Here is a 69,563-nt window from a genome sequence, read left to right as displayed (position 1 = left end):
TGATACACATTTAGGCTTGTTTTCAGATTTAAATTTTTTTTTTTTAAAACAGGGTCTCACTATGTAGTTGAGACTGGCCTTGTAGCCCAAAGTGGCCTTGAATTCATGGTGATCCTCTAGCCTCAGCGTTCCAGGTGCTGGGTTTACAGGCATGTGCCACTACACCCAGCTCAGATTTGAAATTTTAAAAGTTTTTCTGGCATAAAATAACTACATCACTGGACGAAGGCACATGCTTGTAATCCCAGCACTCAGGAGGCTGAGGCAGGAGGATCCTCAGGAGTTCAAGGCCAGCTTGGGCTCCATAGTGAGTTTAAGGCCAGCCTGAACTACAAAGCGAGACCCTGTCTCAAAAAAAGAAAAGAAAAGAAAAAAAAAACTATAGTTTGAAAGTCCAAACTTTAAAAATTATATTAAAAATATCTGCCACAACTTCTCCCTTCTTTTATGCAACCATTGTTACTTCTACTTCATCCTGCAAAAATAAGTGCACACACTGCCCCACCTTCCCTGTCTTCCATGGAGGAAAGTGACGCTGTGGACTCCGTGTGTCTGTGAGTGTTGCCCACTGTTGTCACACTGGTGCCTCACTGGGTGACCACCTACTGCAGTGGGAAAACTCAGCTCCTGTGCGAGTGCCTGCTGATCTAGTCCCTGCCAATCTTATTGCCCACTGACCTCAGTGCCCACCACCAGCCTTAGTGCCCACTTACCTTAGTGCCCTCTGACCTCATTGCCTACTAATCTAGTGCTCATTGACCTCAGCTGATTTAGTGCCCACTGACCTCAGTGCTCATCAGTCAGTCTTGGTACCCACCAGTGCGGTGCCTGCCGATCCCAGTTCCCACTGATCTCAGTGCTCACTGACTTCGGTGCCTGCTGATCCAGTGCCCGCCTATTTCAATGCCTGCCGGCATTAGTGCCTGCTGACTGTGCACCACAGGAGTGTGGAAGGTGGCTTCTTTAAATCTTTAAAGAATAACAATCTCCCACTTTTTGAAAGATGAAGTCAGAACTCATGTCTAAAACTGAAAAATTTCCACACATTTTACTTCTTTTAATATATGGAAAGGATTCTTTCATTTGCAACCTTTAGTTTATCCTTGAAGGTGAAAATAACTTAACTGAATAATAGAAAATTTGTCTGAACACCTCTTTCCCACCTTGCCCTCCTTTTGCTCAGTCTGTCACACAGTGCCCAGTGGCCTTGGAGTGCTGTGCTTAAGTCCATCAGGGGAGTTAGGCCTGGCCAAGGGCAACACTCTAGCTATGGAAACAGGCAGTGGGTCAGTCCAAAGGGACTGGATCTTTTCTGGAAGGATCTGTGTTTCCCTGTCATTGGTTTTCATATTATGTACGTGCTGATTGGTTTCTTTTTAGAGTAATTTGTGTTTACTGGAAAACAGAATCAGTACTGTGGATAAATGCTGGCTCTGTTACAGTCCTGAAGCACTGTAACTAGGCATCTGCGTCTTTTCTGTTTTAGCAATACGGGGGTTGAACTCAGGGCCCTATGCTTGCTAGGAAAGTTTTCCATTACTGAGCTACATCCTCAGCCCTTTTTATTTTGAGACATGGTTTTGTTAAGTTCTCCAAGCTGGCCTTGAACTCACGATCTTCTCACCAGGTCCAGAGCTGGAAAATCACCTCTGTGCTGCTGCCCTCCCTCCCCTCCCTCTCCTGTGACTTGTACCGCTGTTGTATGTGGAAGTAGAGCCACACAGTTTATGTTCCTTCATGTCTAGCTTTTTTTGCTCAGCATCACATTTGTTGACTATTATGGTGTTTCTTCATTTTCATTTGTGTGTAATATTCCATTGCATGAGTCTGTCCCAAAATGTATGTAAGCATAGCCATTTGGGGCCGCTGTCAGTACGGCTGTTTGTCTTTGCTGCATGTTTGAGGGCATTTCTCTTGGGCATACACCTGCAGGCTGAATGTTGATTCCTCCACATTCACGTGTTGAGATTGAACCCCCAGGATAGTAATATTAGGAAGCAATTAGGCCATGGTGGCAGAGCCCTCCCCACTGGGCCTTGTGCCCTTTAAAAGGGGCACCGGAGAGCTGCTGTCCCTCCCACCACATGAGGGCATAGTGACCAGGAAGGAAGTACACCCTCCCCAGATGCAAAGGGGGGCTGGCAGCCCCGTGATGCTGAGTCTCCTTTCTCCAAACCAGGAGGCCACTCAGTACTGCCTCGTCTTGAAGCTCCCAGAGCAGGCTCACTGAAGTGTCGTGTGCCATGTGCTGCCAGGTGATAATGGTACTCTTGGCAGCCTGGCCATGCACCAGGTGAGTGGCCGCTTAGTGAGAGGGTCTTGGGGTTTGGTGTGTCTAAGAGCAATGCTGTGGTAGCTTCAGTCTTTAGCCCCTTGACTTCATGTGCCTTTTCCTTTTGATCCCATGCTGGCGATTAAAGCCAGGGCCTTGTGTGTGCTGGGCAAGAACCCTGACTCTGTGGTCCCGCTCTGGCTCTGTGTCTTCCCTGGTCTGTAGGAAGATGCAGGCCCTGTCCTTAGCTTTTCTTGTTTTTTGTTTGTTTGTTTGTTTGTTTGTTTTTTTGAAACAGGATCTCACTGTGTAGTTCAGGCTATGTATTTCAAGTTAACGGTGATTCTCCTGCCTCAGCTTCCTGAGTGCTGGGATTACAGGCATGTACCACCATGCCTGGCTTCCTTAGCTTTATTGCTTCTGGATCACATCTTGGGACATGCCCTTCAACTCTTCCCCTTTTTCCTAAATCTTTGCTTACTCTTAGATTTTGTACTTTATTCTTTTAATTTTTGTTTTGTTTTGTGTTTTGAGACAGGGTCTCACTAATGTAGGTGAGACTGACCTGGAACTCAATATGTAGCTCAGGCTGGTCTCAAATTTACAGTGATCCTCCTGCCTCAGCCCTCCGAGTGCCAGGATTATAGGCATGCCCACCACGCCCAGCTAATGTTTTCTTGAAGAAAATAATTTCTTTTAATTTTAATGTGGCATTATTACGTGTTTTCCTACAGTGGTTAAGGCTACTTTTTCCTAAATCAAGTTTATAAGTTTTTCCCTCCTATATTACATCCTTTACCATTTTTGGTTTAGCTCAACTACCTACCTGGATGTTGATTTTGGGATGGTGTGAGCTACAGGGTGAAGGATGGTGTTTTCCGAGAGCTCTGATGGTCTTAGTCTGTTCCCTCAAGTTCTAAGACGGTCTGCTGTGGGGCCCAAGCTGGCTCCAGACCCTTGGACTCATGTGGTCCTCCGTAAACCCCCAAGTGCCCAGAGCCACAGATGCTCCGTACTGTGGGGACAACAGCTGCCAGGGGCTGCATCTGGGAACGGCTTTCTTGCTGGCAGGGTCCCTAAGCAATGCAAGCATCATGTGGTGAGAGAGTAGAAGCGCCCAGCCACACTGGCTTTACAGCTGACTCACTGGAGATGACCTATTAATGCCTTAATAGTAGGAGTGGATTAACCACTCATGAGGGCGGAGGCGGAGCCCTAACACCTGTCCCACCTCTTGGTATCTCACTGTGGGGGTAAAACTTCAGCCAGACTGTCAACCAGGATGACACCATTCGAGCCATGGCACTGCCTTAAAACTGTTGTTTAGGAGGTCTCTGCGGCACCACTGCTATAAAAATGCGGGGTGCAGGGCTGGAGATGTAGCTCAATGGCACCGTGCCTGCCCTGCAAGTGTGAAGTCCTGAGTTTGATCCCTAGTACCGGAAAAACAAATGTAGGGTGGCCAGGCACAGGGACACATGCCCCTGACTCATTCACTCCTCAGGAGGCTGAGGCTGGAGATCGCAAGTTCAAGGTCAGCCTGGGAGGCTTAGTGAGAACCTGTCTCAAACTAAAAAGGGCTGGGATAGAGCTGAGTGTGAGGCTCCAGGTTCAACCCCCAGTACTGAAAAAAAGAAAGCAGCAGATGAGCCAAGTGGGGTGTGTGGGCATCATGCTGGGATCTGGCCCTGGACCCCCAGTCTGCTCTGTCTGCTGGCCCTGCACCAGTCCCACAGTGCCCTGTTATTGCAGCTTAATATGTGTGTTTTTAATGCTTTAAGGTATAACACAGATGCTGGCACTGAGTAAAATGAATTTGTAGCTCATGAATTGCTATAAAGTGGACATATTTACAACCAGTACTGAGGTCAAGAAGTATAATCCCACCTCCTCCTCCCCAGCCTGCCGGTTCTCAGGCTCATTGCCTGCCCAGGATGAAGAACCTGCCACCTGCCAGCTTGACCTGGCGTTTATGGTACTTACTTCTGGCTTTCTTTATAGTTTTTGAACTGAGTTCCTCTGCATCATAAACAATTTGCTTTTTTTTTTAGAACGACCTTTCAGTCTGCTGCCCTGCAGGCACTCAGGGCAGCCCATCTGCCTATCCGCCTCCCGTGGAAGCTGCTGTGGGCAGTCCAGGGTTGCACTGTGCTTCTCACGATGGAGATCCTGCTGCTGCCCTGGGGAGGGGTGTGTGTCCTGTGGCTCAGCAGTTGGATTGAAGGCTGATGAGAGGCAGGTTTGGCCTCCAGCGAGGTTTCTCTTCAAGATGCTGTGTGGCTCGGTTGGAAGCACCTCATGCCAGGCGTCTCTCTCCTGATTCTCATTGAGTTACCTAGTGATGCACTTCTCCTAAGAAACTGAAGATAATGCTTGCTTTTTCTTTTTATTTATCAGTTTTCAAAATAATCATTTTTCCATAAGCTTCCGAGGGTGATTGAATCAGCCTTGTGTTACTAGACACAATACCTGAGGTCTTGGGGGTTCAAGTCCAAGGTCAGAGGACTCCACTGGGTTGACCTCTGGCAAGGGTGTCTGCCATATCAAAGTGGTAAATGTTGGAACAAGTTGTCCAGCACAGCTGGGAAGCACAGAGCACCTGATGGGCACCCTGACCGCCCTGTGGAGTCTCTAGATCTCCCTTACAGTCCACAGCACCTCCCAATACTGCAGTCTGGTACCATGTTTTTGCGTGGGGGCTCCTATCTCACCCACACTATAACAGTGACCAAATAAGGACTTTATTTTGCTATTATGAACTCGTATCTTAATGACTGGCTCTGGTGATCCTTATTTATGTTCAGATTGTCTCGTTTGGACATTGGAAACACTCACAAATCTACTCCTAGATCCTTTTACCATAGTCCTGGTGCTCTCGCACGGGATGGTTGCTGTCTGGCGTATCAGAACATTCTGGGCTCATCTTGTATCTTCCGAGCCACTTCTACACTCGGGCTGCTGTTCATGGCTTGGAAGAGTGGTTTCAGCACCATAGCCCAGGCAGTGGAGACATTGTTGCTGTGGGGTGGTTATTGTTCACTGGCCTTTGCAATAAGCAGAGCCAGTGCATGTAATCTGGAGCTCTCTCGACCTTGTGTCCATCTCCTGGACCTCAGGGACACAGGAGATGAGAGAATTAGACTGTCACATGTGCTTTATCTCTGGCTGAACACATCATGATCTCATAACAATGGCTGTACCACTGCCTGCCATGTCACTGCTGGAAGCTGTTAAATGTTGTCTTTGAAAACCTCCTAGCCACAATAGTGTCTATCCTGTGCAGCCAGCACACAGCCGTTGCCTATTATGTTCTCTCCCATAAGCCCTCATTCTGCCCAAGTTTTGCAAGTAACTGTATAGGTTGCTCCAGTTCAGTCCTGATGTCATTTCTCTTGTCTCTGTAGCTGAAATTCTTCTCCAGTGTTTTATAGCAAGGATTCAGAACAGTAGCTTGTATCCTCTATCTTGAAAGTTAGTTTGGCTAGGTCCCTATTTTCTTTCGTAAATATCTTTTTTCCCCCCTGTACCGAGGATCAACTCGGGTCCTTGCACTTGCGAGGCTGGTGGAGGAACCACTGCACTAAATCCCCAGCCCTTTCTTGAATATCTTAAATATGCCTTTCAGTTGCCTACTCAAATAAAGCACTGCTGTCAAAACATGATGCTTTTCTTTCTCTTATAAGTAACTTTGTTTTTTGCCTGAGACCCAAAGGATTTATTTTTCTTTAGGTCTAGCAGTTTTGCTAAACTACACATCAGTGGTATTTGTTCAGAATGGATGTCCACATGCCTTTTTTTTGAGGGTGGTGGTTTGAGACAGGGTCTCACTATGTAGTTCAGACTGCCCTGGAACTCACTGTGTAGCCCAGGTTGGTCTCGAACTCATAGCGATCCTCCTGCCTCAGCCTCCCGTGTATTGGGATTACAGGCGTGCACCACCATGCCCGGCTCACATGCCCTTTCACTATGCAGTTTTACAGCGTTCGTTTCAGGAAAGGTTTGGCATTTGCCCCAACCCCTTTGTCTTCTCCCTCTCCTGAGGGATGGCTACTCTGATTGTCTGTAATTTGGATCTTCTTTACTTGTCTTAAATTCATCGGTTTCTCTTGAGTCATTTTTATTCATTAAAAAGTTTTGTGGGTGAAGAGATCTTAAGTCATCATCAGTGGAGTTTCTTTGCTTTTTTCTAATTTCTAGTCTTTGTTCTTGAAATCATATTTTACTTTTATTTCTAATATTTTCCTGGGATTATAACCTCATTTCATATTTTTTTCTCTAGATTTTTTGTTTTTTTATTTTTTGCTGTCCATTAAAACATTTATTTCTCAGAGAGAAAATAAGTTTCCAACAGTAATATTATAGTAGGTAAAATTAACTTCTGTATTCTTTTGTTTGTATGTTGTTCTTTATATCTCTTTCTTTCTTTTAGATTTTTTTTGGGGGGGTATCAGGGATCAAACTCGGGACCTTGCACTTGTGAGGCAGGTGGTAGAACCACTGAGCTAAACCCCGACCCTCTTTTAGATTTTTTGAGACTAAGTCTTACTCTAATTTAGGCTAGCCTTGAACTCCCAGTGATCCTCTTGCCTAAGCCTCCCCAGTGCTGGGATTGTAGGTGTGTGCCACCATGCCTGGCCTATATCATTTTCTTAATGTCTTTTCTTTCATTTTGTTTTTCTGCTGTGCTTATTTCGTTATCTGTAAAAATGGTTTTCTGTTCCTTATTTTTGCCTCTTAACCTCTTACAGCATTTGATTTACTGCTTTTGTCTTGCATTGTATTAATTTTCTTTTCTGCTTTAACAGACCACCACAAGCTTAGCAGCTTATAACGTCATTAATTAGGGGGTCAGAAATCTGGTCTGTTGGGGTAAAATCGAGGTTTGGGCAAGCTGCCTTTCCTTCCGGGCTTGAGGGCTACGAGCTGTGCTCCCACACTTCTGCAGCCAGGGTCACAGCGTCTCGGACTGTTCTTCTAAAGTCCCACTTCATTCTTTCTGTCTCTCTCCCACTCACTATTCTGCCCTGCCCTCCTTCCCTCTGTTCCTTCCTTCTTGCCTTCCTCCTTCCTTTCTCTTTCTCTCTCCCTCTTCCTTTCCTGTCTTCTCTTTCCTTCTTCCCTTTCTTTGCCCGCCTCTTTTTTTTTCTAGAGCTGGGTAATGGAACCCAGGATCTCAGTATGTTAGGCAAGCACCCTGCCATTGAGCTACACTACCCTCCAGCCCTGTTGTTTTACAGTTTAATCCCTCAGTTGGAAGACAAGTTTAGTTTCAGCCCTTTGAAGGTTATTGAAGCTGTGTCAAGGCTTGGTACATGGCTTGTTTTGCTTCAGTCTCTAGACTTACCTTGGGTCCAGATTTGCTTTATTCTGTGCATAAAACTCCCAGTTCCAGCAGCTCAGACTTCGAGTTGCCCAGGGTGTCCTTTCCAGGGTGGCTTCTTTCTTTTCCACCTTGTGGAGCTGGGATCTCCCAGTGCTGGGGTATGGACATGGTGTGGCCCCTCCACTTATATTGAAGTTAACCAAGATGTGTTATCAGTCTTTCGTTGTTGGTATCATCCATGAGTAATGGCTTTGCTGTTTCTAATTCTGTCCTTATTAAAAGATTTGAGGAAATTAAAGTCTAGGCTGTATTACAAAGAAATAAACAAAAATTTTCAAATGTATAAAATAGCTACACCAAGGGCTGGAGATTTAGCTCAGTGGTTCCGCCGCCTGCCTTGCAAGCTCAAGGACCTGAGTTCGATCCCTGGTACCAAAAAAAAAAAAAAAAAGCTACACTTAAGGGAGAAAACTTACCCAAGAAATTCCCAGATATACTGCTACACTGTGCACCCTTGGGTCTGATGACAGAAATGTACAAACAGTATTAATCTCTAGAGAGGAATGTGGTTTTTCCTTGGTGGGAGTTAGCAATTCTAAAACTGCTTCCAGCGAGTTCCAGGGCTGAGTAAATGAGCACCCTATCCAGGGTACTGGGGTCTGGGCTCTCACATGGAGAGAACACGTAAATTCCAGGAGAAGAAGCCAGATCCTGTTCCGTGGAGTGGATATGGGCTGTCAGTGCGCACTTGTGGTTTCCATTGGTACACATATGCCTGAAGACATGCGTGTTTGCCCTGTTGGTTTTTAGTTCATCCCACGGAAGGACCTGGGAGCAAGGCACTGAGGTAGCACTGTGAGCACCAGAGGCTGAGCTGTTGCTGCATGGCCATGTGCTTGTCTGTGCTGCATATGGAAATGTGTCACCTCTGCCTGGAGCATGCTCTCCCCCGCCTTTGTCCAGGCCCCCTGCTGACACCTGTGTTTGATTTATGTGACCTCATTTTATTTTATAACCTGGTGGGAATATTTTTGTTGGTTATTGAATTCTAGTTTGGCATTTTAGGACTTTGGAGATCTTGTACCTGTGTCTCCTGGTTTATGTTGTTTCTCTTGGCAAGTCAGCAGTGGGCACATACCCATCCCCAGTCCCACAGCTCCAGTCCCCTATGGCCAGCCACGGTGCAGACATGAACGTTTGTCTTGACTGTCTGGAAAAAGACGACATTCACATAACTGTTGTCACTCCAGGCTACTCTGATTGTCCCATTTTACTGTACCTAACTTTTAAATCAGACCTCGTCGTGGGCATGGATGTATGGGAAAACAATGTGCATAAGGTTTGTTATTCTGTGGTTTTAGGCATACGCTGGGTGTCAGTCTCAAAGTAAAATTAAAAGGGCTGAGGGTGGAGCTCAATGTGAAGGCCCTGGATTAATACCCAGGACCAAAAGACAAATAAATACAAGCCTGTTTTAATGTCATCATCTCCTTTAAGTTTCTCATCTGAGTCCTATCTGGGACTGTTCACAGAATCTGTTTTAAACCTGGTTACAAGTCTTCTATGTACATTCTCCGCATGTCTGGTAATTCTTGTTTGATGGCAGCCTTTAGGATTGTACTTACTGTGTGTGGGGTTGTTTATGCCATCGTAAGTGCTGTTAGACTAGTTTTAGGGGGTGGGTGAGTAGAAGTCACCTTACCCCACATGAGGCTGGGGCTCATCTTGTGTGGGAGGCTCCAGAGCAGCTGTAAGCCCCACAGCTGGGTCCTCACCCTCCAGGCCTGGTGCTATGTTCCGGGTGGGCATGCCACATCATGGCTCCGGGAGCCCTGGTGATAACTCGCCCATGGGTTCTTCTAGGCAAGTTCTCGAATTTATACACAGGTCAGTGTGCGGCCAGATCACAAGTCAGCCCCCTTGACAGGGCACAGCCTGAGAGTGACAAGACAGACTTCCTGATCTCCAGGAGGACTCAGGCCTTGTCATTAGGCAGGAAACGTGTCTGTGCTGCCTGTGTGTGCCCTTTAGCAAAATTATGAGAGTTTCTTCTGTTGTTCATTTGCTGAGGGCTTTTATCACAAAAGATGTGGAATTAATCAGATGCTTTTCTGCCGCTTTGAAGTGATCTTGGGCTTCTGTTCATCCTTCTCCTAAGGGGGTGAATTGTGTTGATTAATGTAGGGATGACCACCATGATCACCTGAGTAACCCGTCCCCTGGCACCTCATAAACAAGCAAAACCACTGCAGTGAAAGGAGGAGCCCAGGTAGGTACAGTTGTGCCTGGCTGCTGTGCAGGGAATTCCCCCTTGGATGAAGCAGCTTCTGTCTAACGCCTCCTTTGCCCTCCCCCTGCCCCACACTGTGGTTTCTTTCTGTGCACTCAGTCTCAGGTACTGACTTAACTCTGGGCTTCCCAGGCTGTCTGCCTCTCCCTCTGGGCTCATGTACTTTGCACTCAGTTCTTTTACACCAGATTTCCCCAGGACAAACTTATTTATTTTAAAATTAATTTTATTAGTACATTTAAGGTATACAATAAAATGAGGTTCATCATTGGAAATTTGCACCTTTACATAATCCATCTTGGTTCTTATTTAGGACATTTATTTTTGAAAGTTACATGAACTTTGCAATCTTGGTCATGGTATATTGCATTTTTTAATTTATTGATGGATCTGTTGACGTTTAAAAAGGAATTTTGCATTTATTTGTATTATATTGATCTGCAGTTTAAAAATGGTTTTTGGCCAGGCATTGTAACATACACCTATAATCCCAGCACTCAGGGGGCTGAGGCAGGAGGATCATTGAGAGTTCATGGTCAGCCTGAACTACATAGAGAAACCCTATCTCAAAAAGATTTTTTTAAAAAGTTAAATAAATAAAAACTGGTTTTGGCCAGGCATGGTGACACACACCTTTAATCCCAGCATTTGGGAGGCAGAGGCAGGAAGATTGCCATGAGTTCAAAGCCAGCCCAGGATACATAGTGAGTTTAAGGCCAGCCTGAACTATATATATAGCAAGACTCTGTCTTCAAAAAAAAAAAAAAACTGTTTTCATTATAGGCAGAGCTATAAATTCCATACAAGGAACTCCCCACTGGCCAATGCTATGTTTTAGCCATTGGCAACACAGGGATGATCTTGTTTCATGGGTAGCTGATCCCATCCCCTACCTGCAACCGGATCATTTTGGAGCAAAACCAAATATATCATCTATAGATCATTCACTATTTGGTTCTTTTTTCCTTTTCTTAGTTTTTCTTTTTTTAGCTGTACTGAGGATTGGACCAAGTAAACCACACACACACACACGCCAGCCCTTTTTTAAATTTTTCTCTTTTGAGACAGGGTCTCAGTAAATGGGCTAGGCTGAGCTAGAACTTGTGATCACCCTGCCTCAGCCTTCTGGGGTGCTGGGATTACAGGTGTGCACCATCACACCCTGCTCATTGTCTCTTAAATAGTCGTCCACATCTGTCTCAGTGGGTTTGGACGTTTCACATAGACTCTGTCACACAGTGTCTGATCTTTGGGTGTGGTGTTTTCAGAGTTCTTCAGCATCCATCCATGGAGCAGATTTTATTCCTTTCTGTGACTGCATTGCATTTTTAATTTATCATTTGATGGACATTTGGATTGTTTCTGCTTTTTGCCTGATGTAGCACAGCTGAGAACATCTGTGTTCAAGTTTCATGTGGATGCATGTTCTGAACTCTCCTGGATGTATATCTAGCTGTACAATTGCCATGTGGAGCCACAATTCTAGACTTCAGGTAGTTGTGATATTTTGCATTTGTACCAGCAGTGAGTTCCCAATTTCTCCACATCCTCATTACCCACTTTTTTATTCTGGCCACCCTAGTGGATGTGTATCGGAAATGCACTGAAGGCCAAGGATTTAGCTCTGGTTCTGCTGCCTGCCTTGCAAGCGCAAGGACTGGAGTTCAATTCCCAGGACCAAAAAAAAAAAAGGAAATGCACTGTGGTTTAGATTTATCTACAGTAACCTAATTATGTGATTCTTTTCCAAATCTGGCCTTTCACTCTTTACGGTCTTAAGAGTTTTCCTTGTTTATTGTGTGTGTGCATGCATGTGTCTGTGTTATACTGGGGATTGAATCCAGGGGCACTGTACCACTGAGCTATGTCCCCAGCCCTTTTTATTTTGGGGGACAGGGTCTCACTAAATTGCCCAGGTTGGCCTTGAACTTGTGGTCCTCCTGCTCAGGATTACAGTGGGATTACAGACATGTACCTCCATGCCTGGTTTCCATATATTATTTTTAAAATATTTTACATATGAGCCACGTGTGGTGGCACATGTCTGTGATCCTAGCACTCTGAGGCTGAGGCAGGAAGATCCCAAGTTCAAGCCCAGGTTGGGCAATTTAATTTAGCAAGACCCTGTCTCAAAGTGTTAAAAATGGGATGGGGATAAAACTCAGTATAAATGCCCTGGGTTCAATCCCCACTATTCCCCTTACAAAAAAAGTGTGTGTGTGTGTGTGTGTGTGTGTGTGTGTGTGTGTGTGTGTACCTGTATCTGTGTGATCATTTAACACTGAATATGTGATGACTCCAGCAAACAAATCTTTGGTATTGTAGAAGTGCTGCTTATTGCTTTTGCCATCTGTCCCTTGGGGTGGATTATTTCCATGTGTGTTTAGTGATATTTAAGTTTTCAACTAATTGTGGTGCTAGGATTTCAGCCCAGAGCCCTGTGCATGCTAAGCATGCACTTTTGGGGGGCGGGTACTGGACGTTGAATTTGGGACCTTACACTCGTGAGGCAGGAGGCACCACTGAGCTAACCCCAACCATTATTTGGAGCTGTATTTGGCTGCAGCCTCTCCTCCTGGGAAGTACCCTGCCATACCCTGTCCTGTCAGGGGAACTGGTAGGTTTTTGAGTCTGAGACCCTTCCTGGGGTGACTAGGACCTTTCCTCAGGCTCCCTAAGGATATCACCTCTGCTCTGCCCACGCGGCTGTGGCTGAAGCCTGTTTTCCGGTGGGAGAGTCATGACACAGCTCCCAGACTGCCTGAATGACCTTGCATTCCAGCAACACAGGCTCAACCCCGCCACCCAGCACCCACAGGTGAGACCCAGCCCGACCACGCTCCCAGCAGCCCAGGTTGTGTATGAAGCTCATTTGCCACAGTGAGCACTCCTGGGGTTGGTACCTGAACTGCCAGTGTTTTTAAACTCTTTTATTAAACTGATTCACTCGTAGGGCTGGGGATTTAGCTCAGTGGTTCCACTGCCTGCCTTGTAAGCGCAGGGATCTGAGTTCGATCCCCAGTACCAAAAAAGAAAAAACTGCTTCACTCCTTCCCTGTACACTTTCATTAGCCTTGGTATTTCTGTCCAGATTACTCTGAATTGATCATTTTACTTATAGAGCAAGATGGAATGAACTGATTTCAAATCAGTTTGATAAACTTCAGCTTTCAAGTACCTCTGGCAGACTGAAGAGTAACAGTGCAAATTCCAGATGAAAATAACGTTAATACCATGGTACCTCTTTCTCTATATTCCTTTGATCCTCTGCCAGAAGGCGGTTTGAATTTGAATACATATCTAGTCTTGGCTTACTCTGCAGCCATAGGGTATTTTTATTATGTGCATGGGCTATGTACTGCCAGAGAATTGGTTGTTTTGTTTCCATTTTCCATCATGCCGTCTTTTCCATCTGTTTGTATTCAGGCTGACATGTCCATGACACCGTAGACCTAAAATGCATGAGTCGGCTCTGTGCTTACTTTGCTGTCGTCTTTTACAGGAAATGCAGAAGGACTGAGTGTGTGCTGACAAGGTGGGGAGGGTCCTTTCCTTAGGACCAGAGGCAAGTCTGGCTGCGAGTCCTCCTGCCTATACCTCGAGGGACGCATCTAACTCAGCGCTCCCAAGACGCAGTGCTTTGGGCCCTGTGACAACTTGGGCTGGCTCTGCGCACTGTCAGTGATGTTTGCGATTGGCCATGTCCACAGAGACGTCCCAGAAGATGGAGCGGATGTGAAACATGAAGGTGATCTGCACTTGGGCCACGAATGAGCATTTGGACCAATTTCTCACTCATCTGAAATGTTAACATGACAAAGCAGGCAGGATAGTTATGGTTGGTCATGGAAAATAACCAGGAAACTTGTCCCAAAGGGGACGAGGATTTTGTTTCTGATAAGATAAATTTCAAAATAGAGGAGGAGGACGATGATCAAATCCCTAGCCACAGTCTGGAAAGAATGGATTTCCAAAGTGAGCAAGAGGACATGAGGCCAACGGACAGTGGGGATGAGCAGGCAGATGTCGGAGACGCAGGCTGCGCCTGTCGGCCCCCCGAGAAGTACCTGCCCACAGAGAGAGAGGACGAGTATGGGGCCCTGTTCTCCCAGTACAGCAGCACCCTGTACAATGTGGCCATGGAGGCTGTGACTCAGAGCCTCCTCTCCAGCCGCCACCCGAGCCAGGATACAATGTGGCCATGGAGGCTGTGACTCAGAGCCTCCTCTCCAGCCGCCACCTGAGCTCCAGGAAGAAGTCTCCAGCCTGGAAGCATTTCTTCATCTCCCCCCGAGACAGCACTAAAGCCATCTGCAGGTACTGCGTCAAGGAGTTCAGCAGGGGCAAGAATGAAAAGGACCTGAGCACCAGCTGTCTGATGAGGCACGTGAGGCGTGCACACCCCACCAAGCTGGCGCCCGAGAACGGGAGCCTGGCGGGGGGAACCTTCCCCACCCCCTCACTGCTGCTCCCACCACAGCCCGAGGACACAGGTGACCTAGGTGCCTCACTGTCCCCTGTCAGTCTTGTCCCAGATATGGCGCCTAAGATCCCGTCCCCTGACCAGATAAAGGAAGAGTGTGTGTCTGCAGTGCCCTCGGAAGGAGTCACAGACAAGCTTGGCAGAGAAGAGGCCCTAGCCGGGTCCTCCCCACACCTGCCTTCGCTGCACTATGACGAGGCCACTGCAGACAGCATGGCCGAGAGGAGCCTCCCGCTTCCCAGGAGCACGGCTGGCTCTAGGAGGAGATCAGCCGTGTGGAAGCACTTCTACCTGTCGCCCCTCGACAGCTCCAAGGCTGTGTGTGTGCACTGCATGAACGAGTTCAGCAGGGGCAAGAATGGCAAGGACCTGGGCACCAGCTGCCTCATCAGGCACATGTGGCGGGCGCACCGTGCCGTCGTGCTGCAGGAGAACGGGGGTAACCCAGGCATCCCGCCCCTGTACCCCACCCCACCCACACTGCTGCCTGCCCTGCTGCCCCCTGAGGGCGACCCCAGCTCTGTGGCATCCTCTCCAGGAAAGCCCGTGGGTGAGTGCCCGTCCACTGCCTCATCCCCGGACCAGCTGGCCGAGGACCTGCCGCTGCATGCCCATCCTGAGGACGTGCTCCAGGAAGACGCATCCGTGCTGTCGTCCTCTGATGACATCACTGAGGCCTCAGCTGTGTCCTCCCCCAAAAAGCCACGCACTGGCGGGCTGAGTCCCAGGAGGCTTGAATCAGGGGCCATCTTTCAGCAGAATAAAAAGGTAATGAGGAGACTGAAGTCAGAAGTCTGGCACCACTTCTCTCTGGCCCCCACAGATAGCCTCAAGGCCGTGTGCCGCTATTGCAGCTGTGCCATCAGCCGGGGCAGGAAGGGGGACGTGGGCACCAGCTGTCTGATGCGGCACCTGTACCGGCGCCACCCCGAAGTGGTTGGCGTGCAAAAGGATCTCCTGGGTGCCAGTCTGGCCAACTCTCCGTATGCCACACTGGCTTCTGCTGAGACCTCCTCCTCCACGCTAAGTGTCTTGCCAGCCACGGTCAGGAAAAACCACCAGGTCCTGTTTCCTGTCCACAGCAAGAAGACCTCAAAGCTGTGGAACCACTTTTCCATCTGCTCCGCAGACTCCACCAAAGTGGTGTGCCTGCACTGTGGTCGCACCATCAGCCGAGGCAAGAAGCCCACCAACCTGGGCACCAGCTGTCTCCTGAGACACCTGCAGCGGTTTCATTGCCACGTTCTCAAGACTGATACCCCGGAGCCTGTGCTGCCCTGCTCCACGGCTGGGCGCAGGCCGCTGAGCTCTGAGCTGTCAGGAGCTTCCTCCTTCGATGACCCTAGTGAGAAGCTTTATGACTCTCATCCAGTTGCCAAAAAAATCACAAGTCTCATAGCTGAAATGATTGCACTTGACCTCCAGCCATACTCTTTCGTAGACAATGTTGGCTTCAACAGGCTGCTCGAATACTTGAAACCTCAGTACTCCCTCCCTTCCCCTTCCTACTTTTCCAGGACAGCTATCCCAGGTATGTACGACAATGTGAAGCAGATCATTATGTCACAGCTGAAGGAAGCAGAGAGTGGGGTGGTCCACTTCACCTCCGGGATCTGGATGAGTAACCAGACCCGTGAGTACCTGACTCTCACAGCACACTGGGTCACCTTTGCATCCTCTGTCCGTCCACACTGCGAGGACCACCACTGCTCAGCCCTCCTGGACATGTCGCAGGTCGATTGCAACTACAGTGGTAACAGCATCCAAAAGCAACTGGAGTGCTGGTGGGAAGCCTGGGTGACCTCCCTTGGCCTCCAGATTGGCATCACGGTCACGGACAACCCAAGCATTGGGAAGACGCTAAGTGAAGCCGAGCACTCCAGCGTGCAGTGCTTCAGCCACACGGTGAACTTGATTGTGAACGAGGCCATCAAGAGCCAGAGGATGGTGCAGAACCTGCTGAGCCTGGCACGAAAGCTGTGCGAGCGCGTGCAGCGGTCTCCCAGGGCCAGGGAGAAGCTGGCGGAGCTGCAGAGGGAGTATGAGCTGCCTCTGCACCCACTTATCCAGGACGTGCCGTCCCGGTGGAACACGTCCTTCCACATGCTCGAGCGGCTGCTGGAGCAGAAGAGAGCCATCAACGAGATGTCCATTGAGTGCAACTTCCGGGAGCTCATCAGCTGCGACCAGTGGGAGGTTATGCAGTCCGTGTGCCATGCACTGAGGCCCTTTGACACCGCCAGCCGGGAGATGAGCACCCATGTGTCCACTCTGAGCCAGGTCATCCCCATGATCCACATCCTCAGCAGGAAGGTGGAGATGCTGTTCGGGGAGACAATGGGCATCGACACCATGCTGAAGTCACTGAAGGAAGCCATGGCCAGCCGCCTGTCCGCCACGCTCCACGACCCCAGGTACGTCTTCGCCACGCTTCTGGACCCTCGCTACAAGACCTCCCTGTTCACAGAGGAGGAGGCGGAGCAATACAGGCAGGACTTAATCAGGGAGCTAGAAATACTGAATTCTACCTCAGAAGACGCAGCCGCCTCCCATGGCTGTGACTCAGGGTCCTCGCCAGCAGCTTCCGGTGGAGAGGACCTGTGGTCGCTGGTGGCCGAGGTAAAGAGGAGAGGGAGCAGGGAGAAGCTGCCCGAGGACACAGTGCTTGCCTATCTAGAAGAGGAGGTGCTGGAGCACAGCTGCGACCCGCTTGCCTACTGGAACCTGAAGCGCTCATCCTGGCCCGCACTGTCCACGCTGGCCGTCCGGTTTCTGGGCTGTCCTCCAAGCACCGTCACCTCTGAGAAGCTGTTCAGCACCCACACCGAGAACAGCAGCTTTGGCCAGCCCAGGCTCATGATGGAGCATTTTGAAAAACTCATCTTTTTGAAAGTGAATCTGCCCTTGATATACTTTCAGTATTGAACCCACCACGGAGCCGCAGACCAGAGGTGCTCCTCGTAGTGCGCCGTTGTACCAGGCTGTGACCCGCCCAGCAGGACCATGTGGGACCTCGGGCCGACCTCTGGGGCCACCCGCCAGCTCTCACATCGCGTCCACGTGTGCCTTACTCCTCCTGCAGCCAGGTATTGCAGTGCGTTTGCAAAAGTCCACTGGCCACAGCCTCTCTTTGATGATGAAATAGGATGATCAGGTTTTAATTCATAACTGTAAAGCTTTTTAAAAGTTAGGGTTTAGTCATTTGTTTTACTAGAATGGAAAGAAGACATAAACAGTTTTATTCTGCAGGTCTTTTATTCAGTTGTGTAAGAACCACAGATCAGGTACTGTATTTCAGTTAAACATTGCTTTGATTGCAACAGAACAGCTTTCGTCGCTGTCCAAGGAAAGGTGTGAACAGGAGGTGGATTCCAAGCCATCTTGACCCGCAGTTCTCAGCTGTAGGCTGTAAGTGTTGAGCAGAGAGAATATTCTGGAAGCTGACTCTTAGCAGGGACAGGGCATTAGAACTGAAACTGAGGTGAGGTATCGAGAACGTTGGTCATCTGGTCACCAGAACGTTCCATTCCGGAGTTTTGTATTCAGGTTTTTACATAGTTAACTCAGAGGTTCCCCAACTCTGTATCATGAGCTCCTCGAAATTGGATCCAAGTTTGTAAACTTGTGCTTATGATTTAGCCAGTGCATAAAACGAGACATTCACAGCAGACAGCCTGCCGATCCAGTCTCTGTGCGGGTTGTGCAGTGCTGTGCTCTGAAGCCATCCCCCACACGTGTGCACGGACCCCCCAGTTGGAGCAGTTACGGCTAAGATCCCTTTTAGAGGAGATGGCTTCTTGAAACAGGGAAGGTGCTGGTCGTACTGCAGTTGTGAAAATAGCCTTAGGCATTTAGATTTTTTATGCTAGGGAAGACCCAGCCATCACTTGGGTGTTTAGAATCCCAGTGACATCAGAGTGAAATATCAGTTGTCAGATTCTTTTAACAATCAATATGTCCTCAAAGTTTTTGTGTTAACATCTGAAAAAGGGTTTTCTCATTTCAAATCAATTTAATATTGATCTTTTAGAAAAGTTGTCATTTTTGTTAAAATATTGTACCTATACTTAATCTAAATTTGTGTGGACTATGCTTTAGTGTATTTATAAATGGTGAACTCAGTTTCTGAAATTAAATTTTTTATTTGCAATTTTCTAGTGCTGGTGAATATTGGCTTTTTATTTTGGGGTACACTAAAACAGGCATCCTTTTTGGGAACCAACACATAGAAACCACATTTGTGCAACTCCAGCCAGGCACTGGGGAGCAGAGACAGATCTTTAAAGCACATTTCCACCCATGGTGGTGGTGACGATGATGATGGCGGAGGCTTCCAGGTCTTGTGTTAGAGGGAGTATGGCTACAAAGGTGGTATCCTCAGAACATCAGTGGGAGCCATGGATAGGACGGAGGGAGCGGTGTCCATGGCCAGCTCACCAGCCCATGTCTGGGAGGATTGTTTTGAATTTTAACATCCTTACAATGTCAGGGAACTGAGTTTTATGAGTTCTCTAAAACAGGGCAGCCCACTTCACTGACAGGATGTCCCGTTGCTGCGGTTATCCCCTTGCCCCCGCCTCCCGACTGTGAGGAAGGACGGGGAGCAGTGGCTCCAGCGTGGCTCAGTGTCCTTGCTCACAGAGCCACTTGTTGCCAGTGTGTGCTGAAGTGCCTCGTGCCACATCCATGTCTGAGAGGGATTGTGACCCCACTCCCGGGGCACGGGAGCACCCTCCCCTGCACACTGCACTCAAGAGTTGTATACCTGTTGAACCTGGCACCCTCAGGCATTACGGAAGCGGCCAGCAGCCCCGAGGGACAGGTTCTCCCATGGGACTATCCACGCAGTTTCTCTGCATTTAGGTGATATTTTTGGACAGGTTCCTGGATTTTCAGATGTCTCAGGTAATAAAAAGCTCTACGTGTAAGCTTCAGAAGCATCCTGCTTTGTGAATGAAACTACCCGTTGTCTAATAATAAAACAATCTTATCTGAAGCTAGAACTCCCTTTCCTTGTCTTTAACTGTGAGGGAGTAGCAGGGATCAGGCCAGCCCTCCCTCAGGAATTATCAAAGCCATGTAAGTCCTTTTCTTTTTCTCTTTATTTATTTTCTTCTTTTTTTCTGCAATTCTGGGAATCAAACCCAGGGCTTCTCACATGCTAGGTGGGTGCTCTACCACTGAGCTGCAACCTAAGCCCACAACATCTTTTTGAAGAATTTTCTGAAGGTGTAAGAGAGCAGTCAAGACAGCCTGGTTTGAGGAAATATTCAGGAGAAGGAGCCCTAGAAAAAGGCTATTCCTATGCTCAGGACTTGCTTTCCTGTCAGGACGTCTGCGGGTCCTATCTGTGAGGCTGAGCATAAGGCAGCCAGAGCTGGTGAGAGGCACTGAGCACAGAGACCCAGTGACCGTGAAGCTGTCACAGCCCGATGTCCTGGGGGCCACACAAGCTGGGAGACAGGCCACCAGTGCCAGGGACAGAGCTCAGGCAGCTGCCAAAACACCCAGCTTCCACTGCAGCAGGGTGACTGACAAAGCTGCTGGAGCCTTAACACATAGCATGACCCTCAGTAAGAACTTACATTATCAGACCCACGGGACCACTTGCCAAGAGGTGACCCACACATGGCATCCCTGCTCTACATGCCCATGGTGTATGTGTGTAGAGACTACAAGTTGGAAATGTACTTCCTGCCATGGACCAGTGTTGTTTCCCTGGCTCCTGCACTACCTGGCACTCCAAGAGCAGTTAAAAAATCTGAGCCAGGTGCCATGACACACCTGTAATCCTACCATTGAAGGAGGCTGACCCAGGAGGGTCACAACTTCAATTCCCACTAAACCAGCTTAGGGGAACTCGATCTCAAAAAATAAAAAGGCTGGAGATGTCACTCAGTTTTGGGGTATCCCTGGTTCAATCCCTAATACTGAAAAATAAATACAAAATTTAAATGGGTATCACCTGTGCCCCATCATAAACTTGAAAGCATAACTGGACCATGGTAAATCAGAGACCACTGGTATTTATGAAAAGAGGGAGAAGTGATAAGTGAGAACATCTTTAAACTAAAAACTACAATGGCAAGTGAAGAGTTCAATAGGTGGACTGAATACCAAACTGGAAGTGGACAAAAGGATTGCTCTTGATGCAACAGGCAGCCACATAGTTAACAGGAAGTGTTGGTTGGAACCATGGGGGAGCACCTTGGAAGTGCCAGTCTAGACTTCCATACCCAGTGAAAATATTCCTGGAAAGTGACAGTGATAGGGTCTCGCTCAGTGACCCAGGCTGGGCTGAACTTGCCGTACTCCTGCCGCAGCCTCCCAGGGTGGCATGATTACACGTGTGCACCATCTACAGCAAACATCACTGTCAGTGGTAAAAGAAACTATTTTGCTTGTAAGATTAGGAAGAAGGCAAAGATGCATACTGCTGCCACTTCAACACAGGGACTGAAAGTCCTTGCTAGAGCAACTTGGCCAGAAAGGCATCCAGATTGAAAAAGAGGAAGGAAAGTTGTCTCTCTTCACAGATCACATGCTTACATGTAGAAAACCCTTAATATTTCACATACACACAACTAATAAATGAATTCAGCTAAGTAGGATACAAAGTCAATGAAAAACCAGTTGCACTCTGTACATTAACAATGAACAATATAAAACAAAACAGTTCTTAACAATAGCATTACAAAGAATAAAGTACTTAGCAATTAAGGTAAGAGACATACATGTACAGTGAAAAAGACATTTCTGAAAGAAAATGGAAATGGAAAGACATCCTGCGTTCATGGATTGGAAGGTCTAATATGGTTAAGATGCCAGTAGCCCAAAGTGACCTACACGTCTGATGCAATTCTTCCCAAAATCCCAACAATTTTTTTACAGAGATAGATCACTAAATTTATATAAAACCTCAAGAGACTCCAAATTGCCAAAAGAGCTGGAGGCGTCATACTTTCTGATTTCAAACCTTAACACAAAGCCCACAGTAATCAAAGTTGTGGCGTAGTTATCAAGACACATATAGATCAATGGAATCGAACAGAGCCCACAGATAAACCCTTAACTACCTGGGTCAGATGATTTTTGGCAAGGGTGCCAGAACCATTGGGAAAGACAGTCTTTTCCTAAATGGTGCTGGGCAAACTGGTTCTCCATGAGGAGAAGGAGGAAGTTAGATCTTTACTTATATCTATGCAAAGATTATTTCAAAATAGACCCATAGGTTGGGTGTGTATTATGCCTGTATTTCCAGCTACCCGGGAGGCTACGGCAGGAAGGTCACAAACTGAAGGCCAGCAGCTTAGCAAGACCCTGTCTCAAAATAGAAGAAAGAAAAAGAAAGGAAAGGATAGGGAGGGAAGGAGGGGGCGGAGGAAGAAAGAGAAGAGAGGCAGGCGGGCCTGGGATGCCGCTCAGTGGTAAAGCACTGGCCTAGCATGTGTGATGCCCTAGATTCAGTCCCCAGCCTCACACACATACTAGTGGATCCATGACCTGATTGTGCGCTCTCAAACTACAAAACTTAAAACACAGGGCAAAAGCATCGTGACATTAAATTTGGCAATAATTTCTTGGCTGTTGCACAGGCAGCCAAAGAACAAATTGGACTTGATGAAAACATTTTTTAAAACTCTGCACCAAAAGACACTCTCCACAGAGTAAAAAAGCAGCCCACTGAGTAGGAGAATAACACCTGATCAGGGATTGATAGCCTGAAATTCAGTAACATCTACCACAGAACCCGATTCAAAACTGGCCAAGACTCAAGAAGACATTGCTTCGAAGACTCCTCTTTGCAGATGGCCAGCAAGCACGTGAAGGGTGCGCAGTGTCTCCAGTCATTAGGGAAATGCAAGTCAAGCCATACAAGGGCAGTGCCTCACACCCATCAGACAGGCACTCACTAAACAACCCTGAACAACAGCTTCACACATGTGCACTGTTGGTGGCAACTTCAAACAGCACAGTGGCTGGAAAACCATATAGTACCTCAAAAAGTTAAAACAATCTCCATATAACGGGTATAGACAGAAACAGTTGAAATCAGGGTCTTGGAGATGACTACACCATGTTCAGAGCCAGGGGCAGAGGAACTGGTGACCAAATGAGGTCTGTCCATAATAGAAGGTCATCTAGCCTTGAGGAGGGGACCCAAATCTGCTAACCTTGGTGGTGTGAAGTAAACCTGTCACAAAAGGGGAAATGGTAAATATTTCCTGACTCTTCTTACATGAGGGCCACACAGTAGACAAACTCAGAGAGAAAGAAAGAATAGAGAGGGAGGCATAAAGCTGTCTTCACACATGACAAGACCATTTATGTAGGAAATTGACAAAGTTATTAGAACTAATAAGTGAGTTTAGCAGTGTATCAGTAAAAATGACTAAGGCTTCAGGATTTGAGATCAAGCTACAGAACTCTATTATGTTTCTATATACAAGCGATCAAGAATCAAAAATAGGTATGTTTAGTCAGGCATGGTGGCACACACCTGTAAACCCAGCACTTGGGAGGCTGAGGATCACCATGAGTTCAAGGCCAGTCTGGACTACATAGCAAGACCTGTCTCCAAAAACAAAAAATAAAAGAATTGGGGGGCAGTTAGTATGTTTTAAAATATCACAAAGATAAATAAACTTATTTGGTATGTTTTTTAAAATACCATTTATAAGGCCAGGGATTTAGCTCAGTGATACTGCTGTCTGCCTTGCAAGTGCAAGGTCCAAAGTTTGATCTCCAGTACCAAAAATAAAAAATAAAATACCATTTACAACTAGGTGTGGCAGCGCATCCCTGTAATCCCAGACCTCAGCAGGGTGAGGCAGGAAGATTACAAGTTTTAGGCCAGCCTGGGCTATGTAAGGAGACTGACCCTGTCTTAAAAAAAAAAAAAAAAAATTATAGCAATATCAAAAATAGGAAATATTTATAGTAAATCTGATACATGATATGCATATAGACAAAACCATGAAAATTTCTGAGGAAATTTCAAGAGACTCAAATGAAGAGAAAGGCCATGCTCACGCATTTGGGGGATCAGTATTGTTAATATCCTGATTCTTCTGAACTGGCCTGTATCAGTGAGTGCCACATCAGCTGACGGAACAGCTGATCTTAAAAATCATGGGAATGGAAAGGATATAGGAAAGCCACTTCAATTTGGAAAAGGAAGAGTAACATTGACCTCGCTCCCTGACTTTCAGACTTACAAGTAATGGTAATCAACATGGCATGATATTGGTATGAGCACAGAAAAACATTCCACAGAAAGAGAATCCAGAAACCCATCATCCCATATATAATCAACTGACTTCTTTAAAAATCTACCTATCTCTGTTTATCACTGAAAGCTCTAAAAAGTTCACCATCACTGAAATATAGAATAATCCCTTCATGCAGTTTCCCTCATCTCTCTTTTTTAAGTAGCCTAGTTTTAAAAAAAAAAAGAACGGTTTTACAACAGGTTTGGTTTTCTAGCAAAGTTAACAGAGAGCGCAGAGTCACCTCTGTCCCCCTCTGCTGTCATCTCCAAGTTGGAGCGCCTGATGCCCTGACCAACCCACAGGGATACTTCGTGTCACCCACAGCCCACAGTTTAGGTGAGAAGTCACTCTCGGGGCCAAACAGCCCACAGATCTATCTTCACCAGTGCTAACGACCTGCATCCACCACTGCAGGATCACACAGAATGGTTCTTCACCCCAAAAGTTCTGTGCCCCCTCAACCCACCACCACCGGCTGTGTTTACTCTGTGGGTTTGGAATCTGACTGCACACTGCAGCTGTTTCAGATTGGCTCCTTTCACTTTGCATTTCAGTTTTCTGCATGTCTTTTCTTGGCCTGATCACTCATTTTCCTGGACCAGTTTATTTGCCCATCACCTGTGGAGGGACATCCTGGTTGCTTCACATTGTTGGTGACACTGAATGAGGCTGCTCTTAATGTCTGTGTACTATCTTTGTGGGGACCTGAGTTTCTAGGGTTTGGGGGTAAATACCAAGGAGTGCAATCATGTTTAGTTTTCTAAGAAACTTCACGTTTTATTCCAAACAATATCCTAGAAAAAGACAATGAAGTTTACAACTCCATGAGGCCCAACAGAGCAAAACCATCAGGCAAGGCAAGAAAGGGAGAGGGGAAAAAAATAAAAGAGCCAACAACAGGAAAATAACATGACAAGGATAAATCAATATGTATCAATTATAACCATCAATGTTAATGATCTCAATTAACCAATCAAAAGAAACAGACTGGCAGAATGGATTAAGAAAGCAAAATCCAGGGCTGGAGATTTAGCTCAGTGGTGCCACCGCCTGCCTCAAGCACAAGGTCTGGAGTTTGATCTCCAGTAACAAAAAAAAAAACACAAAAAAACAAAACAAAACAAAAACAAAATTCCAACAATATGCTGTATATAAGAAACACACTTAATTCAAAAAGATGTTCACGCACTGAAAGTAAAAGGATGGAAAACAGTTCTCCTGCAACAGGAGCCCGGAAAAAAGCAGGGGTAGCCAGGCATGGTGGTACACGCCTGTAATCCCAGCACTCAGGAGGCTGAGGCAGGAGAATCGCTGTGAGTTCAAGACCAGCCTGGGCTACATAGTGAGTTCCAGGTCAGTCTCAACTACACAGTGAGACCCTGTCTCAAAAAACAAAACAAAACAAAACAAAAACCAGGGGTAGCTATCTTATTTGCAGAGAAAGTAGATTGCAAATGAAAACTAAGAGAGACAAAGAAATTTACTGTATCCTTGTAACAATCCAAGAAGAGATGACAATTATAAATATATATGCACCACATACTAATGTCCCTAACTATACAAAACAAATATTAATGGATGTAAAAAACCAAGTAAGTACAAATATAATTGTAGTGGGGGACCTCAATACCCCACTGTCACAAATAGATCATCTAGACAAAAAGTCAACAACAAAATACTAGAACTGAACCAAGCTTTTGAACAATAGACTTAATAGATGTCTATGGGCTAGGGATTTAGCTCAGTGGTTCTGCCACCTGCTTCACAAGTGCAAGGTCCTGAGTTCGATCCCCAGTACTGAAAAAAATGAAAAATTAAAAAAAATAAAATTAATAGATGTCTATGGAGTGTTCCACCCCACAAAATCAGAATATACATTCTTTTCAGCTGCCCACAGGTCATTCTCCAAAATAGACCGCATGCTAGTTCACAGAACATGTTTAAGCAAATGCAAAGGAACTGAAGTTATCCCCTGTATAGTGTAATTAAACTGGAGGTCAATAGCATAAGAAACTGAAAGAACTCCACAAACACATGGAAATTGAATAACACTCTCCTTAACAACCAATGGGTTGGGACCGGGGATTTAGCTCAGCGGTTCGGTGGCCTGCCTCGCAAGCACAAGGACCCAAGTTCGATCCCCGGTACCAAAAAAAAAACAACCAACCAATGGGTCACAGGGGAAATTAAAGAAGAAATTAGACAGTTTCTACAATTAAATGACAATGCCAGTACAACATACAGGAATCAATGGGACACAGTGAAAGCAGCTTTTCAAGGGAAATTCATTGCAGTGAATGCCCATACTAGGAAAACAGTGAGTGCAAATAACCTAATGCTGAACCTCAAGCTCCTAGAAAAAGAAGAGCAAGACAAACCCAAAGCTTGTGCGTACAAGGGGGGATATTATAAAAATCAGAGCAGAAATCAATTCAATGGAGACTAAGAACAATACAAAAAAATCAACAAATCAAGGAATTTGGGGTTTAGCTCAGTGGTGCTGCTGCCTGCCTCACAAGCACAAGGTCTGGAGTTCGATCCCCAGTACCAAAAGAAAAAAAATCAACCAATAGAAGAGTTCGGTTTTTTGAAAGAATAAATAAAATTGATAAACCCTTAGCCAACCTTACCCCCCCCAAAAAAAAAGGAAAGAAAAGGCTCAAATTCATGCAATTAGGAATAAAAAAGGTGAAATCACAACAGATCCAGCAGAAATCCAGAGGATCACCAATACCTACATCGAGAACCTGTGCTCTAATAAAGTAGAAGTGGATAGATTTCTAGATACATATGAATTACCAAAGTAGAACAAAGATGATATAAAAATTCTAAACATACCAATTACAATCAGTGAAATTAAAAACATAATTAAAAATCTGCCAACAAAGAAAAGCCCAGGTCCTGATGACTTCACTGCTGAATTCTACAAGACATTTAGAGAAGAACTATTGCCACTACTCTTTAAACTCTTCAATGAAACTGAAAGGGAAGCAATACTTCCAAATTCATTCCTGGAAGCAAGTGTTACTTTTGATTCCAAAAGCAGAGAAAGACCCAACCAAAAAAGAGAACTACAGGCCAATCTCCCTAATTAACATAAATATAAAAATCCTCAATAAGATACTGGCAAACAAAATATAGAGGGTCATAAAGATCATACACCCTGACCGAGTCAGATTTATCTCAGGGATGCAAGGATGATTCAACATATGTAAATCAATAAATATAATACACTATATTAACAGAGCCAAGGACAAAAACCATATGATCATCTCAATAGATGCAGAAAAAGCATTTGACAAAATCCAACACCCATTCATGATTTTAAAAAAAAACCTACAGCAAACTGGAATAGATGGTCTTTATCTCAACCTGATAAAGACTATCTATGAAAAACCAACAGCCAACATCATATTAAATGGTCAAAAACTGAAATCCTTTCACACTAAAATCAGGAACAAGACAAGGATGTCCACTAACACCACTCCTGTACAATACAGTTGTAGAAACATTATCCACAGAAATTAGACAAGAGAAAGAAATAAAATGAATAAAGATAGGAAAGGAAGAAGTTAAACTCATTATTTGCTGATGCCATGATTCTCTACATAGAAGACCCAAAGAACTCGGCCAAAAAACTACTAGACTTAATTGACAGATTCAGTAGACTTATCTGGATACAAGGCCAACTCTCAAAAATCAATAGCCTTCTTGTACACAAATAACAGACTCACTGAGAGAAATTAGGGAAACAATTCCTTTCACAGTAGCATCCCAAAAAATGAAATATGTAGGAATCAGTCTAATAAAGGAAGTGAAAGACCTCTACATTGAAAACTACAGCACTTTGAAAAAGATCAAAGGTGATATAAGAAAATGGAAAGACATCCCTTGTTCCTGGGTAGAAAGAACAAACATAGTGAAAATGGCCATACTTCCAAAACTGCCATATAGATTCAATGTAATCCCAATTGAAATCCCAACACTATATTTCGCAGAACTGAAGAAAATCCAAATTTCATTTGGAACCAGAAAAGACCTAGAATAGCAAAAGCAATTCTAGGCAACAGAGACATGACTTAAAACTATATACTAGAAAGCCACTGTGATAAAATAGCATGGTTCTGGCAAAGAAACAGACCCACGGATCAGTGGAATAGATTAGAAGATGCAAAAACAACTCCAGACATACTCAGCCACTTCATCTTTGACAAAGGAGCCAACCATCCTCACTGGAAGAAAGATGGTCTCTTTAATAAATGCTGTTGGAAAAATTGGATTTCAATCTGCCAAAGAGTAAAATTAGACCCGTATCTTTCACCATGCACTAAACTAAAAGTGGATTAAAGACGTAAATATTAAAACAGAAACACTAAACTTGCTGGAAGATAAGTTAGGTAGAATTCTTAATGACATTGGCATAGGAAAACTCTTGATGAACAAAAACTTAGTGAAACGGGAACTAGCACAAAGAATCAACAACTGGGATCTCATCTTACTAAAAAGTTTCTGCATGGAGGATCGCTGTAGGCTTGAGACCAGCCTGGGCTACATAGTGAGTTCCAGGTCAGTCTCAACTACATAGTGAGACCCTGTCTCAAGAACCACCCCCAAAATAAAAATAAATAAATAAATAAATATAAATAAGTAAGAAGCATCAGCACTACAAGAGAAGCCAACAGCAGAGCTACAATGTGGGGGAAAAATTCATCAGCTGTTCCTCAAACAAAGGACTACTATCTAGAATATATAAAGAACTAAAAAATATATAAAGACCCAATTCAAAATTGGGCATCTGAAATGAACAGCCATTTCTCAAAGAGGTAAAAGCAGCAAATAAATATATGAAAAAAATGTTCAACATTACTGGTCATTCAAGAGATGCAGATGAAAGCAACACTGAGACTCCACCTCACCCCAGAAAGAATGGTTGCTGTCAAAAAATCAACCAATAACAAATGCTGGTGGGATTGCGGGAGGAAAGGAACCCTTCTCCATTGTTGGTGGGAGTGCAGACTGGTGCAACCACTATGGAAATCAATATGGAGATACCTCAAACAACTAGGATTAGAAGTCCCATTTGACCCAGCTATTCCGCTGCTGGGTATCTTCCCAAAAGAATTCAAAGAATCATACCACAGTGATATAGCACACCCATGTTTATAGCAGCACAATTTGTAATAGCTAAAACTTGGAAACAACCCAGTTGCCCATCAACTGGAGACTGGATGAAGAAGATGTGGGGTTTTTTTTTGGTTTTTTTTTTTTTTTGGTTTTTTGAGGCAGGGTCTCACTATGTAGTTGAGACTGACCAGGAACTCACTATGTAGTTCAGGCTGGTCTCGAACCCACAGCAATCCTCCTGCCTCAGCCTCCCAAATGCTGGGATTATAGGCGTGCGCCACCACACCCGGCAATGTGGGGTTTTTAAAAAAATAAAATGGAGTACTATTCAGCCACAAAGAACAAAAACCTAGAGACATTTATAGCTAAATGGATGCATTTGAAGCCATACTGTTAAGTGAAATAAATAGGACACACATATGTAATACCAAACAGCTTCTCTGGTGTGAGAAACTAAGTGTTAATAAGGATCAAAATGTATAACTGATAATGTGAAATAGGAAGAAAAGGTCTAAATGGGTAGGGGAAGTGGGAGGGGTGGAGGAAAGGAAAGAAGGGAGAGGAAAATATGAGAAAAGGAAAAAATGCAAACAAAGTCTCTGTAAATAGGGAGGGGTGGGGCCGGGGATTTAGCTCAGTGGATCCTCAGCCCGCCTTGCAAGCACAAGGTCCGAAGTTTGATCCCTGGTACCAAAAAACAAACAAAAAAACAAAACAAACTAAAAATAGGGACAGGTGGAGGGGTTGAACAGACAGAAGGGGAATGGGAAAAAATAAGAACCAAAATACACCATGTAAGGGTACAAGTTCCCTGTGACTGACGTAACCGTACTGTATGCCTAAAATGTACCAATAAACCTAAGGAGAAGAGGAGGAGGGAGGAAGGAAGAAGGGGCTGGGGATTCAGGTGAGTGCTGCCATGCCTGCCTTGCGAGTGCAAGGTCCCGAGTTTGAACCCCAGCAATGGAATACGAAAAAAGAAAGAAACTGCATGTTTTGCATTCTCATCAGCAATAAATAAGTTCCTGCTGGTCCACAACCTCCCAACAATATCAAAAATATGAAATTTTTATGGCAAACCTGACACAACCTCTACATGCTATGACATTGTCCAGTTTGGATTTTTGCCATTCCAATAATTTTGTAGTGGTATCTCTTTGTCTTAAATTGCAAAATTCTTATATGATATAGTTTTTCATGTGCTTACTTGCCATCTGTATCTTCTCTAGTGAAGAGTCCAGATATTTCCTTTTTGTTTTTTGAGACAGGATCTCACTATATAGTTGAGACTGACCTGGAACTCACTATATAGCCCATCTCAAATTCACAGCAATCCTCCTGCCTCAGCCTCCCAAGTACTGGGATTACAGGCATGCGTCACCATGCCCGGCTTCCATTTTTAAATCAAGTATTGAATTTTAAGACTTCTTTGTATGTTTTGGATAACAGTCCTTAATCTGATATATGTTTCACAGAAATTTTCACCCAATCTATGTCTTGTGACTTGTCTTCTTGGATTCTTTAGTCAACTGAGTGTACGTGTGTGTGTATGCCCACGTGTGTGGCACTGGGGATCAAACCTAAGGCCTTGAACTTGCTAAGGAAGCAGTCACCACTGAGCTTCACCCAAGCCTCTAGAGTGAACTAATTTTTTTTTTTTAGTACTGGGAATCAAACTTGGGAACTTGTGCTTGCAAAGCAGGCAGTGGAACCCCTAAGCTAAATCCCTGGCCCTAGGGTGAACTAATTCTTGAGAAAAGTGCAAAAGTAATTCAGTAGAAAACAGATAAATTTTCCAACAAATGGTGTGAGGAACTGAATATTCATATGTGAAAAACTTTTTCAGTTCATACTTCCTGCCATATAAAAAACTCATACCACTTTATTCATTCAAACCACCGTCTTCCAATAATCTGCCAAGATGATAAACACAAAGGGAAAGAGGAGGGAACCCGGTATGTGTTCTCTAGGCCTTGGCCACATACACGCGACTCTACAGAAAGGGGGATACTGTCCAAAAAGGAATGCCACACCAATGTTACCACGGCAAGACCGGAAGAGTCTACAGTGTTACCAGCACGCTGATGGCACTGTTGTAAACAAGCACGTGAGGGGCAAGATACTGGCCGAGAGGATTAATGGGCGTATTGAGCAAATATTAATCACTCAGAGTCGAGATAGCTTCCTGCAACGTCAAGGAAAATGATCAGAAAAGATGGAAGCCAACGACAAGGGACCCGGCTCGGCTAAGCGCCAGCCCACCCCGCCCAGGGAAGTGCAGCCGTGAGAAACAGTGGGAAGGAGCCCAAGTGGCTGGAACCTGTTCCCTAAGGGTTCATGGCGTGAGCTGGGGATGCAGCTCTGCCCTGCAGCTCCTAATTAGTGGCTGAGTGCCCTAAGCCCGACTTAAAAATAAACATCCTGTGTTGTAAGGATGGTTTTCTTAATTGAACAGGTGTGTGGGGCCTTTACCTCAGAGAAACAGTATCTGGCGCACATTCCCATTATGCCCAGTTCATGGTGTCAGGTCTTTACTGTTCAGGGTTTCTCCTGCTGAAAGATGTGAGGTATCACGCAGATGTGCACCCAAATGGCCACACAGTTATGAAATATTTATATTGGCTTGAAAATCCTCTAAATCACCTTGGGGGCAATATGTATCAAAATAAATGGAAGTTACTATATGATATTTCAGTTCAATAAATTGTTTGAAGCACCCTAAAAAGAATTCAAATAGATCAGTAAGTATAAAATGTTAAGCCATTAAACTTTTAGCAGAAAACACAGGGCAGTGTTTGCCTAGCACGCACAAAGCTTTGGGTTTGATCACCCACACCTCCAAAATTAATTTTTAAAATAAGATAAAATGTTCATAATTTGGGGTTGGTCAAGATTCCTCAGTACAACACTAAATGTATGATCCATAAAGAAAAAAATTGATAAACTGGACTAACAATAAGCATCTCTCCAAGATAGTTAAAGAGAGTGAAAAGACATTTTTACAAATCATATTTACCTAACAAAGGACTTGAATTCAGAATATATAAGGAACTCCAAAATGCAGTAAAACATCCCAGCAACAGCTGGGCAAGTGACTGGACGAAGCAGATCAGGGATTATTCAGAGCGGGACCTCAGAGGTGGAACAGATACCAGTTGAGGGATCTGTGAGGGGTCTGGAGCCTTGGGGACGGTGACATGGGTGGACACCAACCAAACTAGGTCAAACATGCATTTGCTTCATGCACAGCACGTTAGGCCTAAGACAACCCCATAAAGCTGGTTTTTAGATGGTTACTGTCTTTCTCAAAAGTGTGTGAAGACTTTCCATTTGAGAGTAAACAGACTTAACAGCTGAATACAATGACAGAACTTCAAATGGTTCCTGGCTTAAATAGCTGGAGAGATCTGAGCACTCTGCCCTAGGATATTGCAAGGGCTGGGGGCAGAGCTCAGCGGTGCATGCCTGCCTAGCACCAGAGGAGAAAAGAGCACTTATGTCACAGCCTTGTTTTTAGGAGATGTGTGGTAAAGCATCTTCCTCAAGGATCCTTAAAGAGACTGGCTTCTGCAGCATGATTTTAGAGGGTTCGGCAAAATACAAATTGTGTGTGTGTGTGTGTGTGTGTGTGTGTGTGTGTGTACAGCTCTCCAGTGGAACACTTATCTGTAGACATGGCAAGTCATTAGTACCTCCATCTAGTCTTTGTGTATATTGTGGTCATTGTATGATTTTCAATTTTTTTATATGTTAAAATTTTTCATAATGAAAAGTTAGAAAAAAGTTAAAATATGCCGACCTGGAAGGTTTAAAGAAAAAAGTAAAAACAGAAAACACTGAATTTTGAAAGTACTTACTGTGTATTCTATCACTGAGCAAAGGCCCAGCAGGACTCGCACAGCGGGTGAGGGACAGCAGACCAGTGGAGGGTGCTGAGGTGGACCCATGGGGAGGGCGTGAGTGCGGCAGCTGTGGCTTTGTGGCTTTTTCACCCGTGCACATGTGCATGTGACACAGATAGGCCTCTGCGTCCTCGCTCTGTCCGAGAGGGTCCACACAGCAGACACCCTGATAGCCATGAGCCCACTCAGCACCCCAATCCTGGCTCTAAAGCAGCTCCCACCTAAGCATCCAGGGTCCCAGAGGACGCCTTGCTGAGCTGGATGGGCAGGAGGACGTGCTGAAAGACGAGGTCTCAGGGTCACAGCAGCTGGACAAGGCGCTCATTGGCAAGTCTTGTGAATGTGAACAACAAAAACTGAAGTCAAGCGGCAATCCCCACGTGCATACTGATGACAGGTAATATACCAATACAGGTAAATAATAAGCACTGGTAAGAACAAGGAAAAGAGAGGAGGAGCTTACTGTCCTGGCAAGGATGGTGGGGGATGAGGAAGCACTGCAGCCTGAGCCTGCTTTCCAGCCTCGTCATGGAAACCACCCAACAAGGAGCATCCAGGCTGCGGATCTAGCTCACTGGTTCTGCCAGCTGCCTCGCAAGCACGAGGTCCTGAGTTCGATCCCTGGTACCAAGAAAAAAAAAAAAGCATCCGCGGTGCGGTGCACTACGGAAGATGTGTGCAGCCGCCTACCTGCTACAGGGGACACACCCGAGAACAGCAGCTGGGGATGGCCACCCTGCAGTGCTGAACTGTTTTCAAAAGGCTCAGAAGCGTGATCTCTGTGTGGTGTGTACAGTGCGCTGTGTGTGCAGATGCACAGGTACAGTATGTGGTGCTTTGCAAAGCACGTGTGTGCGTGCACACAGCAGCAGCCCAATGCCTGGCAGGGCCACACTTTGTGCGTGGGTATTCAGGGGGCACAATAACCCCAAACTGCCCTTCACACAGCACTTGGGCAAGACAGTCTCCAGGGTGACACGTACCACAGGACACTGTATAAGAAAACATTTAAGTTTATTATCATTCCTTTTTTAATATGTTCTTTCGTCTAACTCCGTGTGGGGTGGAGACAATGCACCTGCAGCAGGGGCCCCAGCAGGTGCTGAGGTTCTGCATTCACTGGGCCACACTGACAGCTGCGTGCCTAGGACAGTCCTAGCCTGGCCCTCTGTCCCCTCTTAGACATGAACAGTGCCTGGTCTTGGTAATAAACAATCCTGTTGCCCACCTCGGTGACAGGTGGGAGGTGTGCGGGGTCACATGGCCCCTGGGAGTGGCTGTGAGTACCAACCCAACCGAGGCCTGAGAAGTCAAGATCTGAGAAGTCGCTCCAGGAGCACCAACTTCGTCTGCAGGTTGATGTCTAGTGGAGGCAGTTTGGTGAAGTTCAGACTCACACCAGTGGTGCCTGCGATGCTGGCCAGGACCCGGTGAGTGTCCCTGTAGAGGGCCAGGTGCTCGGGCACAGCTTCCATGAGGACATGGGTGTAGGCCAGCATGCCCACCGCACCTGGCAGGAGGTCTTCCCTCTTGTCGTACCTGGGGAGAGCAGGCCCAGCTGTGTGGGGCCACCTGTGCCCATTTGTGGGGGGTCCCCAAGGGTACCCACGTCACTGTGGACACATACCTCCAGGCGCCATTGACCTGCAGGAACCGTGACACCCCCGTCTGTGCGGCAGCCACATCGATGTGCAGAAGGACATCTAGGAAACACACAGGGTCAGTCCTGTGCCTAACTGGGGCACAGCTGTCCCCAGGCCACACCACCACTGACCTGTCCCAGGGGGCACCAGCTCATGCAGTCGCTGCATTGCCACACCACCAGGGTAGTTGAAGTGGGACACATAGAGGGACGTGGCTGTGTAGGCAGCATTCACCACCAGGTGTCCAATCACAAGCAGAGTCCCCACCTTGTATAGCCAGGACTTTTTATAATTATTCAGACTGAAAAACAATGGGCACATTCAATATAGAAAGGCAATGCAAGTATCTGACAGTATCCAGGAAATGGGCCACTAGGCACATGGCCCGCTTTCAACCTGGCCAAGTTAATCGTCAAATATACACATTTCTCAATAAAAGTGACTTAAAATACTACCTTAACAACTCTGAAGTTCCACCCAAGATGCTCATTTGAAATTTAAGTTTTCAAAGACTCCTAAGTCACAGCTCAGGTTGGAAGCCTGGCTACAGCACGCCCAGCTCACTGCCAGGGTCTAGTGGAAAAATTAAAATACAAGAGCAGATGGAGGGGCCCAGGACACAAGGCTGAGGGGAGTGAGAGGCTTCAACCTCACTGCCTCCCAGCATGGGACCTCAGGCCAGGTACTTCCTGCAGTTACTTCTCAGGACTGTATCCTCCGAGGGCCACCAGAACATCCCCTCCCAGCCCCAGAGGGTCCCTGTTCTGTCCTCCCCACTCCGCTCTGAGAACCGCTACACTGTATCATGCACTGTATCATCACGTCACCCGCCAGACTGTGCCAACCAGGATTCCTGGCCCAGGGGCCCCGGCCCAGCACCTGCTGGTGTCAGCCAAGGGTTTGTCTGCTCTGTCAGACGCAGAGCATATTTCAACTAGAACTGTGTCACCCAGGTGTAGCTTGGATCAGCCAAGTATCCATTGCTTGGTTTGTGCCTCTGTTTAAGGATTAACGTTATAAAAAGAGTTTTGAGGGATATATGCTGCCTGTTTTTACTGTCACCTGTGCCTGGTGTTGAGTTAAGGTGGCAGTTATGGCCCACGACACAGACTGGGTAGCCCACAAAGATGGGAATGTTTGCTCTCCGGCCCTTAATAGAAAAGCTCACCAGCAAAGAGCTCACTAGGCACAACCAGCTCCAGTCCTCTCCTAGAGCTAGCCCCCTTGTACCCTACCCAGGGAGGAACACAAACTTAAGGCGACACCCTGGAGTGAAGCCATCCTGAGCGCCCTCAGGGGTGTGGGAACTCCTGCTGGTCCTCGGGCGGGCGAGGGCGGAAGCCCTGAGCCCAGGAGCAGTGACCAAAAAGCTGGGACTGGGCCGCGGTTTGGCTCAGGGCTTCTGCAGCCCGCCTTGCAAGCACAATGGCCTGAGTTTGATCCCCAGTACTTAAAAAACGAAAACAAAACAAAACAAACGAAAAAGCTGGGACTGTGGAGCCGCTCTCTACTCAGAGTACAAACCTCCCCTAAGAGCTGCCTCAGAGATCCCAGAAACCCTCAGGACAGCTCACCCCCGTGGCAGACACCTCCTGGACATCTGCTCCCAACCACACTGCACTACACCTACAAGTCCCCTCCCTCCTGATCTGGACAAGCTTTGAGTCCAGCTCACACTGATCCTGGCCCTAGTGCAAGGTCCCAAATGGTACAGAATCTATCCAGCCACTCTGTCTCCCCCACCCCTGACCTCCCCAGGATGCAGGTTAGAGTTTACACCCTCCCTGGAGCTCTGAGCTGGCCTGAGACAGAAGGCAGCCAGGGTGAAAAAGCAAAGGCTGTGCTGAAGGCACATCGGATGGTGGAGGGCAGGCTTCTCAGAGGTGTCAGCCCCACGGGATGGGGCAGGAACCCGAGGGCAGGTGGGCACCCATTGCCTGGGCCACAGTGCCTCATCCAGGGGCTGCATCATGGTTCCCCATCCCTCCAGAACGAGGCCTCTATGCCTCTCAGGCACCCAGACACCTGGGCCTGGCCAGGCCCTGGAGCCTCTGCTCCGCCACTGTTCCCCCCAAGCTGGTCGGTCCTGGATATAGCTGAGGCTGACTGCCTTGGCCAGTGCAGGCTCCAGCTCCAGGGAGCCAGCAGCACTGGGAGCCACAGGGAAAGGCCAGCCCCCAGCAGCCCTACCCCAGCTTCCAGTGACCCCAAGCATGGCCCCACTCCCCGCCCCCCGAGAGCCAGCTGGGCCTCCTCGCCTCTCCTCTACTATGACCACCCATAGAGGCAGCTGTCCCAACCTGGGGTTTCCACCTGACTGGCCAGCCAACAGACACGGAACCTGAGTCCCAACTCCATGACCAGTGCCACCACCTGCAGCTCCTAGGTGGGGATCGGCCCTGGTTCTGGCAAGGTTCGGTGTGGACAGGAACAGACTGGCAGAGACCAGCCGGCGACCCACTCAAGGCAGCTGCCACGGCACAGGAGGAGCACAGGGCCCACACCACACTCCCATGTTCACCATAAACTCTGCCCATCATAGATGAGCAGAGACTGAAAACAAGCGTCAGGTTGGACGGCTCAGCGGTGAGCACTCCCCTAATGCATAAGGCCCTAGGTTCCATCCTCAGCTTCAAGAAAGAGAAAGAAAACACAAGTCTGTGCTGCCCCACAGAACACTCACATGTGGGAGCAACCCCTGGCGGCCACAACATTGAGCCCTGGGAAGGCATAAATGACAAAGCGCAGCTCCTTGTGCGGAAGGAGCGAGTACAGGGCGATGAAGCCCAGGGACGCTAGTGTCAGCGCGTGGGTCCTTCGGTCCATGGCACCCAGGGGCACAAAGAGGAAGCTGCAGCCCAGGCCGCGGGGCAGGGCTGAGTAGAAATACCACAGGGGTGGGGAGGTCTGCAGGGTGAGTTAAGGAGGGTCACTGTCCACAGGCGTCTCCACAGGGTCGGCCGCCCCAGGAGCAGCAGGAAGCGGTGAGGGTCCTGACCCTCCCGCACTCACCCTGCTCCCCGGGCCTCCCAGCTGGGAGGGAGACTGGAAGGATACACCCCAGTTGGAGCTCTTGTTCAGGATCGTGTTGTACCACAGCACCTTCCCTTCTGGCCACACGAGATACCCCCAGAAATAGGAGTCCACAGCAACCGTCAGTCCTGATGACAGAATGAAACCTTCCTCAGAACAGACACAGACACCTAGGAAGCCTAGGCTCGGACCCAAGTTCTGTGCCACGGGACAGCAGCCCCCATGAAGCAGCCTAAATGGCTCACACACTGAGCCACTTCACATACAGAGAGCTGACTACACTGGGAAAAGTGCTTCCTGAACGAGCCACCTGCTCCCCAGATTGCCCCTGCCTGGCCGCAGTTCCGAATGTTCTAGGGCCGTGGGTGGGGAGCAGCAACGGGAGCCGCTGCTGGAGTACAGCTGAGGCAGAGCCAGACTGAGACCTTTCACAAGTTAAAGTATTTAATCTTTTTTTTGTTTGTTTTTTTGAAACAGGGTCTCACTTTGTAGTTGAGACTGACCTGGAACTCACTATGTAGCCCAGGCTAGTCTTGAGCTCATAGTTATCCTCCTGCCTCAGCCTCCCGAGTGCTGGGATTACAGGCGTGCGCCACCGCACCTGGCTCTTAACCTTTAAAAAAAAAAAAGCCTAATTTGTCTTTGCCAAACAAGGCAAAACACAATCCACTTAGCACCAGCCAGGGATGCTGACTCACCTAGACAGAGGAGCCCCACAGGCACAGCGTGGCGGAGCAGGGTGGCTACTGACAGCCACCGGCGGAACAAGGGCAACAGCAGCAGGAGGCCCAACAGCAGGCTCAGCTCGGCCCGGAAGACAATGACGGCCAGTGCCGAGAGCCAGATGAAGCAGACCCACTGGTGCCGCAGCCAGGCCACCAAGGCTGGCAGCACTGCAAGAGAGCAGGCAGGGGTCAGTGGGCCCGGCCCGCCCAAGAGTACCGTGGGAGGAGGGGGTCCTTTCACTCAAGCTGCTGCCCACTTGAGGGCACGCAGGAACCCACCCTGAGCACAGAGACCCCAGGCTGGGCCCCAGGCAGCCCACACGTAGATGCCACAGGAAGATGCAAGCTCACACATGTGAGGCAGCATCTGTGGGCCCAGCCACCACTACGTACCCACCACCAGTGCCAGCACATTGGGCAGCGTCCGCGTGCAGTAGAACATCAGGTGAAACTGCGTGGCTGTCACCCAGCAGAACAGAGTGGCCACCGTGGCCCCAAACTGCCGTCTCACTTCGTTTTGTAATCTCCACAGTCCCCAGATCGTGCCCAGCCCGAGTGCTCCTCTGACTAAACAAAGAAACAGAGGCAGCACACTGACCCTGCAGTACACAGGACCGTAACTCAAAGTGCCCGGGACTTGCACAGGCCCCTGGGGGAGGGTACACCCAGACGCTGGGCACCCGCTGACCTCCTGCCCCAATACGGCGCCAGCCACCTACTGGGCTCCTGACACCTCCAACCACAGCAGGGCCTGCTAGTAACCCACGTGGTGTGACCGCCACCTCCCAACCTGCCCTTCCGAGGAGCGGTCTGTGTCTCTGGGATCCCCCACTTTCTAAAGCTCCCCCTGCAGGCTGGACAAAACAGCTGCGGGAACCAGTGTGGGTGGGCAGGGGAAGCCTGAAACAGTCTGTATCATAAGCAATAAAAACATAAAATGGGAAAATGATGACTGCTGACTAAAAACAAGCCCAGTTGTAGAACAGCATGCACAGAAATGTTCTCAGTGTAGTTTGAAAAAGTATGAGCCTCAAATGCAATTCGAGCAGAGGCATAGGCCATGGGGGTCCCCAGCACAGGCAGTGACCATCAGCAATGTATGATGCATTTCAAAATAATCCAAAAGGTCACAAGTTTCCCCACATACACTGGCTAGGCACAGTGGAACATATCTGTAATCTCAGCACTTGGGAGGCTGAGGCAGCGTGATCGCTGCTAAGTCTGAGACTCCAGCCTGGGCTACATATTGAGTTCAAGGCCAGCCTGAACTAAAAAGGGAGACCCTTTCTCAAAATCCCAAGGGGGAAAAAAAAAAGGAAAATAGGTTCCCCGCACACAGAAACGATAAACAACGGGGAGATGGAAGTGCTCATTTCCCGATGTGGTCATTACACTCTGTGTGTGTGCAATTATTATACCATACTCAAGTCCTAATATCGGGTCTCAACTAAGATTTGTAAGAAGCTCTCAGACAGACACGGAGAGGGCCAGAAGTTCTACAGGTAGGCCAGGGTACTGGTGTCCAGGACACAAGGCCTGCCTATGCGTCCCCAATGCAGGAATGCTGTCCCTAACAGCAAAGGCTCTGGGACCTAATGGGGAGCAGGGCCCCGCAGGAAGACACTAACCCCCGTGCACAGTGCTTGTGCTTGCACATCTGGGACTGACCACCAGACACAGGACAACGTGGGCCAAGGGTAAGGCACACGACCCAAAAGGAGAAGAAGCTCACCCAACAGACTGAAATCATGTGATACCACCACCATGCCCCTGTCATTTTGAAGACCCCCTTACCTATCAGCTGGGAATAAAACTTGGACACTTCCAGCAGCGAGAGCACATATACCACAGGGCTGGAGAACACTGCAAGCAACAGTGGCCCGAGGAATGTCCTGGGGACGACCCCAGGGAACTCATGGTGGTCATACTGCAAAGGAGGCAAGGACAGGAATGTCAGCAAAAGGCCTGGAGACAAACGAAGACCCTCTCCCAAGGGGCAGTGGCCTTACCTCATCCACGTTCAGCTGATGGAAGAGCAGATCATGTGTGGCCTGCAAATTGAAGCTCTCCTCCACCTTGGTGTAGGGACAGGCAATAAGGTGGACAGCAGCGACCATGACCAATAGCCCCAGCAGTGGCAATAGGGGCTGCTCACGAGACTTCTTCCCAGACATGAGAGCTGCACCTCCCAGAATAGCTGTCACACCACTAGCCTGAAACAAAGAGCAGGACTCCTATGTTTCAGAAGCCTCAAGTTACACCTGCGAGGTCTGGAAAAGGCCACAGTCCCCTACTACTCTCCTAACTTCTGTGATCCTGAACGCCCTCAGAGCAGAAAGATGAAAGAAGTCAGGGTGGAGAAGCCTGCAGTCCTGACCAGCTCTCGGATCTCCTGAAGGAGAGATGCCAGCTACAAAACCAGCTATACACCCAGGGAGAGTCATGAGACAGCCTGCCCTGGAGCAGGTCAATTTCAGGAGTCAGGCCAAACCCACCTGGCCTCCTGAATCGGCCACAGACATGGAGTGGGAGGGACACACCTGGAGGGCAAGAGAGGGACACAGGGTGCAGGGCAGCTACAAAGCCCTCACCCCCAGGGACAGCAGGGGGTATGGACATTGGAGAACTTCACCCGAGGGGCTTGGAGAGGCTGGCAGACTTTTCCAAGGTGAACCATGTGCTGCCGGAAGTAGCCACCCAAATACTAACAGGATGACCTCAGGGAGCCCTGGCAGGGAGCTTTGTGAGAACCTATGAGACCCAGAGGCAGCACACGGAAGACAGGATGGGGAGCAAATGCAACTGCATGTCTCCGAGCGTCCCAAGATAGGGTTGATTTTATTGTCAAAACCAGAAGGATCAGAAGCCAAGGGACAGAGCCACGGCACTGTCTACGAAAGCCACTTCATAATCAGACAGAGTTATTCCATCATCAGCAAGCAGCAGGCCAACAAAGTGGGGAACAGAGCATTCGAGGAGCAGAGATCCCACATGATGAGGGTGGGCAAAGGAACAAAGGGGCCTTAAGAATTTTAGGGTGACCAAAATGGAAAGCAGTTCCTGTTAGAAGAATGTAACTTTTTCTATTCCCGAATGTAAAAGAAAAAATTCTAACAGCCAGTTGGAAACGCTGTGCACCGGATGCAGGAAAGCACGACTCCATTTGTCCCCCTCTTTTAAGCTCCAGGCAGGCAGGGTGTCAGCCATTCTTTCCACCACCATCACCTCAGCACTGAGAACGAAGCTGGTCCTCCTTGAGGGACTAGCCCAGCGGAGGATGGAGGACATCCAGGGGCAGGGCTGACTGCCAGCGCACAGTAGCCACTCCGCAAACTAGCTGGAGAAGAAATTCAGTAAAACACTGGCGCAGAGGACGAGGAATGCAGAGGTCACAGAACATTCACATGAGATACTCTCTCCATTCCTCCCACTGTCACGAAAAAGGAAAAGGTACAGAAACAGAGAGCACTGATGCCACATCTCCAACCGGGCAAGGTAAATCCACGGTGTGGGGTGAATGCTCCCTACAGAAGCTACCAGAGAGAGTCATGCTTGCCTCTGAGTTTCAAAGGCACCAGAAGACCCAGCATCAAGCAAGCTCAACCCAGAGCATGACATGGCAAAGGCATAATTCCAGGGACCATCAAGCCTCCCCCAGGGGAGAGCTGGCGGGGAGACTGGCGCCCTGCTTGGCAGCTGCTCAGCAGCCACTGTTAATCTGAAGCAGCAGGTGCCTTCGGTGCATCCACAGATTCAAACGGGCTCAGGCCACGCTAACAACTGTGGCTTCTAGAGTGACGACATCTCAGACTAGAAAATGGCCTTCAAAGGCCCTTATTCCCCTATGAATTTGGATGCCAGGTCTCCACTAAAATTGGTCATCTCACGCTTCAAATTACTAGTCTCTCGGCTGGGAACAGAAAATAAATCTTGTGGTCAGCGAAAGACCATATAAAATTGAGTTATTTGTATTTTTTCCTTCTGGCTATTCTTCCCTACAACAACAACATGAATTATTTAAAGTCCAAATGACATTCACTTTATTTTTCCTCATTTAAACTAGCTGGATCAGTGAGTGCCCACCACCTCAGGTACACCTGGAATTGCAGATTCCAGGGCCCCTACAGACGCTGCACGATCGCAAATGCAGAGCTCGTACTCAGGTGCGCGTCGGTTCCCCGGTGATAGGTCCAACCCCCCGGGTGAAGAGCCCACCCCTCCAGGTGAGGAGCCCGGCGCCCAAGTGGGAAATCCAGCCCCCAGGTGAGGAACCAGGCGCTCCAGCGACAAGCGAGGTCCCAGGTAGAACTCAGCGCCCTGGTGAGGAGGCCAGCGGCCGTCACGCGCGGTAAGGCCCGAGAAACGCTGCCGCCAACACTGGCTCGGTGCCTCCGCCGCCCGCCCCAAGATCCCGGACCTCGTCCTCGCCCCTGATAGTCCAGTCGCCGCAGCGCGCCCTGACCTCTCCCAGCCCCGACGCCGTCAGTCAATTTGATCGCCCCGGATGCGCTCTGCCGGAAGCGAGACGACGGAAACGGGGCACGGAGATGAAGCCCTTGCCCAAATCTAACATGGCCGCCGCGGCAGAGCGCCCTCCTACCCCGAAGTACAGACGGGCGCCACGGACTGGGCATGCGAGGGGCGGGGCATGAGGATGGGTTTTGATCCCGAGCCGTTTCCCCTCCCGCGGGATGCTGACCCGGGGCCTCCCCATTGGTCGCCGCTCGTGGCGAGTTCTGATTGGGCCACATCAGGACGGGGCGGATCCCACCGACCAATGAGTTCATGCGGGCTGCGGGGTGGACGGGGATTCGGCAGCGCAGTCAAGTAGCCCCGGGAACGGCCGGCGCTGGCTGGGTGGGCGGAGGCGGAGCTGTCAGTCACACTCAGCCGCCGGTAGCCTGCCCGCCATGCGCCCCCCACCCCGCTCCTCGCTCTGTCTATTGCTTCTGCTGCTGTTTGTGCTGCCGCCGGCGCTCGGCACTGCCCGGAAGACAACACCCTGCCAACGGTGTCGGACGTTGGTGGACAAGTTCAACCAGGTGGGCCAGGGACGCAGTGCAAGGCTGGGGCCTCGGGGGCGACAAAGTTGGGGTCAATTGAGGACGGCGGGGGCTGCGTTTTGGGGTCTGGGACTCGGATGCGCGGCGAGCCGGTGTCACCTCCTCCACAGGGCATGACCAACACGGCCAAGAAGAACTTCGGCGGCGGCAACACGGCCTGGGAGGAAAAGACGCTGTCCAAGTATGAGTTCAGGTGGGTGCCTGAGGCCCCTGGCTTTGGGCTGGCCGCCGGAAATCCCGAGATCCTGTCCTGAGGACAGGCACACAGGGTCCCCTAGATGCGTCTCACCTGCCCCTGCTCCCCTGTGCTGCTGGCTTGGATTTAGTGAGCTGGCCCCTCACTGGCTTAGCAGCTTCCTCGGTGTCCCTAGGGCCAGTGCTCAACGCCCACACAGGGTGGCCCTTTGGAAAGGCCACGTGAAACACCCGTCCCATCCCTGGGCCTCCTGGCTGCCTCTTCCTCCTTTCCCCAGAGTCCAGCCCCCTTGACAGTCCTCAGGTTCCTGTTTGACGTGTGGATTCAGGTCCCAGTTTCCCTTAGTAAAGTGGGCTGAGTTCCTGTGGCTTCGATGTGTCTGTAAAGTCTTGGTGGGCTTTGTTTCAGTGAGATCCGGCTCCTGGAGATCATGGAGGGCTTGTGCGAGAGCAGTGACTTTGAGTGTAACCAGCTGCTGGAACAGCAGGAGGAGCACCTAGAGGCCTGGTGGCTGCAGCTGTGAGTGCAGGGCCTCACTGGCAGTTTTGCGATCACCTCTGAAAAGTTACAGAAACAATGGCACTCCACATCACTGTCCCATCTTAACTGCGCGAGGCTGCCACGCCAGGAAGCTAGCTAGAAGGGCCTGTGCCCCCATTCGCACAACCACAGAGCATGTGCAGGTGTCCCAGCCTGTGGGGTGGCTTTCCATGGCTTAGTTCCCACCACCAACCTTAGTCTAAAGATACCACTTGGAAAATTTCAGTCGGGCAATCCACAAGTTTTATATAACTTTTAATACAACAGTTCATTGTGTTTGTTGTTTTACTATCGGTTATTGTCTCACTGTGCCTAATTTGCAAGCTAAACTTTGTCACAGCTGTGACAAAGCATGCAGTTGTGTAGATAAAAGCATAGAGGGGCTTTCGGGATGGGTACTCCCTGGGGGTCTTGGAGATTATCCTGCAGGGATGCAGGGGCACAGCACATTTGTCACCTGAGATCTGACAGCAGTGTCACATTCTCAGGAAGAAGGAGTACCCGGACCTATTTGAGTGGTTCTGCGTGCAGACGCTGGAAGTATGCTGTTCTCCAGGGACCTACGGGCCAGACTGTCATGGTGAGATTTTTCCTTGGGCAGATCTCAAGTCTTTGTTCTTCTTATTCTTCAGTGATTCCCAGAGGTTTGAATGCACAGAGGGTACCTGAGCCACATTAGCTTCTGGGGTCCTGCCTCTTCCATAAAACAGGCAAGAGATCCCATCCCTGGTGCTGTGGGACACCTGTACCCAGGACTGTAGATGTCCTCTGACTGGATTTTGAAGGAGTTTCTCCCTGGGCTGGAGAACTGAGGTCGAGTTTCAACACACATTCAACATGAAGGTCACACAGGAACCCTCCTGTGTGGCACATACTCACTTGGAGAGGGCTTGGAATGGGTTGGAGAAGCCACTATTGGCCAGGCTGGGACAAGTGACAGAAGTTTCAAGTTCAGCACCTGTGCGGGTTGTCCTACCTTCCTTTTCCTCTTTCTGCAGCTGTTTGGTCCCCCACACCAGATGCATAAGTGTCCTTTCCCCAGCTTTGAGTGAGACTGCCCAAATCTACACTTAGTGGTTAAGTTGGGAGCCTCGGCTCACTCTGATGCAGGTGACCCCACCTTGGCTCTGCAGGCCCTGAAAGCCACTGTCCCCTGATGCCCTAATTTCTTTAGTAGGGTGATTTCAGGGCTTGGATCTTAGGGAGAGGCCCAAACAGCTGGCCACCCAGGCATTCCTTGAGCACAGGTTTGTGCCCCTACAGCATGCCAAGGTGGATCCAAGAGGCCCTGCAGCGGGAACGGCCACTGCAACGGAGATGGCACCAGACAGGGGGATGGGTCCTGCCAGTGTCACACAGGCTACAAGGGGACGCTGTGCACTGACTGCATAGATGGCTACTTCCAGTCACTGAAGACCGAAACCCACAGCACCTGCACAGGTAGGGGTGACCCTGGGTTGAGCTGGGCTGCATAGGTGGTAGCAGGGCACCTGTTGACTCTCGGCCCAGGTTCCCAGGAACCATAGAGGCCTAAAGGTGTGGCCCTCCCAAGACATCCCTGAACAGCCAGTCCCAGAGGAAACTACACGCCCCTTCCAGGAAGGACTAAGAGCTCAGCCCACTGAGTGGCAAGTTCTGTCCCCCTGCGCTAGCTACCTGGGTTCTGGGACCTAGCACCCGTGTGGGCTGTGCTCCATGGACTCCTGACTAGAGCTTGCTGTCCCCACGGGATGGATGCTCCCTTGAGGGCCCTGCTGAGTGTCCGTGGGACAGGCAGAGGCAGGGATGAGCCACTCAGATGAGGCGTAGAGGAGCAGAGGTGTGCTGAGCTGTTAGGAGACACATGGGAATAAGAAGGCCCCTTGGGGGACCACTCCTGACCTGGAGCCTGGTCTCCACACATCCCTCTCCTGAGAAAGCTGTCCTGCTGATGGGATGCCACTGCTGCTGCTCATGCTATCAGAGCTGCGCACAGCGCACCCACCTTCATGCCCAGTGGCTCACCAAGAAGTTGTGTGTGTGGACTTACTGCTTGGAGCTCTGTCTGCCCCGTGGCTCTACAGTCAGGCCAGGCCCCTCTCCAGATCCTGTTCCTGCTCCGTCCTGCCTCTCAGCAGTAGGTGTGGCGTATTTGCACATGGGGGTCAGTGATGGGAACGAGTCCCAGATAGTGTGGGCCCCAGGGTCTGGGGCGCCTTCTCCAGGCCGTCAGAACTCCTGGAGTCCTGTGCAAGCTGAGCGTTTCATGACTCACAGCGCAAAGCCCCGGGCGGTTGTTCTCCTGAGCCTGTAAATGTTCTCAGCGCAGAATACACTTCTCTGCTGAGCTGATCTTGCTATTCTCTCCTGTTCTCATGTTTTACTCCCCTGCTGAACTTGAGTTCCTACCATGAGCTCTCCTCTGCGTGGGTACCTGACAAGGGACCCACATACCCTAAGGATGTCCCTAATACAGCCATCTTTGCCTTCCAGCCTGTGATGAGTCCTGCAAGACATGCTTGGGTCCAACCAACAGGGACTGTAGCAAGTGTGAAGCCGGCTGGGCTCGCATAGAGGACGCCTGTGTGGGTGAGGGGCACTGGCTGTGGAAAGGCAATTCTCGTGTTGTCAAGCATCCCTGTGGGTGTGGCTACTCTGACTCCTGCCTTCCTGCGGTTCTGGGTTGCTCTGGGCCTGGCACTGGGCATTCAGCCTGGAAGAGGCATCGCCGCCTAACTGGGCCAGCTCTGGGGTCCACATTGCGATGCAGGGTTGCATAGGCCAAGCCATGGCCTTGTTGTTTGCTGCATTCCTTGCTCATATCCCACCCCCATGGCCGCCACCTGCTTCTGTGGTGTCTGTCACTGTGCTCACACTGCCTGAGCAAGGGAGCTGCAAACCTAGTCCTGTCCACCTCGCACAGTCCAGTTGCCCAGCAGTGGGCTGACCTCTTCCTCTTATGGGTGTGGGTTTTGGTTTCACACCTCAGCAGCTCTTTGGCTTTAGGCAAAGTAGGTGCTTGGGCCCCATCAGGTTTCACAGCTTGAGTCAGGCAGGTGAGGCCTGGGGTGGGTGCTCACATGCTGGCCGTCCATCCCATTTATCCCCACCCTGCCCAGGGAGGCCTCAGAGGACAGGAGCTGCCTCCTCTGCCCTTCTGGGGCTGGTCTTGAGGGGGTCCCCTCCACCAGCTAGGCTCCACGCTGCTGTGCTGTTCTGTTCCAGATGTGGACGAGTGTGCGGCGGACACGCCTCCCTGCAATGACACCCAGTACTGTGAGAACGTTGCTGGCTCCTACACCTGTGAAGGTAGCCTGGGTGCAGGGACATTAGGGCGCTCATCCCCTCTGGGCCCAGCCAGACCTTTCTCTTCGTATGACTTTTTGGCATAACTTCTGAACTGTTTTTAAAACATTGAACGTGGCAAACATAGTATGTACTAGTTGCAGAAAAATCTTTGTATTTGACACTGGTGAGTGTGGAACATGTCAGTCTCTATTGGACATTTAATCCATAGCAGTTTTCCCAGCCTGTTAAACTTGCAGTATCCTCCTAGGTAAAACTCTACCTTTTGAATTGCCCAGCCCAGGGAACTTGCATTGGAGGGTCACATTGTCCCCTGGAAGGTTGTACCATTTCAGAGTCGCAGCGGCAGGGACATCAGTGCCAGCAGCAATGTCCTTGACAGTGAGGGGACACAGGAGCCTCGTGAGAGTTCCCACGGGGTTACTCTTATGAAGCTCCCAGGGAACAAGCCGGCCCTGTCAGAAGCCAGAGCCAAGTTCCATTTCCGAGGGTTCTCCCAAGTGTGTCTCCTGCCGTCCGCAGTAACTCTGCTCTGGCAGCACAGCTAGGGCAGAGACAGGTGATTCTTAGGAAGTCGCTGTGGTGACTCACTAGGAGAAAACCCAAATTCCCACCCAGGAGTGTAGTGTCAGACACCGACACGAGGACATGGCAGGCTGACATCACCTCCCCTCTTTGTTTCCAGAATGTGATTCCACCTGTGTGGGGTGCACAGGAAAAGGCCCAGCAAAGTGCAAAGAGTGTGTCCCAGGCTACACAAAGGACAGTGGGCAGTGTGCAGGTAGGGGGTCCTGGGGGTTGGAAGACGCAGCCTGGGTCTCAGGATGGTGATGTGGGGCCCAGCTCCGCAAGTGTCGGTGGAGAAGCCATGTGTGCCTAAGCCTCCTGGACCCTGTCAGCTCTGGGACTTCACCCCTCTGCCAGGCACCTCCACACAGTGTCTGAGTACTGCTGAGCACACACTGGGCTCCCTACTGCAGAGAGCCCGGCCTTGGGCTTGGGGTGAGGTCCCCAGTCCCTTCTGACCTCTGCCCCATCTCTGCCTTGTCATCTGCACTTTCTTATTTGGATGGATTCCAGGTGAACAAGTTTCAGTCAGTGGTGTATGTCTGCCGAATGAAATAAGCTCTTGAAATGGGTATTTTACCTCAGATATAGATGAATGCTCACTAGCAGAAAAACCATGTACGAGGAAGGACGAAAACTGCTACAACACCCCAGGGAGCTTTGTCTGTGTGTGTCCTGACGGCTTCAAGGAGACAGAAGACACGTGTGTACCGCCAGCTGAGGGTGGTGAGTGTGCAGCTGGGGGCAGGGGCCTGGTGGGAGGATTCCCAGACATGGCCATGTGGCTTGGGGACTCCCAAGCAAGGGGAGTTACAAACAGCCTGGGTCTCAGGATGGTGATGTGGGGCCCTGGCTCCCTGGGCTGCAACTGAAGGAGCCCTGCACGGACAGGAGCATGGGCAACGGACGGGGAGCTGGTAGGAGACGAGCGGCCTCACTGAGGGTCTGTGTCAGCCAGTGAGACCGGGCTGGGGTCCAAGGGCTGGCTCCTCGAAGCTGTGAGGCGGGTCTGTCATGGCCGTTTCCTGCCTGTTCTCAGGTGGTCTTCGGGCATGGATCTGTCCCTGTCCAAACTTCCCCTTCCCGTGAGAACAACACCAGGCCTCAGTCCAGGGCCCACCCTAGATACTCAAGAGACCCAGTTTCCAAACAGCGCCAGTCAGTGTTGGGGTTAGGACTTTAGCCCCTTGGGTGACAGGAGAGCCCGTGACGGTCTCCTGGTTCAAAGTGCTCACAGCCAAGTCTTGCAGTGTAAAATGTGGCTCCACACCTAGGAGTACACAGAGCAAGACTTCGGCACTTGTTACCTGGTGCCTCCTTGGCCACAGCAGTCACAGCTCCGCACCTCAGCAGGGCTCAACCTTTGGTCAGGAGATCATCCCATACCACAGCCATGCATGGCTCTGAAAGGTCTGGTCATCCAGTAGGCAGGCCAGGCTGTGGGGACACAGTCCCCAGGCCGTGGCCAGCTAGTGGTCAGGACAGGAGCCCCTGTGTCCCTCGTGATGGCCCCTGTTAAAGCCTAGTGTCTCACTCTGTGACCGGTATCTCCTGACAGAAGCCACAGGAGAAAACCCGACACAGCCACCCCCGCATGAGGACTTGTGACTACACCCAGGGCCAGAAGCCAAACCCACCCTTTAAATTATTCAGAAAGGCGTCGTGCAGGAGCAGGAGCCCTGTGGACATTGCCCCCATTTCTCCAGGTGGATGGCTGGAGGGAGCAGCTGCTGCTTTAAAAAGTTGCATTTCTTGGTTGTTGTTAAACGGATTCATATATTTTGATATACTGTTCTTTGTAATAAAATGGACCATTGAAGGTAGGAATAAAATGTGTGGCTTTGTGTCATTGAAATCATGTAGACCTGCTGGGCATAGTGGTGCACACCTGAGATCCCAGCTTCTCAGGAGCTAAGTCAGGAGGACTGTAAGTCCAAGGCGAGCCTGAGCAATTCACTGAACCCTATCTCAACATGAAGCAAAAAGAACCAGGCAGTAGCTGAGTGGAGCACTTAGTCCAGCCTAGGTAAGGCCCTGGGTCAATTACCACCGCAATAAAGAAAAGCATCAGCCTCTGACACCATGCAGTCCACCTGTCCTAGAGCTGCAGAGGTCACCACTGCCCCTGCACAGGGCCTGTAGTCCTGGTGTTCCTGCTGCCCCTCCCTAAGCTGTCACACCGTGACGAGTGGGCTTGGGGACTGCCGTGGCCAGATGTGTCCTCACCGCCCTGTGTGGGGCTTGGACTCTGCCAGGGTGCTTGGACAGAGCTCTCTGGAGGTAGGAAGTTGGGACCCAGGGGTCCCCTCCTTTTGTCCTTCCCACCGCCAGGAGGCACTGCAGCCTCAGGGCCAGAGCCAGGAGCCAGCGTCATGGGAGGATCCTCCAGGCCTTTCTCCTTTGCATGGCAATCATCGACATGTGTTACAGTAACGAAGAGTCAACTGATGGGCTGGCCTGTGGGCTTCTACCACTGTGCTGTCCGGGGCCACATGGGAGGATGGGAGGATGGACATCTCAGACGTGGAGGGAAAAGAGCACAAACCAAGAAGTCAGGGAGAAGCAGGCTACAGGGTTGAGCTCCCAGCACCTGCCTGGCCCGGTATGACAGGCCTTGCCCTGCTCTGGCTCCCAAGACTTTGGCTACCACCGAGAGCACCGGGCTCTACCTGGTCTGGCCCCAGAACCCTGGTCCTGACCTCCCAGGTCCCCTCCAGCTGCCCAGCTTGTCCTTGTGAAGCTTGCACGAAGGGTGACCATGCATCCAGCTGTCCTGGCATGATGACCTGCACTGTGCAGGCCAGGCCTCTGGGGCCCTGGATTGGAGCCCCTGCAGGCAGGATGTGGCCTCATGGCCCCAGGGGGAATGGCGGCTCCAGCCTAAGGGGCCAACAGGCACAGCCATACCCACTCCGCGGGCTGTGTCTCCCTGACTTCTCTGGGTCCACCGTCCATCTCCCTGCCCAGCCTGCTGTCTCCTCTGTCCAGCTCCAGGGGACTTAGGACATGGGTGGGTGGGGACCTGCGTGGGGTGCAGAAATGGTCAGCAAGCTGACACTCATGCTGTGTGGCCGGGGGGGATTGAGGTCAGAGCACGGCGTGGTGACGTGAAAACGTCATGGGGTTAAGGGGGTGGTGAGGGGGTACAGGCTGAGCCCCTGGGCCTCAGGTGACAGATGAGCCTGCGGTTGGGGACGTCCGGGACTCAGGATGGCACGTGGGGTGCATAGTTGTTGGAGGAGGAGCAAGTCTGAGAACTGGGACAGCCAGGGTCCTTGGGGTGGGGTGGGGTGAAGATAGCAAGAAAGCCAGGAGGTGGGGAGGAAGGGGGCCCACCGGGCACACCGAGTGCAGGGACAGTAGCCAGACCTCCACCTGGGGCTCAGGAGGGAACCAGGGGCTCCAGTGCTGGCAGGCATTGTCCAGACCAAGGAGGTGGCCTCAGCAGAACCCGCAGCCTGCCGACCCTGGAACCCAGAGTCCTCCAGGTGGCGCTGTGTCCCCATGCTAGGACTGTGGTCTGAGGGTACAGGTGGGGTGTAAGCATCTGGGCCTCCAGCAGGGCCTGGAAACAGGGTCCCCATGCCAGCGGAGGCCCAGTGGCACCTGCCTCCTGTCCCCCTCTGCTTCCTCCCCTGTAAACAAGAGGGTGTGCCCTGGAGTACCCAGGGCCCAAGGGCCCACACCTGGCACCTGGAAGTAGACAGGATGTGGACAGGGAACGAGGGATGACAGCCCCAGTGGGACCCTGCCAGGCAGAGCAAAAGGCAGCTGGATGTGTCTGGAGTGTGGGACGTGGGCCTGGGAGCTTTCAGGGCTGGGGCCACACCAGCGTGCCACCTCCTGGGGACCATGGGCCCAGAGTAACAGCAACCCTGCCCACTGGGGGCTCCACATGCATCTGTCTGCCCCTTGGTGCCATTCCCTGGGCCTGGACCTAAGGGCACACAGCCAGGAGGTGGCATTGCAGGACTACCCTAACAGACCTTCAGCAGGACTGTGAGTCATTCTGTTCTGCCAAGAGCCACTCTGGTGCCCCCTGCTGTGGGCCAGGTCCCAGGGGAGCACATCCTGTGACCAAGTGAGGAGGGAGCCTTGGATTTGGCCTCCCCCCGCCCAGCCTCTGCGACCTGAGTCCAGTCAGGGACTCTTTGCCATGACCCTTGGGTGGACCTCTGAGGCTGGGGCTTCCAAATGTGCCAGGGTCACTGCTTTCCCCTGTCCTGGCTTGGAGTGGGGTCCAGTGCTGCATGATGGGAGCTGCAGGATGGGGTGTTCTGTGAATCATCAGATCTCAGCAGCAATGGGTATGAAGCCTGGGGACACTGATTGCCCAGCAGGTCGGGCCAAGGGTACTGCTCAGCCCACCCCAGCCAAGCCCCAGCCTTGGGCAGAACGGTGGGCTGGGCAGTGGCCAGGCTCCCTGCGGGGTATGCTGAGCACACCCTGAAGACCCTAGGGCAGCCTCGCCATCCCGCAGGTATACAGCCCCTGCCAGGCCATGAGCCAGCTAGATCCTCAGGGGTCCGATGGAGCCACCTACAAACATTCTGTCTCCCTGGCTGGCTCGTCTTTTCCACATAGGTACGTCCTGATGGGTATTACATGGGATTTAAGATGTCCACATGGGCAGGGTGTAGTGGCACTAGCCTATAATCCCAGCTACTCAGGAGGTTGAGGCAAAAGGATTGTAAATTTGAGACCAGCCTGGAAAACTAAGCAAGACCCTGTCTCCAAATAAAATAAATACAGTAAATCCTGACTTAAAAACACTCAAGTCTCAAACTTTCACAGGTGTTCTGTATAAGACTCATTTTATCAACTTACAAACAAATCTGACTTACAAACAATTCTCCCAGAACAGAACTTGTTCATAACTCAGGGACTTACTGTAAATTGGCTGGGAATGTATCTTACTACACCCTGGGTTCAATCTCCAGTACTGAAAAACAAAATGTTCACCCCTGTACTCATCCTTCTGTCTTACAGCCTCTCCCAGGGCCCCCATGTCCCTGTATCTCCATCTTTCTTCCCTACATCCTGACATCCAGCGGCCCAAACATTCACTTCTCTTCCACAGGGATAACCAGGCTGCTAGAGGTGCTGCCATTTTCCACACCCGTCACAGCACTGACCACAGCTGGCTGGTGCCACACTACAGCATCCCCAGGCAGTGCCTTTCCCAGGCAACGACTTTCCCTGAGCTTGCTGAACTTTTGACAGGTGGGTCCAAAGGGCTGGAGCCTGTGTCAGTCCAGGCACAAAGCCCTAGTGATCTCTCTAGGCCCAACACTCAGCCTCACTCCACGGCCCCCTGGTGGTGAGTCCTCCAGGACCACGTTTCCTACCTGACTTTCAACCTGCAGGATTGTAGCCAGGGACGAAGCCCTCTGCAAATGTGAGCCAAAATAAATCTCTACTCGCAGCTGTGGATGTCAGGTATTTTGTCCCAGCAATGAGAAGAGTGACTAAGACACCATTGCTCGGGGGTCCTGGCCTGAGCACAGGGTACTGACGCAGGCACCTGCATGGTATGGTGTCTGGGACAGCACTGCACTGAGTGAGAGGGGCCACAGCCCTGGACCACAGACTGGACGTGAGTCAGGGTTCCAAGCTCAGGGTGGGAGGGGGCACCTTCCCACGCACCTGGAGCTGGGAATGCCACTGTGGTGGATGCCACATCTGACTGTAACTGGGCTGGTGTCTGCTCTGCCATCCCCAGGTTGCTACCTGCCTTCCATAGTGGTCTGACTGCAGGATGAGCAGGATGCAAGGGGGCCCCATCCTGGCTCCCCCAGAACTTCACACGTGCAGCTTCTTCCTAGGTGAGGACAGTGGTAGAAGCCTGCACTGGACTTGCCGATAGGAGGGCTATGAACAGAACCCGCCATCGGGCCTGCTGCCCACTCTGCTGGGACTAGGAGGTCACCCAGGTGGGTGGCACTGGCCAGATTCTGTCTCCTGCCCTATGAGCCCCCACGGGGAACCACAATGTAAGCGTCAGCTGAGCCCTGTGCCTGGGGCCCTCCACGTGCTGATGAGTAGTGTCAGCAAGAGTCATATGCGTGCCGGTGTCCCTTCTGCCATGCCACAGACAGCTCTCCCATGGGACTTGTCTCAGAGTAAACTCTTTCTTGCAGGGGCTCCTCTCTAGTGTGAGGGCTCTGGGTCTGGACCCCTGCTTAGTCTAGAAGCCGGCCAGAGTGATGTATGTCTCTGTACACGCGACCACCCTGGCCTTCTGGTCATGCAACCTCAACACCCCCTACCAGTTGGGCTTCCCGGTTGGCTGTCCATCCGCCCAGGGAACACTTTGTCCGGTTAACCTTGCCCACCGCCTGCAGGCGCAGGGCCCAGGCCAGCCACCAAGAATCAGAAGCCGGCACCTGTGCCACCACCCCCATCGCTGTCAATGAGGCTGTCAGTCCCTTGCCAGGAGCTTCCTGATCCAGGCAGGCCCCTGCCTGAGCCTTGGGTTCTCCACACAGAGGTGCCAGCTAGTCCCAGTATATCATGCATATGTCCGGCATGGCCAGTGGCCATTTCCTCTTGGGGATTACACCCTGCACCTCAGGAGAGGACTGTGATCAACTAGCTCCCCACATCCTGCCTGGTCACGCTGCTGGGTCCTGAGGCTCTGAGAAGGATCCCCTTGTCCCATCCCAGTCCCACATGTCCCTGCCAGGACAGGCTGGGCCTTGCTCCTCGCTGTGGATAGGGTGTGCAGAGGTTGGGAAGAGGCCCCGAGGAGCTGGGGAGGAGGCTAGCCTTCAAGGAACCCCGCCGACTCAGAGCAGGGTCAAGGTTGAGCGCCCCCTTTGGTGCCAGTACCGGGCCTGCAGCCTGCACGCCGGGCCGTCACACCCCTAGCGGCCACTGATTCCTGCTCTCCTGGCCTCTTTCCCATCCCTGTCTTCATTATCCTGAGGGAGTCACCAGCAAGATGAGGCTGCCCACAAGATTGTGCCGCTACGCTGTCGCTGTGAAGGGTCCTCCAAAGTAATCCTAGGGTCCAAGACTTGGTCTCTAGCTTGAGGCTACTGAGAGGCAATGAGTGGACCCTTTAAGGGGAGCCCCGCGGGAGGACTTCGGGTGTGGGGTTACCCTGGGGGAATCTGCAGAGCTCCAACTCCTTAGGGTCTCTCCTTGGGGAGCCAAAAGGGGAAGTGCTCTGCGCTCCACACACTCTTGCCCTAGCGCTGCTGGGAAGGGGCGGCGCCTGAAGCTTCCAGGGTTGTGGGGGCGGGTAGAGGAGGGGTCAGGGGAGGGGGTGGCCACACGCGGCTCCCGGGGCCCCGCCCCCACCTGCCCCCTTCTGTCCCTCCGCCCCCTCTCACAGGCCCCTCCTCTCCCATCCGCTCAGTCCCAGCTGCTCCCACCGAAGGGAAAGGCGGCCGCCGAAAGACGAAGCGGGAGCTTCGGGGGCGGAGGCCGCCAGCTTCTTGGAAAGCGCTGTGACCCGAGCCCAGGTTGCAACCCTGGCGAGCCGCGTGGCCCTGGCACTGCCGCCCCGCGCGGGTCCCCTTTCCTACCGTGGGGATTCTGTGCTGCAAAAAGCAGTGGGGACGGGGGCCGGCCTATAGGGACACAGCCCCAGGCCATTAACTACCCTGCCAGCTGCAGCACGGTCCTCAGGACCCTGACACCCACTCCCGGCAAAAGCAGAAGATGTTCCCCAAAGGGTGCACTGATTGGGGCGGGGGCTGCAGGTCTCTGCGACCCCACAGACACCCACTCACTGGGTCTGGGCACCCCCGTCTGAGAACCAGGGTTCAGCCCTCTCCACCCTGCTCCGTGCTCTTCGCCATTGCCACCCCCTGGGTGCCCCAGCCTTCTCTGCAGGTGACCATGCCTCCGCTCAGCTGTGGCCCAATAAGAGCCACCCTTGTCTGCTGCCTGGTGCCAGTCTGGGGTGTCTCCACAAGGATGCCCCCACCCCAGGCAGGGAGGGCATTGTGCATTCAAGTCCTCACACTATTAATAGCGCTCTTGGTCCAGGAGCTGCTATAAATAGCCTCAGCCCCTCACACAGGCCTATTCAGTCATCTGCTGTGCACACAATCACTCACACACTCGCATCCTGACAGCTCAGAGCTGCCCACTGGGCACCCTGCCCACCTCTGCCCCCCAGCGCTAGGCACATGGAGGGGGCTCCCACCCCATCTGCCCTCCAGACAGGCCTGACCCAATCTTTCACCCTCACAGCCCTCCATGGCCCCATGTCAGCCCCCCAAGACCCTGTGGCCAGGAGGTGACCTTTGTCCTGCCAAGGCTGGCCTGGCACCCTTTACCCCCTTCTCCTTCCATGAGGCCACTCAGGACTCCAGCACACTGAGGCACACCCTGGCCTTCACATTCTCTGTCCGTGAGGTAAGCCACAAAGCCCACCTGTTTCATCACTCACGGGGCTCCCCAGGCAACCTGTGATCCACCCAGATAGAGGCCCTGGACCTGCTGCCACCTCCCAGGGTCCAGCCACAGCCCCGCTTCTGGTACGGTTGGGTCAGGCTATGAGGGTCACAGAGGCCCCTACCCATCCTAGTCACCCACTTCAGCAACCCAAGGCTGATCAGCCTCCCCCTACCCCACCCCACAGAGTGGGTGCTGCTGAATTCCTGTCCCACCCTGTACAGCAGCCTCATCCCAGCAGGGTAACGGGGTGCTGCAAGCCCAGGATAGCTGCCCTGCTGGACCGCTTCCAGCTCAGCACCCTGGGCTCCCTGGCTGGTAGTGACAGGCAACAGGATGGAGGGCTTGGGGCTACTGTTATTGTGTGGAGAGGAAAAAAGGAAAACAACCCTGTTTACGGAAAAGGCGTGTCTGCTGCTGCTGGCCAGTGGCCTTCCTGGGGGGACAGAGGTCCTTTGTTAGGAAAACAGGAAGTGAGGATTTCCAGGACCTGCCAGGCCACCCGCTGGCCACCCGCCCTGGCTTCCACTGATTCTCAAAGCCTCTGCCAGCCGTAAGCTGATTGTCTATCCATCTGTTTTTTGCTCCATCCCTCTGACTATGGTGCCTGACTTCCAGCTTGAGGACACAGCTACCCATGAAAGTTTAAGGTGTGTGGGGGTGGGTGGGTCCCTGGAGAATGCCTCCCTCTGTGGGATGTGCCAGTCTCACAGGGCACATTTGAGCAGTGCCCACTTTTGGGAAGCCGTGAGCCAACAGGCACACTCAGGAAGACCTGCTGAGAACCTATCCCAGACACCAATCAGGAAATAGGAGTAGGGTGTGACCTCTGTCAGATCACCATGGCCAAGGTGCCCTAAAGTCACCAGGGAGTGAGGACCTTTGATGGCAGATCCACCTCCCAGGTGCTCCTGGCACAGGGAAGGGGCCCCCAGGATGCCACACCTATCCCCACGGCTCCCCAGCTGAGGATCGTAGTCACTGCGTCCCTGCTACCCAGTTCAGTATCTGACCTGTGGCCCTCATGCTGCTCTGTTTGCTAGCTGAACCCATTGTGGTAGCATGTGGGCACCCAGGGGCTTTCACATGCAACATAGTCACATGAGGCATGCTCCCCTACTCCTCCAAGACAACACACAGCCTGTGCCTACCTGTGCCAGCAACGTGTGCAAGGGAGAGGAGGAGCAGAGCCACTCTCCCTGCCCCCAACACAGGCATGGGCTGCCAGGGTAGCTCATCACAGCAGCTGTGAGGCACCTGCAGGGAGCTGGGCCAGCAGTGCTGTGTGGGGTTACTGCAAAGGGTCCCCCTGAGTCTGAGCAGGTGCCACACACAGCACTGCTTGGGACCCATGGGTCAGAGGCAGTCTCTGCCCTGCTGGGTAGGGAGAGGAGTGTACGAGTGGCTGCCCAGGGCCAGTCAAGGGCAGGGTGGGTGAATGGTTCCTGGGGCCTCCATCAGCATGCCCAGCCCCGAGCACTGCTGAGCGCCTGTTATGTGTGCTTTTCCTGGGGCCATGACACCAGGAGGTTGATGCTGAAGCCATCTGGTCTGTTGGCCAGCCCCACACCCCCACATCACACGCCCCCACTTCCACTTCCTCAGCTGGTGGGGGCTCATCTCTGTAGTTTTCTGCTGTGCTTTCTTCTGCTCTGTCAGTGTCTCCTAAAGCAAAGGGAAGGCACTCAGGATCTGAGCCTGCTCACATTAGGCCATGGGCTAGAGGAAAACAGGCCTGCCCAAATACACAGCCAATGCATGCTGGAGCTGGGTACTTTGGGGTCCGACTTTGCAGGGCTTGGGGGTAGGCAGGGAGGTGAGATTAAACCCCTACTCCAGCCAGGGCTCCTTGGGGCAGTAGCCTGTCAGCTTGGGCACTGTGTTAGAAGGGCACAGGTGGACACAGCACAGCTAAGGGCCAGGCCAGGTGGGTGAGGAGCTGAGCAAGACTGCTCCATGGGCAGGACTTGTGTTTACCCCAGGAGGAGACCAAGGGAGAGGGGACCCCAGAGCGAGCAGAGATGGGTCCCGGAGTCTCGGAGCAGCATGTGAGGGGAAGGAAGGGTGGTTCCAGGTTACCCCAGCAAGGAACCAATGGGATTTGCTCAGCCTGGGTGGGCTGTGGGAAGGTGACTCCGGGAGGGGGCAGAACAAGGTGGGAGGGCAGGGAATCCGTTTGGACAACTGGACCAATATTGGTGTCACCACTCGGAGGCAGACACGGAACCTGTGGCGGAAAGCTGGGCTCTGTGCCTGGGAAGCTGGAAACAGGGGAGGTCCCGGCTCTACTCGGAGGGTAACTACTGCAGTCTCTACGTAGCTTAGGGCCAGGACCAGTACTTGCACTCCAGACCCAGTGTCCGCGATCCAGGTCCTGTAATCATGAGCTGGACCCTGAGCTGGACCCCAAAGCCAGACCCTGAAGCTGGGTGCTGAGCCCACCCAGGCGTGCCCAAGTCTAGAAGGCCAGGCACTGGCACCATAGTGCTCTCGCCATGAGCTGGAGTGGACCTGGGATGCTGGAGCCCCCAGCCCAGGCCTCCAGGAAGGACTCTGAGGCTATCAAGAGGAATTAAGTCCCTGGGGAGCTTGGGACTCCCCAGCTTGTGAACCTCCTCTCACCCTGGGGTTGCTGCAGGTCACACCCTCTGGAAGGGAGAGGGTGTGGGCCGATTGCTGGGCTTCCTGGAGAAGCCCCAAGGAGCAGCACCCTCACCAGATGCAGAGGGTAAATGCGTGCACGTGTCTGTGAGAGGGGACACCTGCGTGCGCGTGTGCACTCATTAGGGCAGCCCCGCCAGCGGAGGACGGCCTGAGCTGTCAGCTCTGTCCCTAAGTGCCCTTGTCACCCACAGGGACCCAGCTGCGTGCTGACCAAGGCCTCGCTGCCCCCAAGTCCGAGAAAACCTCGATGTCCTTGGATTACAGCTGCCCTTCCTGGAGCGCAGGCCGCACCAAGCGGCTGTCAGGGTGCATGTGTACCTTCAGAGGAGATGGCAGCCTTGGCCTTCATCTTGAGGGGACCCCTAGGCAGAGAGACATAGCCAACCTACCACAGGGCCCAGACCCACAGAAACCGCAAGGTGCCCAGCAGGTGCCCAGTGAAGTCTTGAAACCACCAGCGGGACAGTGTTGTGAAGAGCCAGTGCTGGCCAAGCCTGGCAAGTTCTCTTCCCCTTCAGCCGCGGGCGGGGCTTCACCCAGAGCCTTGTCTTGGCATTCAAGGGCACAGGGAGGGACCGCCGCCCAGGACATGGCCTCCAGAGGGCAGGGTGAGGCCTGAGCCTGGGGCGGTGCTGCCTGTGGGTGAGAAGTCATCATCGGTGGAGACAGAAGAGAGGGTGAGTTGTTCAGTGGGACAGAATTTCAGTCTGAGGACATGAAAAGTTCTGGTGGTGACGGCTATATGGGCCTGCACATGTACTCAGCGCCACTGGAGTGCAGGTTTAAAAGAGGTTCGTGGAAATTTTTGTTATTTATTTTACCACAACCAAAATAAAATGCTGAGTTAGCATAGTGCAGGGTTTTCCAGTCCTGTAGTATCAGCAAATCCGCCTGCCGATGGCCATGACATGGGAACCCGGGAATCTCCGCGACCTCATGGGGCCCAGGCACTGCGTTTCACCTCCCACAACACAGAGTCAAACCAAGGTAATGACTTTGATACTTTCTTTACCCTGAATGATGTGACAGGTAACACTGCAAGTTAAGGAAGAGACCATGAAAGGGAAAGAGCTCTGTATCTTAGACCTGTAGCATCACTTTTCCTGCTTTTTGGAGGAGGTATCCTGACTGTTCACCGTGTGCAGCCCCAAGGCCAGAGGCTGGATGCAGACAGAGCACAGGGAGGTCATGGTGGGCCCCTGGGTTTCTGTCCTCACACCCAGCTTTGTCACCCGGAACCTGGCAGCCGTGGGGTGGCATGGATGTGTCTCTGTCCAGCCCAAGTGGAGCCTCATAAGGGAAAGTCTGGCCAGGGCCCAGTGGGGTGCTGGGGTGCTGGCAAGGCATTGCTTGGGGACCTGGGGACATGTTATGTTGTCTTCACTGCTGTTTAACTGCAGGGGAGGCTCAGTGTGCATTTCTGCACTTAGGTTGCCTTTGGCAGTTTAAACATTAAAATGTATGTTTTTTTATTTTTGTTTTTGTTTATTTGGTGCTGGGAGGAGGAGAAGCTGGAGCCCTGGGAAGCCCGAGGAGAGGAGAGACGGCAGGAACACAGAGGCAGGGCAGATGTAGTGGACCGGAGGGGCCTTGCCCATGCTGGGCAGGTGCTGTGCCTCTGAGTGTACGCCAGCCCTAACATGCACATTTTTAAAAGAATGTTTCCTTGAACATGTCTCCCCAGAAATATCTGTCCAGACAGGCCGTTCCTGCACCCCAGTCCCCGCCCTGGGGTGATCGAAGGTGCTGGTTGGAACTCTGGGTTTCCTTTTTCCTTTCTGAAACAAGGTCTCCCCTTGTAGGCCAGGCCTAGAATTCACGATCCTCCTGCCTCAGTCTCCCCATGCTGGGATTACATATGCGCCATGCCCAGTTCGGCAATGGGGGTTTCTAAGGGGCACTGGGAGTCAGCCTCCCTTGGCTCCCCTTGCTCAGCTGCTCAGCACCCTGCAGTTCTACCCATGCAGTCCGATGTCCTCCCACCTGTCTCCAAATTCTGCTCCTCCCCAAGTGTCCCCGAGTCTTGTCACCCCATCTGCCCATGCTCTCCTGTCCTCCTGCCCCCAGGGTACCCACTCAGACCCTACCCCACTTGCCCTTTGCCCACCAGAGGGCAGGGGCTCGGGATGTCTTGGTCTGCAGATACTTCCTGTCCTGCGGCCTCAGAGCTTGTCCCAGCTTTCAGGGCAGGTACAGGTGCTGGGCGGTGATGTCTGGGGTCTGGGATGCCAGCCTCCCTGACTCTAGCCAGGCCAGGATGAGGTCCCGACAGACCTATAGAGGAGGAAACCAGAACCTCAGTGGGACCAGACCCTGACTGCACCCCAGGTCTGGGCTCCAGGAGGCTGTTTTCAGGGGACTGAAGGGTTGGGGCAGGGGTTTTCAAAATAGCCAGGTTCCAAGTGGTTTTGTGCTATGGAATGTCATGTGCCTGTGGGGAGCATGGACAGTGCTGCTACCCACAGCATTTCACACACACATATGCATCGGGCACCCTGGGTGTCCACTCCTGCAGATGTGCCACCTGGCCCGTCAGCCTCCTATGGGGGCTCCCTGTTAGGGTGCCTGGGTATGTCCCACCATGGAGCTCTTTCCCTTCAGCAGGCCACTGAGGGCCACTCCCTCAACAGCAGGGCCCCCTTCAAACCCAGCCTGGCCTGCGACTTGATGCCTGGATGTGCCCACTAGTACCACATGCAATCCATACCATCTAGGCAGGTGTCCTGAAACTCCATCCCCCCTCAGGGCCCTTAGGCCAGTGCCCGACCCACTTCCCCACATGAGCCCTTCCACAGCCCTGCCCCTGGGGCCCAGAGCTGAGGCTGATGGAATGAGGCAGAGATGCACCTGCTTGCTGCTGCCTGGTGCTCAGCTGGGCCCAGACTCAGGGTGACCGAGCTGGCAAGTGAGTCCCTGCCAGCCAGGTGCTGAGCCCTGGGCTGGGTTGGTGGCCCTTGGGCCTAAGTACCATGATACCAGGGTAGTAGGGCTGGGGCACACATGCCATTCCACCCCACAGCATTCAGGGGAAGCTGGGACATTGGGACAGTGCCTGTCCTCCTGGAAGCCCTCCCAGGCACCCGGCCAGTCCTGAGTCTGCCCAGCTGTGCCACCAGCCATCCTCCTAATAGAGGGCCACTGTAGGACCCACTGTGCCAAGCTCCCAGGGGACAGGACCACCCCCTCTCCAAGAGGCTGCCTGTGTCTGGAATCTCCAGCAGGCAGTCCCCACATCAGGTCCCCGGGAGCTCTGGCGGCATCTGGCAGGTCTCCAGGAGACCACAGTGCCCAGGGTCCCTCAACGTGTGTCGTGGGGGCTGGCTGGGAACATCCTTGCTTCAGTCCCTCTTGGTATCTGTCTCAGGCTTTCAGGCCCCACCTTGGGGCACCGCCCCAGGTGACAGGTGTCTAAGGCTCATCACCAATAGATACAGTCAGCTCCCCTGCTGCCCAGGGATGTGGAGAGAACGCAGCTGGTGCCGTCACTCGGGGATTCGGCTTTCCAGCCCCCTCTTCAGAGTGGAACCCGTGCCCCCCATCCCCATTCTCGAGAAGGAAGAACCCATGGTCTCTCCAGCCTGGTTCTAGAGATCGTTTCTCTCCCAGGCCCTGGCCCAGGCCCTACACCTGGCCAGGACTGCCAGGCAGCTCCTGTGGGAGGTCGGATCCAGGGCAGCCTGGGGACAGCTCTGTGGGGTCAGTACAACTGGCAGGTTCCTTCCCGTCACAGCTACCTACTTCCCAGAGGTCGGTGCCCTGGAAAGGAAATAACCGAGACTGGAGCCAGGCCCTGACCAGCCTGGCTCATCACAAAAGGGTGTCCAGAGAAAGACCAAGGCTGACTGAGGCTGGGTCCCCATGGCTGGGGGTGGGGACAGCAGCAGAGAGGTGGTGGCTTTGCAAGGCTGGAGCACAGGTCCCTCCCCTGGGAATAGGCCAGCAGCACCCGACATTGAGGGCTGTGTGGTGGCCATTGGGCTGTCCATCACGGCACGTGTCCTGCCTGGGCTGCCCTCCATGCTGGCCCTGAGCCACTGCCGGTTGGGGACATGGTGTGCAGCAGGAACAGGGCGTGTGTTTGCTCAGGGCGCACGGAGCCTGGCATGGGACAAGGGCCCATTGTGTCCTCAGCTGCCCCGCCCTGCTGCTCATCCACCCTGCCCCTACCCCTGCCCACAGCACCCTCACCTGAGACCCCATCTATGCTGCTTCTGCCCCGCAGAGACCCCTCAGCCCTAAGTGCACACACCTGCACCCCAACCTATGCTACCACTGCCCTTCTACCATCACCCAGGCCACACTTGTCAGTCCCCTTGCGCAACACCCGCCACCCTGCTGTCCCCTCCAGAAGGCTGATGAATAGGTCTCCTCACTAGCCAACCTGGCGGCCCAGCTGTGAATCCTGGCAACACCAGGAGCCGCTGGGGACCCTGGTGACTGCCCTGTGCCTGCTCTCCACACCTGCATCTGCAAACCTTTCCGGGTCTTACCATCTGAGCTCAGAGCAGGACCCCTGCCTGAAAGGGCTCCTCGAAGGACAGGCCTAGGACAATGGATACCTGGATTTGGGTGTCTCCACAGCCCCCAGGCCCAGGTATGTGAGGTGTCCCCCATGCACCTCACAAGGGCTTGGGTGGACAGGACTGCTGGTCTGGCCAGGGGGAAACCAAGGCTGGGGGTCAATAGGACAGGCTGGGTGGGGAGGGAAGGACAATGACCCTGTGGCCAAGGGCTGGCCTTGCAGAACCAGTCTGACCAGGTGCAGCTGTATGTGCGTGTGCATGCACGCATGCGTGTGTGTGTGTGTGTGTGTGTGTGTGCACACGTGGGTGCCTGCTCACGTGGACAAGTGGATGGGGCCCAGCCAGGAGGCAGGCAGGACAGAGGCCACAGCCTGCGTCATGGGCATCGCCCTGGGGCAGCACGGTGGGCAGAAGGCCACCTGCCAGTGCTGTTTGCTCAGCTGGGGGTGGCAGAGCAGGTAATGGCGGCTGAGCCCTGGAGGCCCAGCCACAGAGAGGGCTGGGTGGGAGGCTAGTCAGGTCCAGCCAGGCACTGGCTGCCTTCACAGGCCAAGAATATTGATAGGGTGAGGACACTGGGTGAGGGGAGGGAGAGGCCGGGCTCCTCAGTCCCACCCTGGCTCTGCCCACCCCACCTAAGTGAGGTAGAGCCAGTGCCCTCCAGAGCCCTGGATCTGCTGCTTGATGACAGCCCAACCCAGAGGGGCTCGGGGGCCTGGGAAGAGGCTTAGTTCAGGCTCACATCCCCTGAAGTTCTCGAGGACACACCTAGCAGCAGAGAATCGGCAATGGGCCCAGGCCGGGGGCCGGGGCAGACACACCCACCTGGGAGGGGTACCAGGGCCAGGTCGAAACCCCAAAATGGTGCGTCCCAGAAACCACAAGTCAGCAGCTCCCCTCCCACCGCCGCCAGCAGAGCCACTCTGGGAACACCCGAAGGAGGGTGTGACTGAGACTCTGGGCACCCAAAGACCAGAACAGGGACAGGGTGCAGTGGTCCTGGTTAAGACTTGGTCCTCAGGGTGGGGCTGGGCTGGGGCGGCTGCTGGGGCAGAAAGGTGATCACTTCCCCTGGGCAGCCCCAACCCCAAATTAGGGCACCTCTCCACCATCCTCCACTCACCCCACAGATGGGTATTGGCCCAAATGGCCATCTCCATTCCAAAGGGCAGGTGGTCTCCGCTGCATAGCGCCTCAAGAGTTCCTGTGATTAGGGGTCCTTCTCCTTCTGGGCACTGCCTAGACATGAACCAGGCCAGTGGGGGGCTTTGGAGTCACAGCCCATCCTGAATCTCTCAGCAAGGCTGCAGAAGGCTGCTGAAGTGGCAGGCCCCCTGAAAGCCCCCAAACCTCATTAGAGCAAGGGCCTGTGCAAGGCCAGCAGTACAAGTTCTGGGCTGAGACATTCAGAGGGACACTGCTCAGAAGCGCCCCATGGCTCATTGCCCACCTCCACCCCAGGCAGTGAGATAGCCCTGGGCCGAGCTACAGCTTTGACACAGCCTATGGGTGGTGGACAGAGAGCAGGTCCTCCATGGCCAACCTGGCACCCTCCAAGGTCAGAGCGGACAGCAGCAGCAGCAGCAGCAGCAGCAGAGAACCAGAGGGGCCTGGGGGGAAGGGGTGGACTGGCCGTGGGGGGAAGAGGAATTTTGTGGGGGTGGGGAGTCCAGCCTGAGAGTGAAAGTACAAAATTCCTCCCATTCTTTCCATTTCTCTGTGGTGACTCAGCCTCCTGGCTTCCTGTGGACTGCCAGGAAACAGAGGGCCAAGTTCAGTCCCCTCCCGGAATGCCCATGCCTACTGGCCCCTCACTCTTCTCCTCTTAGCCTGCCCTGACCCTCTCTCAGGGACAGCGCTCCCTCTGCTCAGGTCTGACACTGATTCTTGAGGGAAGGGCCACCAGAGCCTCTGACAGCCTGCTTTACCCACTGAGTTCTCCCACTTGGGTAGGGGTGGAACAGGCAAGGTATAATTTCTGAGCTCTCCATATAGACCACAGATAGGCTGAGAAGGCCCCAAGTATCCAGCCGTTGGCCATTGCAGTGAGGTCCGCTGATCTTCCTTTGGGTTGGGGGGCAGGGCTGCAGTGGTTGCTCACCCATCCAGGGTCCCAGGAGGTAGGGATGGGCTCAGGGCTCCTGGGGAAGGGAGGGAGCTCTTGAAGCCAGCTCTCAAATTGCAGGTGCACCTGGCCCGGCTCTCACCTGAGAATAGGTGTGCACACAGGGGCACTGCCCAGGCCATGACCCAGACTGACCAGCCATGGGATGTTTTCCATGTCACACAGGTCAGGGGGGCCAGCTCCAGGCACCAGCACCACCTCCAGGAAGCTGAAGCTTGGGGGCAGGCAAGAATGAACGAGTGCTTTCGGGGGAGCTGAGCTGATGGCCTGGCTTCATCAGAGGCTGGCTCTGCTTCTGGGCTGCCCAGAGCCTCCCCAGACCCTTTCATTCCCAGGAACAGGATGTGGTTGTGCAGTAGGAACAGAGCCGACCCCAGGCTACCCAGGCCCAGGGGTCAGGGGGTCCCTCTGGACTCCCTGAGACTCAGGCTTCACCCCAGACACACACAGTTCTGGATCATATCTCCTCTGGCCCTTCCCCAGGACAAACTGGTGAAGCAGACTGGGCTGTGTGGGCACAGCCCACGAGGCTCAGGAGCCACAGGATTTTAGCCAGAATGGGCTGACCGTTTGGGCCAAAGCTGAGGGTCATCAGACACACCTATCCTGCCTAGGGGGCCCTAAATGCTGCCATCCCCTTTTGAGGCCCTTCCGGGGCCAGGACCCCAAGCCCCTCTGCTCCTGCTGCATTCTGGGATCCGAGTGTCCCTTGTGCCTGGCCCAGGTTGACCCTAAGGCTCCCAGGAGCCAGGTCTGTGGCCAACCAGCAGTAAGGCCTGGCCTGAGGGGAGCAGGGAAGCAATAGCAGGCTCCTGGCAGCCTCCAGTGCTGCTATGGACCTCTAGGTGCTGATTCTGGTCTTTCCTCCCTGAGCCCAAGCTCTAGGGGCCCCGATGGTTCCTCCTTAGAACCACTGACTGCCCCCACTGTGCCCAGGCCTGGAGGACTTGCTCCTCATCCTAAGGCCTGTTTCTGAGCCACTATGGAGATCCACTGCGTCTGGGTACATGGGTGCCCCATGGCTGACCGGGAAGGCCCGAGGAGCTGGCCTGACACTTTCCAGTCCTGCCCCACAGTGTCCAAGCCTGACCTGTTTCGGGGCAGAGTTCATGCGCTGGCAGCAGCACCCCTGTCTGAGTGCCCAGAAGGGCCAGCTGCCGCCCACGGGACTCATCCTGTCCCAAGTCCTCATGCCTGCCAAGGCCATCCTCCCTTGACACTAGGCCTGACGGCAGTGCCCTAGGCTGACGTGGGGTACACGGGAGTGCCCTGGCAGGTATGCGGCCAGCGCTTACTGAGTTTGCGTCCCTAAGACTAGATCACGCTGAGCCCAGCCTCCTGGGGAGCATCCAGAGGTGGCTCAGCACCAGCTGGCCCTGGGGACATCCACAGTACCTCAGAGCTCAGTGTCATTGAAGCCACAGGTCTTGGGCCCCAGGTCCCCAAAGCCCCCTGGGACCCAGGACACTAGCCCCTGACCTTCAGGGTGACCTCTCAGCTGGCTCCAAGCCTCACCACCCTGATCCCCAACCCCTAGCCTGTACATGCTTTTCGTCCCCCTCCCTGTTCTGACCCAGCTGTGGAGCCCAGCTAAAGTCCATAGGCAGCCACCTCCTCAGAGTGCCTGAACCTCAGGATCCCCAGTCCTGCAGTGGAAGGGCAGGCACAGCATGGTACTGGCCCCTTGGGGACCTCAGCCAAGGGAGCAAAAGCCTGACCCTCCCCTGAACCTCCTAAGGTCCCCAGCCTGGGGCTGAGGCTGTGCCCATGGGAAGGACAAGCTGACCTGTCCCCTTAGCACCATGTGGACATGCCAGGCCCCAGGAGGACCTGAGGTGGCCCAGAGCAATGCCTGTTGCTCCCCCAAGGATGGCTCATCCTAGGGAGCCCTGTGATGCTACCATGGGCCCCTACACAGAGTCAAGCCTTCACAAAGTGGCCACAGGTGGCCCAGCCCCAACACTGCAGACAGCTGGGCCTGACCAGGCCAGATCTGTGGTGCAGAGAGCCACCTTCACCCCACCTGCTAGGCCCCAGCCCCTGCCACTCCAGCTGGCTCCAGGGGCCTGGCTGGGGACAGTGAGACCACAGCTCTCTGGGCTGATGGATCCAACTGGGGTAAGTGAGCTAATGTCACCTTGCCTAACATTGTCACTGTCTGCAGTGGAGACAGCACGGGGTCCGCATTTGGCTATGTCAAGTGCCTGGCTGAGGCCCAGATGACCGACGGTATCTTGTTTTGGGGGGCCTTTTTCTGCCAAAGCCAGGGACACTGCTCATGCAGATGGGCAAACGGTCCTCCATGGAAGAGGTGAGCACACTGAGGGGTCAGGATAGGCTGGCCCTGGGGCAGGAAGTTGTTGGTGTCCAGCAGTGTCTGGGACAGTGCATCTGGGCCAGAGTTTATGTAGGCTGCCATCCCTGTCCCCGCGGAGTACTCCCAGCCTGGGATGTCTTTGGTGAATCATTACAAAATCCTTGCCAGCTTTGCTGGCTCTTCTCCCCACCAGGTGAGAGGTACAGCTGGGTGCGAGAACAAACAGCATCCTAGGCAGGTGGGCAGGGCGGGTGGCAGGGGCCTGCAGCTCCCTCACTGATCCCTGGCAGGAGCCAAGCTGAGACTGGGGTTAGACCCGCATAGCTCCCAGCTGGGGGACTGGGCACCGTGGCTGGCAGGGGGAGCATGGTCAGGGGACTTGAGGGGACTAGGGTGGCCTTCCTGGCAAGGCCACCTGTTCCTGCAGTGGAAACCTGGGGTGAACTGGGCACCGCTGGAACTGAGGCCAATGGCCAAGTCTGGGCCCAGGACAAGGCTGTGAGTAGAAAGTGGGGTCCAGAGGAAGGTGGGAGAGAACCACAGGCCTTGGTGGGGAATGAGGGGAGCTCAGGCAAGGTCAGGCTGGAAGCATGTCAGACACAGCCAGGCCAGTGCTGGACACACCGTTGGGGCTCAGGAGACACCTGGACACAGACTGATTGAGGAGGTCCTGCCATTGGCTTGGGAATTGGGGATGACACGGCCCTTGGAGGAGAGAAGAGTCCCAGATAACCTGAAGCGGGCAGAGCAGGACAGCTGGGGGATGCGCCCCTGGGTGAAACCCCCTACCCCACTCTTCCTGCACTGCCCCAGCTGATGTGGGGGAGTCTCTGTGTGTTTGTATTCATGATGTGTGTGCAAGCATGTGTGTCAGCTCTCATGAGAGTGAGCACCTGTGTGTGAGGTGAATGTAGGGGTGTGGGCCACCCTCCATCCAACTCTTCCTTCTTCTCTCATCCAGGGACCCAGCACTCTCCTGTTGCTATGTCAACAGCAAGCCTCTCCCTCCAGCAGGACAGGGTGACCTGGTAGGGCTGGCTACCCATGGAGTTCACTGTTTCCACGGCCAGGAGCCAATGGGGACAGGCTATCTGGGACTAGGCCAGGGAGCAGAGTCTCTGGAAGGGTCCCTGCTCTGAGGACAGAAAGCAGGCAGAGGCTGGGCACCTGACCTGGGCATTGGGCACCTGTAGGTGGAATCACAACCCCACCAAGTCATGCTCTGGGCTGGCCACTACCATTGGCTAATGCTGCCTGGGGGGAAGGGGCTGTCTTTAAGTCACCCCAAGAACCATGAAAAAACAGATGGGACTGGTGCCCACAATATAGGGGCCTTGGCTAGGGGTGATCAGATCCAAGGGCTGGGTGCTCTGGGCACACAGGCCAAGCTGAGCAATGTGGTGGACCGTGCCTTGGCAGTTGGCAGGGTCATCTGGGGACACAAGGGTTTCCAATGTGACCCCCCAAATAGTCATGGTGGTCTGGTTGGCTGCAGTTAGAGACCGGACCCTCACCGGCCCACTCGAGCCAGATGGGGTCCGGAGGCCTGACGATGGGCGGACAGCCCTAGTTGGGGGCGAGGAGCCACTCTGACTCGTTATGGAGCCCATGGTCAGCTTAGGGTCCTATTACATGCACACACAGACAGAGGCATACACAGCAGTGAACCTACCACCCAACACTGTCCAGAGAAAAGAAGACTGCAGAGACCACCACCCCCAGGGAGAGGCAGCTTCCTGCTCAGCCCCTTCCCCACTCATGAATCCCTCTGGAGGGTTCTACAGAGGCTCTGTGTGCCAGGAGCCCA

At 52.1% G+C, this 69,563-nt stretch overlaps 3 protein-coding genes across 4 annotated transcripts; 2 read left to right on the top strand and 1 right to left on the bottom strand.

The window, feature by feature from the left end:
• Positions 1–12,860: 12,860 nt before the first annotated feature.
• Positions 12,861–18,482, top strand: Zbed4 (zinc finger BED-type containing 4). The gene is made up of 2 exons (XM_033766161.1): positions 12,861–14,030; positions 14,093–18,482. The coding sequence occupies exons 1-2, from the start codon at positions 13,731–13,733 to the stop codon at positions 17,291–17,293; spliced, it is 3,501 nt and encodes a 1,166-aa protein (XP_033622052.1). The 5' UTR covers positions 12,861–13,730; the 3' UTR covers positions 17,294–18,482.
• A 15,405-nt stretch (positions 18,483–33,887) lies between these two features.
• On the bottom strand, positions 33,888–42,698 carry Alg12 (ALG12 alpha-1,6-mannosyltransferase). The gene is made up of 10 exons (XM_010634291.3): positions 42,485–42,698; positions 40,077–40,280; positions 39,862–39,994; positions 38,461–38,634; positions 38,041–38,235; positions 37,367–37,470; positions 36,993–37,216; positions 34,441–34,610; positions 34,294–34,369; positions 33,888–34,205 (listed from the first exon to the last, which is right to left on the bottom strand). Exons 2-10 carry the CDS (start codon positions 40,239–40,241, stop codon positions 33,977–33,979), a joined length of 1,470 nt encoding a protein of 489 aa, XP_010632593.1. The 5' UTR covers positions 40,242–40,280; positions 42,485–42,698; the 3' UTR covers positions 33,888–33,976.
• A 157-nt stretch (positions 42,699–42,855) lies between these two features.
• Positions 42,856–49,539, top strand: Creld2 (cysteine rich with EGF like domains 2). 2 transcript variants are annotated; one of them, XM_010634289.2, is made up of 10 exons: positions 42,856–43,109; positions 43,241–43,323; positions 43,735–43,845; positions 44,355–44,446; positions 45,130–45,306; positions 46,339–46,434; positions 47,071–47,154; positions 47,837–47,932; positions 48,304–48,444; positions 49,277–49,539. In XM_010634289.2, the coding sequence occupies exons 1-10, from the start codon at positions 42,978–42,980 to the stop codon at positions 49,324–49,326; spliced, it is 1,062 nt and encodes a 353-aa protein (XP_010632591.1). In that variant the 5' UTR covers positions 42,856–42,977; the 3' UTR covers positions 49,327–49,539. The 2 variants fall into 2 exon arrangements, with proteins under 2 accessions (XP_010632591.1, XP_010632592.1); XM_010634290.2 differs by lacking the exon at positions 46,339–46,434.
• Positions 49,540–69,563: the final 20,024 nt, after the last annotated feature.

The sequence above is a fragment of the Fukomys damarensis genome, unplaced genomic scaffold (assembly GCF_012274545.1).
Source record: "Fukomys damarensis isolate Sample0158 unplaced genomic scaffold, DMR_v1.0_HiC HiC_scaffold_19, whole genome shotgun sequence".
Lineage (NCBI taxonomy): Eukaryota > Metazoa > Chordata > Mammalia > Rodentia > Bathyergidae > Fukomys > Fukomys damarensis.
The sequence above is the reverse complement of the archived record's forward strand: the minus strand, read 5'-3'. Positions and strand labels throughout refer to the sequence as shown.

Bases quoted from the DNA above. Each gene is read 5' to 3' on its own strand.
- Zbed4 (XM_033766161.1), top strand. From the start codon at position 13,731: ATGGAAAATAACCAGGAAACTTGTCCCAAAGGGGACGAGGATTTTGTT. The intron at 14,031-14,092 runs GCTGTGACTCAG...GTGGCCATGGAG, and splicing joins TGTACAATGTGGCCATGGAG to GCTGTGACTCAGAGCCTCCT.
- Alg12 (XM_010634291.3), bottom strand. From the start codon at position 40,241: ATGTCTGGGAAGAAGTCTCGTGAGCAGCCCCTATTGCCACTGCTGGGG. The intron at 34,370-34,440 runs GTCAGTGGTGGT...TGTGTTTCCTAG, and splicing joins GCTGGTGCCCCCTGGGACAG to ATGTCCTTCTGCACATCGAT. The intron at 34,206-34,293 runs GTATGTGTCCAC...TGCTCTCCCCAG, and splicing joins CAGGTCAATGGCGCCTGGAG to GTACGACAAGAGGGAAGACC.
- Creld2 (XM_010634289.2), top strand. From the start codon at position 42,978: ATGCGCCCCCCACCCCGCTCCTCGCTCTGTCTATTGCTTCTGCTGCTG. The intron at 47,933-48,303 runs GTAGGGGGTCCT...ATTTTACCTCAG, and splicing joins GGACAGTGGGCAGTGTGCAG to ATATAGATGAATGCTCACTA. The intron at 48,445-49,276 runs GTGAGTGTGCAG...ATCTCCTGACAG, and splicing joins TGTACCGCCAGCTGAGGGTG to AAGCCACAGGAGAAAACCCG.